This window comes from Alnus glutinosa, chromosome 11 (assembly GCF_958979055.1).
Source record: "Alnus glutinosa chromosome 11, dhAlnGlut1.1, whole genome shotgun sequence".
NCBI lineage: Eukaryota > Viridiplantae > Streptophyta > Magnoliopsida > Fagales > Betulaceae > Alnus > Alnus glutinosa.
The window spans coordinates 18391291-18462849 of NC_084896.1; the positions used below are offsets into that span (position 1 = coordinate 18391291).

Consider the following 71559-nt stretch of genomic DNA (forward strand, 5'->3'; position numbering starts at 1 on the left):
ACGAGTCTGACTAACGAGATAGGCAAGCGATCCAGTCGAATTTTAAACGACCTAAGCTCGTGAGTCCCTATCATGTTTTGTCGAGCGAGTCGGATGTGTATCACTTATTAATCGAGCGGATTTCTACATTAACAAAACAAGCGAGTTTCTACAGTATCGAGTTCGAATTCGAATGAATCAAACTAAACCGAATGGATATCGAGTGAATTGTCGAACGGACCGATTTATTTACCCCCTAATCCCATTTATACGTAGAAAAGATCAAATTTTGGGTTCATGTATCGGATCTTGAACGTTGCATCTTTGTCAAACGCGGAAACAGTTGAAGCCATGAAGTCAATTAGGATTTTCAAAAAAAAGAAAAGACGTTGGGATTCTTTATCCCGAAATATAAGAAAGAAAAAAATTAACTGAAAAAAAAAAAAGAAGGAAAAAAAAAAAAAAAAAAAACTTAATTTACCATTGAAGTGTCAAATGTTTTATGATCGTAACATTTATTTATTTTTAACCAAAAAAAAAAAAATTGTAATATCGATATCCTATGTCAAAATACCCCAATTTTATTTTATTTTTCTAAAAAAAAAACTAAAAAAATTTCCCGATTGACACACAGCAGGCCAGGACTAACACATGGCTAGCCGTGGCTCAGGTACATGTACAGTTATTTTATTTTAATTTTTAATTTTTAAAATTAACATAATGTATTTTTACAAATTTTACAGTAGAATAAAGCACATTTTTTAACATGTTTACCGTGTAATTTAATCTTAACAATAAGAGTAAAATTTATAAAAAAAAAAAAAAAAAAAAAAAAAAAAAAAAAAAGAAGAAGAAGAAGAAGACTAAAACATGCCAACATTAAGTTATAAAATTTGATAATTCAAAGTTACATTACAAAATCTATAATATTTTAAGACGGTAAAAAAAAAAAAAAAAAAAAAAAAACTATTTTGTAAAACTTAATCTCCATTGTCTACCCGGATTGAGAGGAATGGAATAGGGAAAACATTAGTTGTCAGGTTGCTTTAGTTTTCTTTTCCTTTATGATTTTCCAAAGGAAGAAAACCTTGCTTTGTACGGTCCATGTGCCCTGATATTTGAAAGATATGTAAAGACAGAGAGGATGCATGCTTTATGACTTTAGCAGTCAGTGGAACCTTTTTTTTTTTTTTTTTTTTTTTTTACTCATCTAATAATATATATGTCGGCTCTCCACAAAAAGTTAGGCACTTCATCAATCTAAACTAAAATTAAGGCAATTAATTATAATTCATCTTTACTAGTAGGGAAAAATGTCAAGAAAATAGATGTGTTACGATCCTCTTTTGATTTGAGAAAATAAATATTTGTTAAGAGTAGTAATTACTATTTTATTTTCTTTTCTATATAAGCGTTAGTTATTTTTATTTATTTTTATTTCTTTGTTAGTTGTTGTTTCCACGTTAAGTAGTATAAGTCAATTCTAGTCATATTAGGTACGTAATATATTATGTATGTATTTCTATAAGAGTATTTTCATAAGAGTCGCTTGATTAATGACTCAGCCCTAATTTTTCTTAGAGACGTTGTAGTAGTTTATCTATTAAAAGGTTGATATGTTATGAATAAAGGAAGAGAATAATTAATCAAAATCAGTGCGCGCTTACTTGTGAAGTCTAAGTTCCCTCTAGAAACCTAAATTATCCCGTTATGAACTTAAGTTTGTAACAAGATGGGTGGTTGAAACTTATATGTGTAGTCTCAGACTCTCAAGCTCATTCAAAAGGCATCTATAATCTTTATTTGGACAATTTTTTTTTTTAAAATTCAACCATCCTACATAATCATGAATCAAGAACTACTTCGATTAAACAGTGTCAAAGATATAAAAAAATACATACAACAGGAGGGAATGCCCAACATTCCTTTTGATTAAATTATGTTGTTCCTTTTGATTTCTTTTAGCCAAATTTTACTTCTCTCATTTAGCACATATTCAAACTATAGCAGCCACCGAATTAACTGTTTATCATTGAAGGCATCAAGCTATTCCACAATCTAATTTTACAAATTTTGTAAATCCGTACTACATTAATTGCTGTTAAGATTTTATCATTTGAGCTAATTCAACAAATTAACTTGAATCTTAAATAATCCAATCTCGAGTTTAAATGTATGTTTTATTGTAATGTATATAAATTCAATATGCATACACACAAGCACACATAGATCTATATCTAGGTTCATAATAACAATAGTTCAAGCTATATCTATTATATTAAGAAGATAATTCCTTTTTACTTCAGATTTTCTAATTGCGAACTTAAAATAATAAAAATGAAGTTATATGAGTTTATACGATTACTGTTCGTTCAATAATCGAACCTAATTTTGTGTTCAAGATTGACTTATTTATAAACAAACCAAATTTTAGTTGAGTTCATACAAGCAAAGTATCGAGCATGTTGTCGAACAGACTTGTTAATTTCCATCCATAAGTGTTTGATATTTTTCTTTAAAATTGCATCATTAGAAAAGGGCCTTTATCTATAAATTCCTCTGCAAAACATGGCCCATGAGCACCAGTGAAGGCTGACTTCCAGGGTTGGTGAGAATGGGTAGCTCATAAAACCGAGTCAAGACTCGTCGCCCACTCGCTGAGATTATTTTCTTGTTGACGAACCCAATGGGTAATATGGGCCTAATGTTTTGGACCTACTAATAAGAGGGCTAGACATTCACAAGTACTTGCAAGTTGCAACTAAATCCTCACCTTTTAAAAAACGAGTTACAATTTTAAAATCTGTAAATAATTTATCGGATTTAAATTCTTTATTCTTGCACGCACGTCTGTGGGAATCTGTCACCGCCAGGCATTGAAATTTGTTGGTAGCCTGAATTTACTGTTAGGTCTTCGAATTTTGGGTATCTGATTGCTGGTATTCGACGGCACTGATTAGATTCCAACGATAGTTGCCAGAATTTAGCCATTACGGCCGAGCTCCAACTGTACTGTGCACGATTCCGGCCAGTTTGGTGGGAATCTAACCATTTGTGCTGAATTCCAGCCATCTTCACCGGAATCCGGTTAACCTAAATTTCAGTGAAACTGGCCGGAATCTGGCTAATACGGTCGGAATCAGGCCGCTTTCTCCAGATTCTGGCCTCCATCGCCGAAATTCGACAACAGTAGCCGAAATCCTGTCAGCTAGTGACAAAATCTCGTCACTAGAAGCTTTTCGCCATTGGTGATTTTTTTCATACGAGCTTAACGCCAGAAAATATTTTCAAGAGATCATTTTTTTTTTTTTCTGAAATATAATGTCGTTGAAAATATTTTACCATAAAAAAACATTTTATATCGAAACAAACATAGCATTAAAATTTCTTAATTACTCTTATGTGATTGGAGTTCTTGCCAAAGAAAAACGAATGATTTTTCTGTTTTCTTACTTGTTTTTCCTTTTTCTAGTGTTTTCTTGCCAAGAAAAATGAAAGAAGAGAAACGAAAAGAATCAAGAAAAGAAATAAAGAGAAAGAAAAGTTTTCTTCAGGTGGCCGGTCACTTTATGAAAGCTAGATTTTTACCGACATTTTTGTTTCTCCTTCTCCAATTATCCATTGAAGGACACGGATCCTCTCCCGTTCAAATGCAAAATAGACAAATTTACCCCTCAAAATGCATTAATCGGATCCCCTTCCGTTCATTTGAAGCGAAGCGGATCCAAATGCCCATTAAAGTGGGGTTCAGTAAGCTTCTTTTAGTGAATGACTGCAATATGAAGAATTTTATAATGAAATAGAAAATTAAATAAAAAATAGAAGAATAAAGAGAGAAAATAAGACAATTTTGTTTTTTTTTTTTTTTTAGGCAATTCAGTGTTACGCACCTACGTCAATCACTAAAAATGGACAATGATCCTCTCCAGTTTAAATGAACTAGAGAGGAGCCAGTTAATATAATATTAAAAGAAAAAGAAAAAGAAAATAATAATATTGTCCTTTCATTTTTTTAGACAATTTTGCCCTTCCACTTAAACTAACCGGCCCCAGGATTCAAATGCACTGAAAATTGTCTCTTTTTTTTTTTTTTGACAAGTCTACACAAGAGGGGGAGGGAGGATTCGAACTAGTGACCTCCGCTTCATGAAGCGTAGTCCATAACCGATTGAGTTACCTCTTAAAGACTACATTAAACTCTTATTTCTTGATATATTTGCATTACAAATAATTTCTATTGAACTCTTATTTCTTGATATATTTGCATTACAAATAATTTCTATTTATAGGAAAATATTTAGAATAGGTGAAGACAAATACAAGTAAAATAATCAAATCCTATTGCTTTCATTACTTTGCTTCAGATTGTTTTGCTTTGCAATCTGAACAATTATGGGTTCAACCAGGGCGTCAAGGTCTTCCTTCAATGCATCCACCTATGTTGATCAAATAAAAATCAGTCAATATCTCTACATTTATTGAACTTAAGATGTATTACTTGCTTAATAATGCAGCATTTAATCACATTTTTCTTTTGGAAAAGATAAAAATAAACATTTTTTTTTCTTCCTTTGATGCATCAGTTGAATCAAACAAACTGTTTTGTTTGAGAACAATGATTAGTTAAGATACTAAAAAATAAGGTTGCAATTTGTGTTTGCGTATCGGGTTCGGCTCATGTCGAGGCATGGATATAAGACTACATTGGTTAACCATAACCTGACCCATTTAATTAAACGGGTTAAACCCCTTAACTCTAACTATCTAATTTTGTATTGGGTTCGTGTCGAATTCGCGGGTCATATAAAAAATTGTCAGTCATTATATCGCGTGTCGGGTTCAGATTATGTCGAAGCATGGGTATAAGACGATATATGTCAATCATAACCCGACCTATTTAAGCGGGTCAAACTTCTCAATTCTAACACTTTAATTTTGTATTGTATTTGTATCAAATTCACGAATCTTGTCAAAAATTAACGACCTTACTAAAAAGTGTACTTATAATTGAATACCTTGTGAATGAAATCTTCTGTTAATTGAGCATCACGGACAGCCTCTTCTGAAACATGTTCAACAAACAAAGCTGCTTCCTTCAGTTTGCTTTTTGCAGGAAGCTTATCTGCCACCTCTGCTGATATTTTCTCTGCCACAGAGGCTACCTTTTCAACGACCTCTACAACGGTTTCCACCTCTTCAACCACCATTTCGGCCTCTCCTAAAACATCATATTTCCATTAAAAAAAAAATAAATCAGTGACATTACCGGTAAACGACACAGATTTTTTAATATTATTTTATTGATAGATCTCGGAGTAATTTTACTTTTTTTTTTTTTTTTTAAAAAAAAAAAAACAAAAAACAAAACAAAAAGCTTTACTTACCCCCCAAGTATGATTTTTTTTTTTTTTTTTTAAATTATAATCTTGAATCATTAATTTTTCTAATGTCGGTATTCCAAGCTTTAACCCTTTCTAATTTCACCTTTACAGTTTGGGTGCAAGGTTAAATCAAACGGTAAAGATGGGAAATATATCTTATTCTTCTATAAAATTTATAAAAACACAAATTTACACTTAATTATTTTTTTTTTAAAAAAAAAAACTAAAATACATAAACCAAAAAAGGAATATTTTTTTTTTCAAATGTGACCCACAGCGTGGCAATGGGTCATCAGACATCAGTGAATCCTAAGTGTTGTTGTTGTTTTTTTTTTTTTTTTTTTTTTTTTTTTTTTTAATTTTTTTTATTGAGGGTATTTTAGACATTTTAGCATGCTCAATTAAGATTGAATAGAAAATTCTAATGAAGATGTAAAACTAAAAAGGATTAAAACTTGGTACATTGACATTTCAAAAAGTGATAATTCAAGGATATAATTACAAAACTGATGATACGTTTTCATGCAAAATATCCCGAATAAGTTTTGAAGACGGTTACATGCCTTGATTTGAGGATCCTTTTGTATGTCTGATTTATTCTCTTAATATAAATAAACAGTTACAAGTTTTTTTTTTTTTTTTTTTATTTTTTAATTTGTAAAGTTTTCCCTTGAGAAATTTTCCCCCCGGCCGGTTGAGGGAAAACTTCAATCCGATTTAAGCAACTAAAGAACATACAAAAAATAATCTTATTACAAAAAATAAAGTTAAGTAAATTGCACAGAAAAAAATAAGAGAAGCAGATAAAATGAAAGATTTACGTTAAATCATATATATATTAATGAAATAATAGCATATATACCTTCTATCCTTCGTAGTTTTCCCCAATCCTGCTTCCACATCAACGGCAGCGAGAAAGTTAATATAGAGCCCCAAACCCATTTTGCCCTGTATAACGTATAATTAATTAATTAGCTAAGATAGGCCGGTTAAGATTTTTACGTTATTTGTGACAATTTTTATTATTATCAGCAACGCTACTGAAATCGTCGCTCATGACCTTTTTTGATGGAGCATCAACGACCATAATTAATCATTAATAATTCTTATGTTTCCCATTGTTATGCTATGACTTTTATTAGATTTTTAGGAGAATCTTTACTTACCATATAATGTTTTGGCACTTTTCAATCATACTTTTAAAGTTTAAAGAAGTTGCAATGTTGGGTTCTTGTTTTAAAAGTTTACAATATTACTCGTACCATTAAAATTTAGGGTCAAATTAAACGATTAATAAGTTAAATGTCTTTTATAATCCTGTAAAACTTATAAAAATACAAAACTACCTTTTAAAAAAAAATTGGAATAGCTTGACCCATGGCCAAGCCATGGTCAACCTTGGAGTGCTTTTTTTTTTTTTTAGTTAAAAAAAAAGAAAAAAGAGAGAATATTTTGGGTATTTGAGGGTTATTCGTTAGAATTTAACAGAAAATTCTAATAGATAAATAATTAATTTTTTTTTTTAAAAAAGGGAATAGCTTGACCCATGACCAAGTCATATATGGTCAACCGTGGAGAGCATTTTTTTTTTTTTAAAAAAAAAGAAAGGAATACTTTGGGTATTTTGGGGTCATTCGTTAGGATTTAATAGAACAATTTTAATAGGTCCTCAAGGGGTAGCTCAATCGGTTAGGGACTATGCCTCATGCAGCGGAAGTCATTTGTTCGAATTTCTCTTCCTCCTTCTTATGTAGACATGTAAAAAAAATAAAAATAAAAATAAAAAATAAAAAATAAAAATATATATATATATATATATATATAACAGAAAATTCTAATAGATAAATAATTAATTATTATTATTATTATTATTTTTTTAAAAAAAAGGGAATAACTTGACCCATGACCAAGCCATATATGGTCAACCGTGGAGAGCTTTTCTTTTTTTTTCTTCTATTTTTTTTTCTTTTTAATTTTTTTTTTAAAAAAAAAATTAAAAAGAAAAAAAAATAGAAGAAAAAAAAAGAAAAGAAAGGAATATTTTGGGTATTTTGGGGTCATTTGTTAGGATTTAATAGAACAATCTTAATAGGTCCTCAATAGGTAGCTCAATCAGTTAGGGATTATGCCTCATGAAGCAGAAGTCACTAGTTTGAATCCCTCTTTCTCCTTCTTGTGTATAATTGTCAAAAAAAAAAAAAAAAAAATTCTAATAAATGGGTGACATTGCAAAATTTTTAAATATAGTAACATTGCAACTTTTTAAAATCAAACGATATGATTACAAAAGTTTTGAAACATTGGGGGTATGTAAAAAAAGTTTCCCCGTATACATTTTTTATATATGGGCTACACAATTTATGAATTAACGAATAGAAAGCAGAATTACTAAATCAATATGTGCTTCAAAGTCCTCACATTTTTCGTTTTCTTGAAAAATTAATGCTCCATTTGGGTATAAAATATTTTCTGAAAAATATTTTCTGCATTTTTTTGTATTTTAATGATGGTCAAAATCATTTTTCGTTTCCTTAAAAAATTAAATCGTAAAGGGTATACATACATACCACCAAGGGAAGAAGAGCTTTGGAGTGGCAGGGGCTGGCGATTGAAACTTTCCCTTGTCACGATTGACCCTAGAATATTGATAATTACCAGAATCGAGTTTTGTCTGCGTTTTGCTGTTGGTGCTGAACAGCTGAATTGTCTCTTTGTTCATCCGATAACCATTTCCAAGCTTATCTGAAGCGAAACCGGCGCCGTGTCCCGGAGATATATCGCCGGAGCAAGACCTCTGACGGAGAAGTAGTTGAAGAATAGTTCGAAACTTGAAGGAAACCCAGAAACCTGTTCTAGACATATTGAACGTACGGTTTTCTTTGTTATCGACGACAATGACTACCAAGGAGATACATATATGTATATATAATCAGAGATTGAAGCTTGAAGAAAGTCTCAATGAGGTGGAGGATGAAGTTTTAATCTTCTTTTCCAATGGTGGTTACGTGTGGGAGTGTTTGCAAAGACTAAAAAGACTTCTCACGTTCCTTGCAAGTTAAAACTTCAGACTCTTTCAAGGCTTCAAAGCCCCTTTGTCTATACTTGAACATGTTGCTTGTTTGACAGTTTGAGTATGAGAGAGAGAGAGAGAGAGAGGCAGTTAGGCTTGGGGTAAGCCCAATGTTGGGTCACTAACTTTTCTCGTGGATCAATTATTCAGGTTCGGGTTTAGCCCGTTTATTTCGGTGTAAAATATCTTTTTATACGTACTTTTTTTTTTTTTTTTTTTCGGTGATTAACAATTGACTAAAGAAAATAACTTTTATTAGGCATAAAATAGTTTATGCTTCTCATATACATAAATCATTTTTAATTGCTCTCCCACACTCCTGAGTAGCCAATTGTGAGCCTTATGACGCCTACCTGCCCGAATAATTGCAAAGGCAAGTAGACCCCATAAGCGTCCTCTCACAATTACTCGCATAAATTGTAAGCAATTGCACTGGATCTCAATCTCAACCTTCGAAGGCTTTCTATTTTCACACTCTCTTTCTCCACACTTCTCTTCGTCGTCTCTCTCTTTCTCCCAACTCATCAGATCATATGGAAATATAAAAAATATGTGACAATTTTTCATACGAGTCAAATTTCGTAAAAAAAAAATTCAAACCATTTTCAGGGTCGCAAACAAACAAAGAAAAATAACTACTTTTTTTTTTTTAAAAAAAAAAAAACACTATTTTCAGTTGAAAAACATTTTTTCTAAAAAGAATATTTTAAGTCAAAACAAACAAAGTCTTCAAAAATTAGTTTGAAATTTTTCCGTTTTTATAAAATAATTTTATCCCTTATTTTTAAGGAACCGGTTATTTTTCATTTTATTTGAAACGGAAAGATTCTTCTCCCAACAAACATTGGGTTCAGTTTAAAGCCTAAAAAGAAAGAGAGAGACATTATGGGCCGAGCGGCCCGAGCCTAAATTTAGTTCACTATCTTTGGTCTTGAATGAAGCCTTGGGGTTTGGGTGGAAGCGTCAAATTAGTTCATTATCTGTTGTTGTGGTTCAGTAGAACAAATTGAGGGGAGAAGTGGAGAACAAGGAAGCTTTGCTTAAAAGGAAATTGTAGTTGCGAAATTGTCTTTAGAGTAATGTGAAGGGTAAAATTGTCTTTTTGACATTTCTGTGGACAATTTGCCCTTTACATTATATCAACAAGTACTCTTCCGTTCATTTGAACCAGAGAAAATTCTTGTCTACTTAAGGTATGTCTTGCACGATTTTCAAAAAAAGGAAGTGGGTAGCCATTCAAAAACCTTGAGGGAGAATTCTCCTTAGTAACTTTCACGAACAATAGTTTTAAGTTCCAGCGAGCGAGTTCTTCGTGGAAAAAATTCTGTAGAATAAGATTAGAGTTCTGGAGCCATTACCGTTGGAGGGAACGTGCCATTTGCTGGGTGGTAAGCCTGTGTCTAGATCACAAAGGTTTTGTAAGTATAGACCGGTTGAAACAATCATTCTTTTATATACAGTGGAATTCCTATGGGGTTGGTTTGCCCCGAGAATGGTTTTTCTTATGTAGCGTTTTTTAAAAGTTTTTACTTCATCACCAAAATTTGTATTATTTGTGATGTATAGTCTTTCGTAGTATCTAAATTTTGGTGACGTTGTGTTTAGTGTTTGAATTGAAAACTGATCAAATTGATCACCTTAACTTTATGTTAAATTGACACTCACTAATTTCTTAAAGTTTGGGGTCAATTGTGAATTTTCATTACATAAGAAATTTTATATTGAATCTCGCTTAATTAGCCTAGCGATAGTCTTATTATATAGCCCATAAGGCAAATATATTTCAAATGGACCCAAGAAAAAAAATAAATAAATAAAAATAGTGGTCCAATTATAAGAATCCAAAACATGCAACTCTCCCCTAACTACCTAAAGAGCAACTAACCACGAAGAAGCTGACGTGGAAGTTTGAGTACTTGGCATAATTTACCCTTAAAAAAAAAGAGTAATGATTGAATACCACCCAAAGATACGATTTTTTACCACCTTGCCACATTGGCAAGGTGGTCCCCTACCTTAATTTATTTTTAAAAAATAAAAAAATTCAAAAAGTAGTGGGGGACCACCTTGCCACATAGGCAAGGTGGTGAAAAGTTGTATCTTTAGGTGGTATTCAATCATTACTCTAAAAAAAATAGGAAAAAGTACACATATCATTCTCAAACTACCACTCAATTGTCAATGTATCCTCCAAATTACCAATTGTGTCAATGTTTCCCCTCAAATTACCAAAAAAAGTTAATGTTCCCCCTAATACCAACAAAAAGACAAAAATGACCCTAAATTTTTTTGAATAAGGCAAAAATGTCCTTATATATTCAAAAAAAAAATAATAAAAACTAAAACTAAAAAATTTAAAATTTAAAAGAACTAAAAAAAGAAATTTTTTTTTTAAAAAAATAAAAATAAAAAACGAAAAAGAACGAATTTTTTTTTTTTTTAAAAAAAAATGAAAATGAAAAAATAACTGAAAATTATTAAAAAAAAAAAAACAAACGAAAAAGAAAAAGAAAAACCAGCTTTTTATTAAATTAAAAAAACGAAAAAGAACAAATTTTTTTTTTTAAAAGAAAATTATTATTATTATTTTTTTTTTAAAAAAAAACGAACAAAAAGAAAGAAAGAAAAAACAGTTTTTAATTTTGTTATTATTTTTTTGGAATAAATTTTTGTTATTTTATATTTTTTTAATAATTTTTTTAGTTTTTATTTTATTTTAATAACTTTATGAAGGGTATTTTTGTCATTAGTGGGACATTGACATTTTTTGGTAGTTTAGGGGGGGGGACATTGACACAATTGGTAGTTTGGGGGATACATTGACAATTAGGTAGTAGTTTGAGGGGGTTATGTGTACTTTTCCCAAAAAAATAATGCAAAATTAGTCTCAATGGATATAGTGAGTTTGACATTGCGATTTCGTAGACAAAATGTGTGAGTTTAAACCAAATTACAGAAATGTGTGATTTTAAAAATTGTGATTTGAAAACGTAAAAAATTTGCTTTTTCAAATTATAGAAAATGATGTGATTTTTTTGAAAATGCACAATTTTAAATACTAAGAATGATATTTTAAAGGTCAAACTATGATTTTGTCAAATGCTTAACTATGTTCTTAAAAATCACGTTTTCAAATCGCACATTTTAAATTACGAACCCAAACAGGCCCTTACACTAATTTGCAATAAGCTCTTTGTAGTATAAAAATGTTCTAAGAATTCCTCTAGTATACAAAAATAACAAATAAGTCTCAACTAATTTAATATTTTCTTAGTAATGCCAATTTTTTTTTTTTTTTTTTTTTTTATTTCATAACTATTGGATCGAGCCTTTGATCATCTCATATGGAAGTTAATTGATATTTTGCGAAGAAAGGTAAAAATTTTTATGATATTCTATAACTTGTAGCTAAGGCAAAGATTATAGCTTGTAGCTTAGGAATTATTAGACTTATAGCTTAATTTTATATCATAGCTTGTAGCCTGCATGGCCTGTGTACTTGGTAGTATGATTAGGCTTGTAGCTAGCCTTGTACAGTGCTTTATGGACCATGTGTTTAAAGATGGTGATGTTGAAGATGAAGCTAGGTCCATGTAAAAGCTAGACAATTTTAAAAGCTCTATTAGCTAATCTCAACTCTCTTTTATGTTTTAGATTGGTTTCTTGAATTGTTCTTGGCATATTTATGGTACATTTGGATGTTGAATTTTTAAAATCAGAATTGAATTTTTATTGTCTTTGCGAATTTTGAGGTAAGAAAATGTGTTTGGGTGATAAATATAATTTTTTTTTTTTTTTGAAATTGTGTTTGAGTTTTGGATTTTTGAGATTAAAAAGTAGTATTTTTTAATAGTAGAAAATGATTAGAAATGATTGGAGGGATGAAAAGTTGTGTATAATGGTTGGTGTTATAAAAAGTAGTGTGTAATAATAATTATTTATTATAAAAAATATTATTTAATTTAAATAATTATTATTTGGGTGGGACCCAAGCGTTTTTTTGTTCTTTTGAAAACCGGCTTTATACGTGGAGTGAGACCCACGCGTAAAGCCGTTTTTCTCTTGAATTCTGCTTGAATTCGGGTATTTTTTCAGGTTGAAAGCGAGTTGAGCCTGGGTGGCCGAGTTTTAAAAAAAAACCTAGAAAGAATCTCGGTTCCCATTCAGATCATAAAGATCTTTGGCTTCCTGTTACGAAAATTGGTAAATCATAAATTTTCCAAAGGTATGTTATTGAAATTTTATTTTAATTATAAGAAATATATAATTGTAATTATTTGAGATTATGAAGAATAATGACTCTATTGAGTCCTAATCAAATTATAAGCGACCTCAAGCCAAATTATATTTAGCCCATCTATTAGTAGGTCACTGCTTAAAAAAAAAAAAAGAAACTTTCTAATTACCATCCTAATGACAGAGATCGAGTTTGAAGACCATAACTACGAAAATGACTTTATCAACCATTTAATCATAATTTTTTTTAAAGACAATTTGGAATAATATTGCACATTTTGTTAAATTGTTTATTTATTTAGTTAATTATATTCCTCTTTTTTTTTTTTTAATCAATTTTTGCTCAACCTTATCTTTTAATCTTGTCACATGTGAATCAAAATTCTGAATCCACTCCTGTTGTTGCCACATTTTTTCCGTGATGAATTAACTTCGAGTGCTTTGGAGTTTGAACAAATGTAACAAACATTAAAGAGGAGGTTTTTGTTTTTGTCTTTTTTTTATTATTATTTTTTTTAAAAAAATTTTTTATACATAAATAATTAAGAGAAAATCTATCATAAATTCTTGAGTAAAAGAGCAATTTGAAATCACTCCCCCACTTTTTAAAATTCTATTTTTGCTATTTAAGTTTTTCACAAATTTGAAATCAATCATTCTGCAATTTTTTCATCTATTTTCGCAACTTCCATTAGTTCCATGTCAACCTTTTCACCACATTAACTTAAAATATTATTTTTTATTATATTATTAAAAAAATTAAATTTTTATTTTTATTTTTTTAAAAAAAATAAAAATAAAAACGAGGGTGGCTGCCAAACCAAAAGATTGAAAATTCTGACAGAAATCATATTGCGCAAATTAATACAGGAAAAAAATTTATTAGTAGGCCACAAAATTTAAAAATAATACTAAACAAAAGATTTTTTTTTTTTTTTTTTTGACATCTAAACAAAAGATTTGAAAGCTTCATTATTTATGATTTTTGGGTCGTTATCAAGCTTTATAAACATTTGGTGTCATTTAAAGCATGAAACAAAGAAATTAATAAGAGTAGACTAAGCAGCATACATGATCAGTTAGCCCAATTGATCAAAGTCTCTTCTCTTTTCTTTTTTTATTATTTTTTTATTTTTTATTATTATTATTATTATTATTATTTTTAACTACGCTGAATCTCACTTAAATTAGTCTGACAATAAGACTAACAAAAGAGAGAATAATAAATTAATCTATCGAGTAATGTTATACATCACTCATTATCTCATTTTCATCTTTTAAAATTTATGTGACGTGGTCTCCCATACCATTTGATCTTTTAGGAAATGAGATAATGCGAGTGATATATGGCATTATTATTTCGTGCATGGAGATAATAAAGTGATGTATAGCATTACTTTAATCCATCATATAGCAAGAAATAAAAAATGAAATACATCACCCGTTATCCCCAAAACTTATTGGTGATGGGTTTTTAGGTGGGGAAACGAGTAATACTATACATCACATCCCATCACCCCCATCCCTCAAAGTCCAGGTGACCTGGATCCCATTTTGTGTATATAGATTAGTTTCTTGGTTAGGGACCATGCCATATAGGCTTTAGGGAATAGGGTGTGTTAGAATATTGGTTGAAAATGATTAAATTTACCTATTTCTTAAGGTAATTAACTCTAATAGTGTTATATATAGCATTACTCATCATATAACTTACAAGTCTAATAAATTTTCAAAGGACCAAGAAATTAAAAAAAAAAAGAAAAAAGAAAAGTGGTTCAATTAACCACAATGAAGCTGACGTGGTAGCATGAGTACATGACATAACTTACCCCTAAAAATATTTAATAGAACCTGTATAAAGGAAAAATAATACTACTTTTCACATTTATTTTATTTTTATTGACGTGCCGATTTTGATTTTTTCTTTTTAAAAAAAGTAGTTGATATTAAAAGTCACTTAAAATATGTTCAATATAAAATAGATGCAACAAATAAATATGAAGAATAATATTACTATCAAAACCTCAATAATCTGTAGAATAAATTTTTATATCACAAGATGTGATTTGAAAAAAGTCGAAATCACAGAAACTGATGCTCTATTTGTTTGGGCGTAAAATATTTTATGTATTTTTTAGTGTTTGGTGCAACCGAAAATAATAGTCAACAAACATTAGGTTCAGTTTAAAGCCTAAAAAGAAAGAGAGAGACATTATGGGCCGAGCGGCCCGAGCCTAAATTTAGTTCACTATCTTTGGTCTTGAATGAAGCCTTGGGGTTTGGGTGGAAGCGTCAAATTAGTTCATTATCTGTTGTTGTGGCTCAGTAGAACAAATTGAGGGGAGAAGTGGAGAACAAGGAAGCTTTGCTTAAAAGGAAATTGTAGTTGCGAAATTGTCTTTAGAGTAATGTGAAGGGTAAAATTGTCTTTTTGACATTTCTGTGGACAATTTGCCCTTTACATTATATCAACAAGTACTCTTCCGTTCATTTGAACCAGAGAAAATTCTTGTCTAATTAAGGTATGTCTTGCACGATTTTCAAAAAAAGGAAGTGGGTAGCCATTCAAAAACCTTGAGGGAGAATTCTCCTTAGTAACTTTCACGAACAATAGTTTTAAGTTCCAGCGAGCGAGTTCTTCATGGAAAAGATTCTGTAGAATAAGATTAGAGTTCTGGAGCCATTACCGTTGGAGGGAACGTGCCATTTGCTGGGTGGTAAGCCTGTGTCTAGATCACAAAGGTTTTGTAAGTATAGACCGGTTGAAACAATCATTCTTTTATATACAGTGGAATTCCTATGGGGTTGGTTTGCCCCGAGAATGGTTTTTCTTATGTAGCGTTTTTTAAAAGTTTTTACTTCATCACCAAAATTTGTATTATTTGTGATGTATAGTCTTTCATAGTATCTAAATTTTGGTGACGTTGTGTTTAGTGTTTGAATTGAAAACTGATCAAATTGATCACCTTAACTTTGTTTTAAATTGAGACTTTCACTAATTTCTTAAAGATTGGGGTCAATTGTGAATTTTCATTACATAAGAAATTTTATATTGAATCTCGCTTAATTAGCCTAGCGATAGTCTTATTATATAGCCCATAAGGCAAATATATTTCAAATGGACCCATGAAAAAAAAAATAAAAAAAAAATAGTGGTCCAATTATAAGAATCCAAAACATGCAACTCTCCCCTAACTACCTAAAGAGCAACTAACCACGAAGAAGCTGACGTGGAAGTTTGAGTACTTGGCATAATTTACCCTTAAAAAAAAAGAGTAATGATTGAATACCACCCAAAGATACGATTTTTTACCACCTTGCCACATTGGCAAGGTGGTCCCCTACCTTAATTTATTTTTAAAAAATAAAAAAATTCAAAAAGTAGTGGGGGACCACCTTGCCACATAGGCAAGGTGGTGAAAAGTTGTATCTTTAGGTGGTATTCAATCATTACTCTAAAAAAAATAGGAAAAAGTACACATATCATTCTCAAACTACCACTCAATTGTCAATGTATCCTCCAAATTACCAATTGTGTCAATGTTTCCCCTCAAATTACCAAAAAAAGTTAATGTTCCCCCTAATACCAACAAAAAGACAAAAATGACCCTAAATTTTTTTGAATAAGGCAAAAATGTCCTTATATATTCAAAAAAAAAATAATAAAAACTAAAACTAAAAAATTTAAAATTTAAAAGAACTAAAAAAAGAAATTTTTTTTTTAAAAAAATAAAAATAAAAAACGAAAAAGAACGAATTTTTTTTTTTTTTAAAAAAAAATGAAAATGAAAAAATAACTGAAAATTATTAAAAAAAAAAAAACAAACGAAAAAGAAAAAGAAAAACCAGCTTTTTATTAAATTAAAAAAACGAAAAAGAACAAATTTTTTTTTTTAAAAGAAAATTATTATTATTATTTTTTTTTTAAAAAAAAACGAACAAAAAGAAAGAAAGAAAAAACAGTTTTTAATTTTGTTATTATTTTTTTGGAATAAATTTTTGTTATTTTATATTTTTTTAATAATTTTTTTAGTTTTTATTTTATTTTAATAACTTTATGAAGGGTATTTTTGTCATTAGTGGGACATTGACATTTTTTGGTAGTTTAGGGGGGGGGACATTGACACAATTGGTAGTTTGGGGGATACATTGACAATTAGGTAGTAGTTTGAGGGGGTTATGTGTACTTTTCCCAAAAAAATAATGCAAAATTAGTCTCAATGGATATAGTGAGTTTGACATTGCGATTTCGTAGACAAAATGTGTGAGTTTAAACCAAATTACAGAAATGTGTGATTTTAAAAATTGTGATTTGAAAACGTAAAAAATTTGCTTTTTCAAATTATAGAAAATGATGTGATTTTTTTGAAAATGCACAATTTTAAATACTAAGAATGATATTTTAAAGGTCAAACTATGATTTTGTCAAATGCTTAACTATGTTCTTAAAAATCACGTTTTCAAATCGCACATTTTAAATTACGAACCCAAACAGGCCCTTACACTAATTTGCAATAAGCTCTTTGTAGTATAAAAATGTTCTAAGAATTCCTCTAGTATACAAAAATAACAAATAAGTCTCAACTAATTTAATATTTTCTTAGTAATGCCAATTTTTTTTTTTTTTTTTTTTTTTATTTCATAACTATTGGATCGAGCCTTTGATCATCTCATATGGAAGTTAATTGATATTTTGCGAAGAAAGGTAAAAATTTTTATGATATTCTATAACTTGTAGCTAAGGCAAAGATTATAGCTTGTAGCTTAGGAATTATTAGACTTATAGCTTAATTTTATATCATAGCTTGTAGCCTGCATGGCCTGTGTACTTGGTAGTATGATTAGGCTTGTAGCTAGCCTTGTACAGTGCTTTATGGACCATGTGTTTAAAGATGGTGATGTTGAAGATGAAGCTAGGTCCATGTAAAAGCTAGACAATTTTAAAAGCTCTATTAGCTAATCTCAACTCTCTTTTATGTTTTAGATTGGTTTCTTGAATTGTTCTTGGCATATTTATGGTACATTTGGATGTTGAATTTTTAAAATCAGAATTGAATTTTTATTGTCTTTGCGAATTTTGAGGTAAGAAAATGTGTTTGGGTGATAAATATAATTTTTTTTTTTTTTTGAAATTGTGTTTGAGTTTTGGATTTTTGAGATTAAAAAGTAGTATTTTTTAATAGTAGAAAATGATTAGAAATGATTGGAGGGATGAAAAGTTGTGTATAATGGTTGGTGTTATAAAAAGTAGTGTGTAATAATAATTATTTATTATAAAAAATATTATTTAATTTAAATAATTATTATTTGGGTGGGACCCAAGCGTTTTTTTGTTCTTTTGAAAACCGGCTTTATACGTGGAGTGAGACCCACGCGTAAAGCCGTTTTTCTCTTGAATTCTGCTTGAATTCGGGTATTTTTTCAGGTTGAAAGCGAGTTGAGCCTGGGTGGCCGAGTTTTAAAAAAAAACCTAGAAAGAATCTCGGTTCCCATTCAGATCATAAAGATCTTTGGCTTCCTGTTACGAAAATTGGTAAATCATAAATTTTCCAAAGGTATGTTATTGAAATTTTATTTTAATTATAAGAAATATATAATTGTAATTATTTGAGATTATGAAGAATAATGACTCTATTGAGTCCTAATCAAATTATAAGCGACCTCAAGCCAAATTATATTTAGCCCATCTATTAGTAGGTCACTGCTTAAAAAAAAAAAAGAAACTTTCTAATTACCATCCTAATGACAGAGATCGAGTTTGAAGACCATAACTACGAAAATGACTTTATCAACCATTTAATCATAATTTTTTTTAAAGACAATTTGGAATAATATTGCACATTTTGTTAAATTGTTTATTTATTTAGTTAATTATATTCCTCTTTTTTTTTTTAATCAATTTTTGCTCAACCTTATCTTTTAATCTTGTCACATGTGAATCAAAATTCTGAATCCACTCCTGTTGTTGCCACATTTTTTCCGTGATGAATTAACTTCGAGTGCTTTGGAGTTTGAACAAATGTAACAAACATTAAAGAGGAGGTTTTTGTTTTTGTCTTTTTTTTTTTTTTTTTAAAAAAAAAAAAATTTTTTATACATAAATAATTAAGAGAAAATCTATCATAAATTCTTGAGTAAAAGAGCAATTTGAAATCACTCCCCTACTTTTTAAAATTCTATTTTTGCTATTTAAGTTTTTCACAAATTTGAAATCAATCATTCCGCAATTTTTTCATCTATTTTCGCAACTTTCATTAGTTCCATGTCAACCTTTTCACCACATTAACTTAAAATATTATTTTTTATTATATTATTAAAAAACTTAAATTTTTATTTTTATTTTTTTTAAAAAAAATAAAAATAAAAATGAGGGTGGCTGCCAAACCAAAAGATTGAAAATTCTGACAGAAATCATATTGCGCAAATTAATACAGGAAAAAATTTTATTAGTAGGCCACAAAATTTAAAAATAATACTAAACAAAAGTTTTTTTTTTTTTTTGACATCTAAATAAAAGATTTGAAAGCTTCATTATTTATGATTTTTGGGTCGTTATCATGCTTTATAAACATTTGGTGTCATTTAAAGCATGAAACAAAGAAATTAATAAGAGTAGACTAAGCAGCATACATGATCAGTTAGCCCAATTGATCAAAGTCTCTTCTCTTTTCTTTTTTATTTATTATTATTTTTAACTACGCTGAATCTCACTTAAATTAGTCTAACAATAAGACTAACAAAAGAGAGAATAATAAATTAATCTATCGAGTAATGTTATACATCACCCATTATCTCATTTTCATCTTTTAAAATTTATGTGACGTGGTCTCCCATACCATTTGATCTTTCAGGAAATGAGAGATAATGCGAGTGATATATGGCATTACTATTTCATGCATGGAGATAATAAAGTGATGTATAGCATTACTCTAATCCATCATATAGCAAGAAATAAAAAATGTTATACATCACCCCGTTGTCCCCAAAACTTATTGGTGATGGGTTTTTAGGTGGGGGAACGAGGAATACTATACATCACATCCCATCACCCCCATCCCTCAAAGTCCAGGTGACCTGGATCCCATTTTGTGTATGTAGATTAGTTTCTTGGTTAGGGACCATGCCATATAGGCTTTAGGGGATAGAGTGTGTTAGAATATTAGTTAAAAATAATTACATTTACCTATTTCTATAAGCTAATTAACTTTAATAGTGTTATGTATAGCATTACTCATCATATAACTCACAAATCTAATAAATTTTCAATGGACCAAAAAAAAATGAAAAGAAAAGTGGTTCAATTAACCACAATGAAGCTGACGTGGTAGCATGAGTACATGACATAACTTACCCCTAAAAATATTTAATAGAACCTACTACTTTTCACATTTATTTTATTTTGATTGATGTGCCGATTTTGTTTGTTTTTGTTTTTCTTTTAAAAGTAACTAATATTAAAAGTTCTTGAAATATGTTCAATATAAAATAGATGCAATAAATAAATATAAAGAATAACATTACTATCAAAACCTCAAGAATCTCTAGAATAAATTTTTATATCACAAGATGTGATTTGAAAAAAGTCGAAATCACAGAAACTGATGCTCCGTTTGTTTGGGCGTAAAATATTGTATGTATTTTTCGGTGTTTGGTGCAACCGAAAATGATAGTCAACGGAAATCATTTTTAGTTTGACCGTAAAAGCCTATTTAATTTTTAGAAAACAATTTACGATTTGAAAAACTGTAAATCATTTTCTAGATGTAAACTCTTCATTTTTGCACATACATTTATGGGAATCCGTCACCATCGAGCATTGGAGTTTGTAGGTAGTCAGAATCTATAGTCAAAGGTCCCCGAATTTTTGTATTTGATTGCTGAAATCTGGCGGCATTTGCTAGATTCGGGTAACCATTGCCAGAATCCGACAACTTAGATTTTGATAAAACAGGCCAAAATTTGTCCGGTGTCAGAATCTGGTAATTTGCGTCAAAATTCGACGACGTCCGGCCATCGCCGACAAATTTCAGCAGACATGATTCTGCCTAAATTGGCTGGAATTTAGCTATTTGTACTAAATTTCAGCCACCCTCAACGGAATCCGATTAATCCAAATTTTGGCAAAACTAGTTAGAATCTTATCGGCTAATGACAAACTTTTGTCATCGGTGAAAAATTTTATATTGAAACAAAGGGAGAATGACATGGTACTTATTCCCCTAATCCCCTTGATGATGACAGTCTCATCACATCCCGTATCAACCATAACAAGAAGCTCAACGTTGGCCGTATCTGAAGACACGATTTTGGAGCTAGTCAGAAGTCGCAAATCACTGAATGTCTGAATCAGAGATACCACTCTGGACTCGCGTGAAAATTTTAATATTTTTATTTTTTTAAGTTTTATTAATTTTAAATTTTAAATTAATTTTTAACCCTTTTTTATTTTTTATTTTTTATATTGTACCACTTGTCAACCCTCTATCCATGAGAATTGACACGTAACAGTCTGTTAAAATTTGGGCTGAAAAATAGACAGAAATACCAAGTCAATATTATTTCAAAATCCAAGTATCATCTGTGAAGCGAAATGAAATTGAAGTATAAAAAAATAAAGTTTTTAAACTATAGGTACCGAATTCGTCTTTAACTTTTTTTTTTTTTTTTTTTTTTATCTGAAGTTTTATTTTGAACCGTAAATGATACTTCACTTATGATTAAAAGCGGATATGATACTTCTATTTAAAGTTGATGGAAGCCCACGTTAAAACCTTTAAAGAAATGACATGTGTTCTATGCGTAAACGATATACCATTTGCAATACAAAATGAAATATAAGTAAAAAAAAAATAATAAAGTTGTTAGATCACGCCATGTAAAAAGTATTTAACCTTTTTCTTGCGGATAGGATACTTCCATTTAAAAATTAATGAAAGCTAATGTCAAGACCTTTAAAGAAATGACATGTGTTTTATGTGTAAGCAATATATCATTTACGATACAAAATGAAACATAAGTAAGAAAAAAAATAAAATTGTTAAATCATGTCGGGTAAAAAAAAATTAACCTTTATTTTTATTATTATTATTTAAAATAAATAAATAGTGAATGTTTGGTGCTTTATGGTTTATTGGTTTTCTTCTTTTGCAGCAAACGAATTTTTGGCTCCTTTTTTCTATTTTCTTCTTTCGAGGGTTCAGGCTGTCATTGACTCTTTTTCTGAGTTATCTTTAATTTCTCTTTCTCTTTTTCTTTTGGGAGCGATTCATGCATTTTTAGTGCATAACAATGACACTATCTCAAGACACATTGGGGTATGACTCATACATTGAGTTCCACCCTAATATATCATAAGGTAGTGCACTTATTATGCATTAGAAGTATTTTGATCATTTTCCTTTTTTTTCTTTTCTCATTGTTTGTTGAATACAAGTTGTGGAGTTAGGATCTTGCATTTCATTTGTCTTTGTAATTAATCTAGCTACTAAATATTAATACTTTACTCAATTTATTAAACTATTGAAACGTTGTAATTTTCTTTTTTACATTCATAATACGCTTCTAAGGATTTTATTATTATTATTATTATATATATATTTGTGTAATTATCAATCTGCAAACCAAATTGATACATCATATTGATTGACCATTGTTTGTTTGCTTTCATGTCACATACCTTTTTTTTTTTTTTTTTTTTTTTTTTTTTTTTTTTTTGGTAAAAAAAATTTTCATGTTAATTTTTTAAGCTCAATTTCTTATCTAAGCATTCTTGTAATTTAGAGATTATAGTTATTACTTGATTTTTGGAATCTAAAAGAGAACGAAATGTTCCATTTTTGCTAACATTAAATTAATACTTGTTTTGTTGTTATATAGCAATTTAATCTTCAATCTTCAATCTTAATATATTTTATTATTCATGTTTTTGTCTTTCTATTATAAAATTTGTCTTGAGGGGTTCCTCGTTATTATATATATGTTTTGGCTCTTACTAATAAGACTTTCTCGCTCCTTCCTTAAGAACATTGTTAATTAGATAGTAGTTTGAGAGAGTATGTGAACTTTTCCCATAAATTTTAAATGAAGTGATACTATATAAATCTTTACTTAAGGAAAAATGTAAAATTAGTCCTTTTGGGAATAAGCTTAATGTAGTATGCACAAATAGCAAATAGGTCCATGCATCTAACTTTCATCTAATTTTTTTTACAAAAAACGTCAAGTGTTACATTAGCACCTATCATATCACAAGACGTGTGTTATTTGATTGTTTCTAAAAAAAAAAAAAAAAAAGGAAAATGTACGCGTACTTTCTTCAAATTCAAACTACCACTCTATTGTCAATGTGCCTCTTAAACTACTAATTATGTCAATGTCCGCTCTTAAACTACCAAAAAATATCAATATCCCCCCCTTAAAGCCAACCAAAAAACAAAAATAACCTTAAAAAAGTTTCAATAAGACATATATATCCTTATAAATTAGAAAAAAAAAAAAAAAAAACAATTTTTTTTGAAAGATTGATTTTTTTTTTTTAAAAAATAAAATAATAAAAACAAGAAAAATGAAAATTCAAGGGGTGACACAAACTGAAATTATATAAAACAAAAGCTAAAAAATAATTTTTCGTTTTATTTTTTAAAAAAATTATTTAATTTTTTTGGTTTTGTTCTTAAGAATTTTTATAATTTTATGAAGGGTATTTTTGTTATTGTGGGACACATTGACATTGTTTGATAGTTTAGAGATATATTGACACAATTGGTAATTTGGAGAGCACATTATTTAAGAAAATATGTGTACCTTTCTTAAAAAAAAAAAAAAAATTATACGAAAGTTAGGTGGAAATACTTATTTATTATTTTTTGCATATCACCAAAAAAAGGAAAAAAAGAACTTTCGGCATTTTTTTATACCATATATGTAGCATAGTACATATCTGCGTAACCACTTGGATTAATTTTATATTTTATAGATAATAATCTAAGATTTTGTTCGATCGATTTTGGACCGTGGAATTAAATATATCCAGGTTTAGCTGGGCAGGTATGGAAAGCCACAAAAGTCCAAGGTTGCCGCCATCAGCCGCCATCAAATACATCATAGTCAAACAATAAAGCTGAAATGATCAAAACAATGGCTAAATTAATCTCCATTATCCTCAAAATTCAATGTTCACCCACTGACAAAAGAAGTGGTCTTCCATCAGCCTCTTCCCCCAACAACCTACCTTTCTTGTCTCTCTGTTCATCCTTCCTCTCTCTCTCTCTCTCTGATGGTTTGGCTTTGATGCTTTCTCTGTTTGAACAATCAAATCGCTTTGTACGATATGGGTTTGCTTCATAGAAAGCTGATAGTAGATGGATTCAATTTAAACGTCTCACAGACACAGTTCTGTCGATCAACATGTGCTTCCCTCGTTTGTCCAGAACCAGAACTCTGTTTTAGTTTCTGCCCTGAAATCTGCAATTCTTCTCCACCAAGTATTCCCTCCACGTTGGATGAACGGTCAGAGAAACACCACAAGATCTCGCCCTTCTTGATCGCCACACTTGCAGTCGTCGCGGCCGGTTTTCTGGTTGTTTGCTGCTACGCCATCTACACAAGGTACTATTTACGCAGGCGGAACTCAAGCCGGAGGCCGCCACAGCGACAAACAGAGGCGTCCCAGGAAGAGTTCTCTGATGAAGATGATGGACCTGTGGTGGACCACCCGATCTGGTACATCCGCACCGTCGGTCTTCAACCGTCGGTTATCAGTTCCATCACGGTGTACAAGTACAAAAGAGGTGAAGGTATTGTTGATGGAGCAGAGTGCTCTGTTTGCTTGAGCGAGTTTCAGGAAGATGAGACGCTTAGACTTTTGCCCAAGTGTAGCCACGCTTTTCATGTTCCCTGTATTGATATGTGGCTTAGATCACATACCAACTGCCCCATGTGCCGTGCGCCGATCGTTAAAAGCACAGTCAAGTCGCCGGAGCCGGAGCCTAATATCGATAATTCCGGTCAAGGCGAAGAAGCCCAGGAGGTTGGAAATTCAGAGAGTAGTGGCGGATCCGGTAGAGAAACAGTTGAAGAAGTTCGTGAGTTAAGGATTGGGATAGAGGAGGAAGGCGAATCATCCGTAAAGAATTCAAATGAACAAGAAACCGACATACAGCCGATGAGAAGATCAGTTTCGATGGATTCCTTGTCAGCTTCAAAGATCAGCCGTGCTGTTGCAAATATTCTTCCTGTGAAGTCCGACGGGAATTATTCAGATGCCCAATTGGTAAAAGTGATCGAATACAATACGAGAATCGGTCCAAAGCAGAGAGTCGAAGGGAATCAGAACTCGACGAGATCATCGGGTAGTTCTTCGAAAGGGAGATCCCTGCCAAATGGGCCTCTCCCTCTTTCCATGAAGAGATCGTTTTCCGGGAGCTGTGGCACGGTTTTCCGAAGCTTTTGAAAATTTTCATGGTGTCAGGTGAGTGAGTCGCCTGAAAAACTGTTTGTCTCAAAAACCTCTCAACAAGCTGAGGGTTTTTACAGAATTTTACTTTCATACATCAATAATGTAACAAAGTTTATATAATCATAATGTGTAAATTGAGATTGATCCAAAATGGGATCCCTTTTTATATAATCATTATGTATTGTAACAGTTCATATATATATATGAAACTGCTTCAATCTGTGGTGGAAGAAGAAGACCTGCAATTACTGCTAATGCACAGTAATTGATTCCAATTAAAGAACAGAAAGGCTTGAATCCCTATCACTTTTTTTTTTTTTTAATGAGATTGTGACACATTTTTCAAAATAATAGATCTAATGAGATTGTGATACATCAGGTTGGAACCAAATTCTAAAAAAAAGTGTTTGGATGGCTAGCATTCCTCAATAAGAAAAAGCTTAAGGCACAATGAGAACCGAAACTGTAGCGACTCAGGAAAACGCTAGTTATATTTCTGTCATTTCAAAAAGATTAGCGAATTTGCAATTTTTTTAAAACTACTTAAAAAGTTTGGTCTCAACGAGTAAATGAATTAATGTAAGACTTCACACACGTTAGTGTTTTTATAAACCGTGCATTCTATATGAGCTACTCATCTTTTTAATATAGAATTATGGTGTCACAATCTCGCCTTAGATCCCTGACATCCATATCAAAGCTACATCATTCAGTGCTTTAGTACCAAATGGCATTACGAAATTTTGCTGATACTATTTGTAATGACTCGAAAACAATGCTTGCCCAGTCTCTGTTATAACTCTAAAAGAATATGTGGACGTGACAGCAACACCTAGAGATCTAACAATCAGGACAATGGTAAAGAAAAAACAAAGTGCAATAAGAGGAAAGAGCCAAAAAAAGTCACCATCCTGTTGAATATCACATGCTATCTCCCAATTGCCCAATATGTATTGAAACCAAGGACAAAGATGGGAACATGCAAGTAGACTGCAAGCTCTGAGATAACATCAACATAGATATATCCTCGCCTGCAATACCCCAATTCAATTTAGTAGCCTCACCCAACCACTTCCATTAGGTAGGATTTTGCAGAAGGCATACAACTTTTAAACCTTTGCTGATACTCCTCCAATATAATTATTATAACTTATAATTCCTTATTTTGACAAATTTTGTGCGGAAGGAGAGATCATAATTACGGTAAAAAAGATAAGCTAATTACACATAAATAACACTAAGATTTAAGTAATTCTCTTAATATGAGGTACGTCTACTAGCGGCGGCGATCACGAAGAAATTCACTATCAAAGATGAAGTAAAAGATTGTAGACAGATAATCACTCAGAACTCAAAGTCCAAAATACCCAAATCTCACCCTCACACAATTCTCTAATCATAACACGTAAACGAAAACATGATAACAGAAAAGAGATTGCAACTCACACCAACAAATTTTACGTGTGCAGTTCAAAGTCTAAGTCTCCGTATGATAACAAGCTCCCCCGCTTGCCTTCGTGTTAGCCAATCTTCTTCGAGTGCCTTTCTTTACCGCCCTACCAATAGGCTTCTTTTGTAGTTGAAGGGGTATGATGTGGTTTGAACAAAACAAAATCAAAACATCAAGAAAAGGAAAGCTGAAACTTTGTACAAATCCTATTATATAATCAAAGTAAAATCTAAGCAAGCTACCTCTATAATCTCCTTGCTCTTACAAAATGAGAATGAAAAACTATTTATGTGAGGTCGAAGAAAACACACAAAAACATCTTCAGATTTGTGCAAATTGCGACAGCACGTCAAGATGGGAGAATTGGCATCAAGACGCCGGCTAAGGTTTCATCCCTAACTGTCTGACATTTGACAACTTTTGGCAGGTGACATCAAGACGGCCTTCTAATGAGCTTCTGATGTGGCAAGGTAGAAACTCTTTGTGGCTTCCTAACGTAGCGAGAAGCGATAAACATTAAAGAAAAATTGTGTTCGGTTTTTGTCATTTCAAAAAGACGGCCTTCTAATGATATTTTTGTCATTTTAAAAAGACTAGTTAATTTGTTGTTTTCGTAGAATTACTTATAAAGTCCGGTCTCAACGAGTAAATAAAACAATGTAAGACTTAACACAAATTAGCGTTTTTATAAACCGCGCATTTTATTCGAGCTACTTATCTTCTTAATAAAGAATTAGGGTGTTACAATCTCGCCCTTAGTTCCTTGACATCCATATCAGAGCTACATCATTCAGTGTTCCAATACCGCATGGTATGATTTGGTTTGAACAAAACAAAATCAAAACATCAAGAGAAGGAAAGCCGAAATTTTGTACAAATCCTATTGTAGAATCAAAGTAAAATTGAAGCACTGGCTGTGGAATTAATATTTTTTTTTTATTATGTTTTATTATATTTAAAATTACAAATAATTAATTTTTTTAAATTTTTTTTTATTTAGATGGTTTAAAAAATTTAAAATAAAATTAAATAAAATTTAAATTTAAAAAAATTATCCAAATATAATAAAAATAAAATGCAATCCAAACATACGCTTAAGCAAATGATTGATGTTATATCCCATTATCCCTCTCACTCTCCTTCACCTGTGGCTTCAACAACTCCGCTTGTTAGTCAAACCGATCGAAGATGATAAGCATCAAAGCACTGGCTGAATCGCCTGGTCTCACCTCCATCCCTCCGGCGTACGCCTTCACCCACAACCCCAACGATCAACCAGTTTCAGACGACCCAGAAGACTCAATCCCCATTGTTGACTTCTCTCTCCTCACCTCCGGCACTCCCGATCAACGATCCAGAACTATCCATCACCTTGGCAAAGCATGCCAGGACTGGGGCTTTTTCATGGTAATTAAACGCGCGCATGCATATATTATTCATCGCATATTAATATATAGTACTGTTTAATTACATAGCACATCGATCATGCATGTGTATTAATAAGGCTGATAAGTATATATATATATATATATATATATATATATATATATATATATATATATATATATATATATATATATATATATATATATATATATATATATGAGATTGATCAGGTGATAAATCACGGGGTGCCGGAGAGCCTGACGAAGGCGATGACTGAAGCGTGTGGAGAGTTTTTCAATCTGACGGAGGAGGAGAAGCGGGAGTTTGGAGGGAAGCACGTGTTGGACTCAATCAGGTGTGGCACCAGCTTCAATGCTTCCGTTGATGAGGTGTTGTTTTGGAGGGATTTTCTCAAGGTTTTTGTACATCCCCAATTTCATTCACCCACCAAACCTGCTGCCTTCAGGTATATACTGCTTCTTTTCTCCTACAGTTAATTTCAGGAATATTTTAGAACCTTCAAGAATCTTTGGGTAGTTTGTTAGTTAATAAATAAAAATTAATTTATCTAATTCACTTAAAATCTTAACAATAATCAAGGGATAATTACTATAGATTTATGAAATAGGAGAAGAAGATAAATAATTATAATATTTATTTTTTTTATAAGAAATAAATAAATTAATTGAGTTGCTTGTGAAAAGTTTGAATTTCTTTAAAAAAATAAATGAATCGAGTTTGAACATATTACTTAGCTTGACTCGTGATATTCAACTCGAGTATAATCTTATTTGTTACATGCATGTACTATAGAGATGTGTATCGGAGGTGGTGGATTCCAACCTTTGCTAAGGTCGGAAGAGTCGAAAAACCACCTATTCTTCGGACGGAGTCAATGGAGTTGGGCAAAAGCATCTAATCATGATGAGCCCTATATATATTGATGGAGAATATTGTCTTCATCTCAATTCTCAACGTAATTAGCATTGTAATCTAATTATAAATGTCATTAATTTGGTAAAATTTGAATAATTAAACCAATTCTAGCTTTTGTTCTTGAATATATTGGTTACAACAGAGAGATTTCGTTGGAGTACAGCAAAAGAACGAGAGAATTGGCGAGGGAGTTGCTGAAAGGAATATCAACGAGCTTGGGATTGGGAGAGTGCTACATAGAAAAGGCATTGAATCTGGAATCGGGTTTGCAAATCGTGGCTGCAAACTTGTATCCGCCTTGTCCGGAGCCGGAGCTAGCAATGGGCATGCCTCCGCATTCCGATCACGGCCTGCTGACCCTCCTCGTACAAAATGGGATCTCCGGCCTTCAGGTGCAGCATCAAAGCAAGTGGGTCAATGTCAATTCCATTCCCAACGCATTCGTCGTTAACGTTGGCGATCACATGGAGGTACGTGCATCCCAAATTTTTTATTTCCTCATAAAAAAAAAAAAAAAAATCATTTTTTCTATTCCATTTCTTTTTTCTTTTGTTGCAATTGTTTTCAACCCCCACCCCACACCCCACCTTTTTTTTTTTTTTTTTTTTTTTTTTTTTTTTTTTTTTTTTACATTTATTTATTTTATAGGCAAGTTACGAGTATTCATTATTTTTTATCGGTTTAAACTTTTAAAATTAATACTAACATATTTGTTTTTTTTTTAAAAAAAAAAAAAATTATTATGACAATCAAATAAGTTCGTATTTTTTTTTTTTTTTTTTAGTGTGTTTTGGAGGTTTTTTTTTTTTTTTTTTTTTTTTAAAAAATTTAAAAATGTGGTTTGATGTGACATAAAAATAAAAACTGTTTAATTTGTTTTTAAAAGTGTTTTGTATTTGGATTGTTTTTTAATATATATATAAACAAAATTTTAACAAACAACGCCTATATTATTTTACTAGTTCGACATCCCAAGAGAAAAATTATGGCTCTTCCATTAGTGGTAATTTAACACAATATTAAAGTAATGGTTCTATGTATGAATGTGACTTTGTTATTTATTTATTTTTATTATTTTAATAAATATTCTACATATTGAATTTTACTTGTTTTAAAAAAAAATTAGATATGAATTAAATAATTAAATTTATCATTTTATATCAACCTAATTATGAGATATATAGTAATTTTTCAGTAAACAAATTTCGAGGCCAAACCTTGTTCGAGTTCAAACTCAAAAGTGAAAAAAAAAATAAAAAAAATTGACCATACTTGTTATAGATCAGTACCTACATATATCCTTTTATAATACAAGTTTGTTTGTTTGGTTTTATTTTTATTTTTTTTTCAAAATAATGTATTTGTGAAAAACAACTTGTATGAATTTCAAGGATAGAGATTTCAGTAATTTTGCTAACGAAATTGTTAATAATTCGAACGTCAAATGTAAATAAGTTTTTAAAGGGCTTATCTGTCCGAGCAGGTTTCGTGCAGTCTACTCACTAGCTGAGACATGTGAGTCTTATAGGAATCTCTCACATTTGTTATCTGAATTACTAACAATTCGAACAAAAAATTGTTGGGAATCCCAAATCCGTATTTCTAATATTTAAACAAGAAATTTCTTGTTTGGAATTTTCTAATCCAACATTATTTGATGCAAGATTATGAGTAACGGGAAATACAGGAGTGTTGTACATCGTGCATTTGTGAATGAAAAGGCTACAAGAATATCAATAGCCACAGTTTATGGGCCATCGTTAGACACGGTTGTCGGGCCAGCACCGGAGTTGGTTCACCGGGAAACCAATCCGCCTGCATACACCGAAATGAAGTATAAGGAATACCTGCAACTGCAGCAAAGCAACCAGCTTGATGGCAAATCCTGCTTGGATCATGTTCGAATCTCGCCTGCCTAAACTAGTTGCCTCTTCCTTATCTATGTAACCAAACATTCTTTTCTTTTCCTTCTTTAAGGAAGTATGATTTTTATTTGGGGTAATTATCTTTTCCCCATTAACTACCGGCCTGTGTCATTTTGTCCCTACGAACTACCACTTCGACCAAAAGAGAGCATTAAACTACCATTTTTACACACTTTGCCCCCTTCCGTCAGTCTAATTCATGCAAAGACTTAAATGCCCTAACTCAATTTCAAAAATGACCTAAATACCCTCATCTTAAAAAAAAAAAATGAAGAAAAATGGGGTGGCTGAGGTGGCCGGGTGGCCTGTGAGCCACCCCGGCCTCCCCAGAACCTGGGGTGGCCGCGCGGCCACCCTAGGTCTTTTGAGGCCATGGGTGGCCCACGAGCCACCCCTAAAGGTGGCTCCAACCACCTCTGGCTCTGGGGTGGCTCGCGGCCACCCCTTAAGCCGGGGTGGGCCGTGAGCCACCTCTGGGGGTGGCTCGCAGGCCACCCGACCACCTCAGGGGTGGCTGCCGCCACCCCTTTTCCTTCAGGTTGGTTTTTTTGTTTTTTTGTTTTTTTTTTTTTTTTTTTAATTTTAATATTTTTTATTAATTACTGTAAAGGACATTTTGGTCTTTAAATCAAAATTAACGGAAAAAAATGGCATATTCCATCCAAGTAAACGGGATTCCTGACAGAAGGGGGCAAAGTGTGTAAAAATGGTAGTTTGATGCTCTCTTTTGGTCGAAGTGGTAGTTCGTGGGGGCAAAATGACACAGGGCGGTAGTTCATGGAGGGAAAAGATAATTACCCATTTTTATTTTTATTTTTAAAGATATTTTATAATGTATATTTCTTAAAATCTCAATCATCTCAATGTTAAATTAAGAAGGTGTTAAGAGTATTACAATTTTTACTTTAAAATTATTTATAAACTCATATAATTAGTTAATTAATCAAGTGAAAAAAATATGATTTATCAATTTCTTTTAATTATTTGATCAATTATGACTTATCACATTAATTTATAAATAACTTAGTAAAAGTTGTTATATCTAAGTTATTTTCCTTAAATTAAAGAAATTTATAAATGCCCAATCCCAATCCCAGATGGAGCAATAAAAATTCATTTTGTTGTCTCCCATGTACAACAAAAATTAAAAGAATAATTTTACTCTTCATATACATTTATCACTTTTATTTTATACATGTTGACTTTACTTATTTTAAGTAGCTTATTATTATTATTATTTTTAAGTTGTTGAATATGTGAAGCTATTTAAAATAAAAATAAAATTAATATGATAAATAAATGTAAAAGTTATCATAACTCAAATTGAAAACATCTTTAGAGATGCTAAACAAACGCAAGTGCCGCATTTATTTATTTTTTTCTTTGTAACTTCCATTCGCATTGAATAATAATAATAATAATAATAATAATAATAATAATAATAATAATAATAATAATAATAATAATAATAAGGAAAATTTTAACTAATAATTCTTGAACTTTCATTATTTTTGAAAAAAATGTATTCAAATTTTAAAAAGTGTTAATTTATAGTATTTATCTTTCAATTGTTTTCAATTTCAACCATCTGTTAGATATTTTCGTTAAATTCTATAAAAAATTTCAAACTACCCTTGTGTTAATTTTGTTAAAAAAATTTATAAATTTTTTCAAAGATTCAGGCATTGATATGCAAATTTCTTTAAATTCTAACCAATACCTAAATCCTATTATTTTTTTTTCCTAATAAAAAATGGTATTTTGAGAGTTTTGACAGGATTTAACGGAAATTTATAATGGAGAATTAAAATTAAAAAAAAAAAATTAAAAGATGAATACTCTAAATTAACACTTTTTAAAATGTGTGTTTTTTTTTTTTATCAGGGTTATAAGTAAAATTCTCTCGTACTTATAATAATAATAATTAAAAAAAGAAAGCTTTGATAAAAAAAGACATTTTCTTTACGGCCTTTTATATAAGAGCCCAAAGAAAGAGAAACGGGGTGTAACCAAACAGCGTGGCAATGGCCTCTCGCTTACTATTCCTCACTCTCATAAGGTAAGCTCACCGGGATTCATCATTCTACATTTCTACTTCCCATTCCTCCGTTTGGTTCTCGAGAAAATGTAAAGGAAATTGTGAACTTTTTATGATTCAGTTACTATTTCAATTAACTAAAAAGAAGAAGAAGAAGAAAAAAAAAAAGTAGGGGAAATCTTTCATTTTCTTGCGTTTTCTCCGCAACCAAACGGGTTTGATTTTTCTTAGTGGCCCAGTAAACTAACCTCTGTCTGCAAACCCTAGAAATGGCAGAAATGGCGGTGGCTTCATTAACGGCAATTCTCAGTCACTCTCACTCTTCAATAGGACCAGCTTTCTTTGTAGATTTCTCTCTTCCGAAACTCAGACAAGGGAGTTTCTCGAAGAGTCTTTGAATTCTCAGGAAAACGACGACCTCAGGAGCAGAATCTTCAGGCTCAGACTCCCCAAGCGGAGCGCCACCAATATTCTTCACAGATGGGTCGGCGAAGGCAATCAGATTACGGTCTCCGAGCTCCGTCAAATCTCGAAGGAGCTCAGGAAGTCCCAGCGTTACAAGCACGCTCTCGAGGTTCGGTTCTCTCTCCCTTAGATAATTTTCTATGAGGTGTTTGCTTGCTGAGAAAATGGTGAAAATTTTATTGAATTTGAAGGATTTTTTCTCTTCTTAGCCGACTCTCCAAAGGAGCTTCAGAACGTTGAAAGAAGGCAGTTAAATGTATTTAGCTATAGAAGTACTGCTGAGTTACTAGTATGATTTTCGTGCAATTCTGGTGATTTTAGCAACGCATTGTACTTCAATAAATTAGTCTATAGATGGATTCTTTAAGGTGAAAATCAAGGACTGCTTAGCTTACAATTAATAAGAATTGGTATTATATTGAGATTTCTTTGATGGGTGCTTGTTTAAGGGCACATTTGTTAGGATTTGGCTATTGCTCTTTACACTCTAGCTTCAAGATATGTACAGTTCAGCCGGATATGTTTAGATCAAAATCTTAATTTAGCTTCTAGATATATATATGTGCGTGCGTGCACGCGCGTCACCAAACAATTGGTACGGCCCAGAAGTAATATTACCTATAAGCTTGATGAGTATAATTTGATTTGAATAGTTATTGTTAGAGAGCAGTGTGTGAGTAATTGAATTTTCAGAACTAGCAGCATCTTAAATATATCTTATTGGAATTGTTGTTCCTTCCATATATGCGTATGCAAATGAAGATGAGTTATATATGAATAAATATGTGCTTATGAAATTTAATCACGATTAAGCAAAGCATGCTTTAAAGAAGGAATATTCTTATCTTTTTCAGACACAAAAAGGAAATCATTTAGAAAGCAAAGCCCTAGGTTATGAAAAATGAACAAAGAGATTACCTCTGTTTATTGAAAAAGATTAAGAAAAGATACAATTAGCTAATGGCAAAACATGAGTTCCTGAAGTGGTTTAAATACAATGAATTGTTGCTAAAGAAAAAGGAAAAAGTTCTTGGCTGAACGAGTCACAATTCGAGCTGCATGGTCAGTGGTGGAGGCAGGGGGCTGGGGCTATGCCCCCTCTCCCCCCTCCCTCCAAAAAAGAAAATTTTGGCCCCCCTGCCCTAACCCCTTAAAAAAATTTACATGGGACTTTTGAAGCTCAAACTCAAGCTGGCCCTCCCAAAAGCTTCAAAAAAGATTCTACATGGTGGTCCGACCCCCCAAAAAAGTTATATAGAAAAGGGCCTCTCTCAAAATAATTCGTAAAATAAAAGTTTGTGGACTTTTTAAGCTCAAACCCGAAAGCACCTCAGCTAGCCACCAAAAATTCCAAAAGAAAATTCATATGATGATTCGGTCCTTGGAATAAAAGAAAAAAAATTATATAGAATGACCTCTCAAAATATGACACGTTTTCACAATTTTTTCAGCTACCCATTACTGGTTTCCAAAGCTTCTTTCCTTCTTTGGCCATTCGGCTCTTTCGTTTCTCGTGCCCCCATTTCTTCCCTTTCTTTCTCTCTTCTTTGCAAGCAGAGAATGCCAAAGCCCAAGAAATTTAGATTAACGAGGACTAAAGCTTCGAGGAAACTTGGTATTCGGTAAATCTTTTTCCTCTTTTAGTTCTAATATTCTACTTCTTCTTCTTAATCTCATTGTGTTATGTTATTTTGGCCGGGCCGGGTTATAGATAAAGTTAACTACTTTAGTTGTTAGGCGCCACGCAGGCCACACCCACAATGACTGACACAGCAAAATTTGCTAAATTGCTAGGCTGCGTAGGTGCTTTATTGTTTGGGTGGAGGCAGGTGATTAGGTGAAAGCAAATGTGAAGTCTTGTTTATGATGTTGGTTTTTTTATTTTTAATTTTTTTTAATTTTTATAAGTACATTATGTTTATTGTTGATGCAATGGTTTTGTTGTTTTTACTTTTCTTTTTCCAGTTATTTATTCAGTTATTTATGAAGAAAAATTCTGACATCTAAGTAAGTTAGTATTTTTTAGCTACATTTTAGAACAGACTTTTGTCAACTTATAGGAAAGAATAGGTTAGATCAGTTGCATGAGGTAAAACAATTTATTGATAAAAACAATATTATTTTATTAGTGCAGCCCCATTCCCCAAGAGAAAAATGCTGGCTTCGCCATTGTGCATAGTAGTATAGAAGCTCGTCTATTATTTGAAAGGTGGAGGTTTTACAAAAGTTCCTCTTTATATATTTATTTTGCTTTGGGTTCCTTCTCTCACTTTCTTGTTTAACAAATGAAGAAGTCTTTGTTCTCACTCCAAACCTCATCCACCATTTGCAGTTGAAAAGATTGACAACACGTTTATGGCCTGCTATAAGTGTTTTTCTTTTGACAGTGAAGATCTGGATAGTTGGTGGCATGAGCTAGGCCAACCATCTAATTTATTGTATTATGGGATCTCTTAGGGCACATTAAAGAGGATATGTTTGTTAATTTCTGTCTTGACCTTAAGAATTGCTGTCTTTTGCCTTTTCCCTTTTCTATATTTTTAAAAAATCATGAGTCAAATTATCTTGATCACTTGATCACCCAGATGTCTACGCTAGATTTATATGATTGGTTGGAGGTGAACGTTTGCTCTCTCTCTCTCTCTCTCTCTCTCTCTCACACACACACACACACACACACACACACACACAAACACACACACATGCTTGGTTTGGTTGCTAAGACTATATCTTAATCCTGTAACAGGTTGGTGATGGAGCATCTGTTTAATTTATTTATTTATTTTTCAATAAGTATTTGTTACATGATTAGTGGACAATCAAAGGATAGAATTAGCTGGGAAAGAATTCCAGAACATCTGTTATGAAAGTTTTAAGCCTTTCTATCATGTCCCTGCTTTAATACATAATTGTTGACATAATTTTAAATCCTGTTGTATAATTGATGCAAGTTTGCAGATAACAGAATGGATGGTTACCCATGAAGAATATGAATTATCAGACTCTGACTATGCCGTCCGCATTGACTTGATGACAAAAGTTTTCGGCATTGATGCTGCAGAACGCTACTTTGAAGGCCTACCTCTGTCTGCAAAAACAAGTGAAACATGCACTGCTCTCCTCCACTCTTATGCTGGGGCAAAATTGATTGAAAAGGCCGAGAAACTTTATGAGGGGATGAAGGACTCAAACCTGCCCTTAAATGCCCTTACATATAATGAGATGATGACTTTATACATGTCACTTGGGCATGTTGAGAAGGTCCCATTAGTTGTCGAAGAACTTAAACGACAGAAGGTTGCACCCGATATCTTCACTTATAATCTATGGATAAGTTCATGTGCTGCAACATTAGACATCGATGAAGTTAGAAGGATTCTAGAGGAAATGAGCAATGATTCAGTTTCTAATGAAGATTGGGCGAGATACATTAACCTCACCAATATATATGTTACCGCAGGTCATCTTGTAAATGCAGACTCTAACTCTCTAGTTGAAGCTGAGAAAGTTATCACACAAAGAGAATCGATAACGTACGACTTACTTATTATTCTGTATGCTGGTTTAGGAAACAAAGACAGAATTGATCAGATATGGAAATGCTTGAGAATGGCTAAACAAAAAATGTCAAGCAGAAACTATATTTGCATTCTTTCTTCATATCTGATGCTTGGGCATTTGAAAGAAGTAGAAGAAGTTATTGATCAGTGGAAGCAATCAACGACAACAGATTTTGATGTTTCTGCTTGTAGTAGGCTTTTAGCTGCTTTTGCGGATGTTGGGTTGACTGAGAAGGTCCAAAATTTTCACATGCTGCTGATTCAGAAGAACTGCGACCCTGCAAGTCTATCGAAATAGTAGCTAGAGTTTGGTCTTATCTGCATACAATATTTGAGGGATCGGTGTTTGGACTTCTTGGAGAGGAAAGGAAATAAGTACACTTTGCGATTCTTTGAGGCTTGCTGCATCACTGAATTGTCTCATCCAAGTTTCAACATTCTGGTATTGCTGCTGTTTCACTTTTTGTGTCCATACTCTGGAAATGTAAAATTCAGGGTTTCTTGAATATCAGACTTATATTTATTTCCTTCCCAATGTCTTTGATCTAAGATACTTTCCCAGCTGCTGATTTAATCATCACTGCTAGTGTCAAAAATGGGCGCAAAACTTGTGGTTTTGCAATTTCGAGCCAGGTTCAACCCAAGGAAAGGGGGCGGGATTTCTTCAATGAAGACGTTGATCGACTAAATGTAGAATGGTTATTTTTTGACAGTTGAAACAAGGTTTTAATACACTTGTTATGCATTACTTTATTATATTATTGTCCAGAAATATTCACAATAAATATGGAACCATTTTTTAGGTTATTGTCTTGTATTTCAGCCCTGTAAGAGAAGGCTTCATACATCATTTCCATTCTAATATCTACGTGTATTATGTACTTTTATAAGGTCAATTAGCCAAATTCAAATTATGCTCTGGTTTAGCTGGTGTCAAGTTTAGGAAAAATGATATATGAGACAGCCGAAGTGGCTGCATTGACTTTGATTCATGCTAAAATGCATTCGCAGGCGCATTTCTTGTTTTTCCTTGAGAAATTGGGTGTTTCCTCAATTGATGGTTAAAATTAAGACCAACTAGGAGGTTCTGTTTTTATGTGAAGTAGTGTAAGATGGTTTGCTTTTAACCTATTTTTATCTAGGCTGATCAAGCTGCCAAAGGAACCAGCTGAGCTGTCGCAGCATCTCACCAATTCACATCGGTCGGTTTTCGACACGGTGAAATTGGCGTTTTTGGATCTGGTGTTGTTTTTGGAGGTCGGAGGTCATCTTTTACGGACAAAAACGCTCTCAAATTATTTATTCGAATTTAAAAGAATTCAGGCACAGACCACTTATAAGGCCCACATGACCACCGGATAAGTAGTTTGGCGTTGGTCAGATGAATCTCATAAATAGATTATAACAACCACCTGTCTGAATTCTTTCAAATTCAAACAAATAAAAGAATGATATAAATTTCCTACAAGCCGGTTTGTAAGAAATTTCTTCATACAACTTACATATAAGATTGACAAGCGTTCCTTGGCATGTGAGAAACACATGTTATTTTAATAGCATGTGCTTCTCACATGTTTTTTTAATAGTATTAATAAAAAAATATGTACTTCTTACATGTTTAAATGACACATGTCACTCTAATATGTGAGTTGTATGAAATTTCTTACAAATCGTTTTGTAGGAAATTTTTGTCCGAGAAGAAAAACTCAAATTTGATCTCTCTCTCTTACTTTTATTAAAAAATATAAGATGCCATGTCAATGTAAAAAAACCCTAAAAACACACTAAAATGAGCTCCATTATTCCTTCACAAATAATTTGAGCATTCCTTTTATGAGACGGAAGGTTGGTTCCTTGGTAGTTAAGTAGTAAAGACCAGCAGTCTCGCAGGTCATGCACTATACTGTGTTTGGACCCACGTGGTAGTTAATGGCGACGCGCGAGATCAACAGCGTCATTTATACCGACGGTTGTCCTTTTCACGTGAAACTTTCCTCTCTCTCCCTCTCTCTCTCTCTCACGCACACACACGCGCAAATTTGCAGCTTTCTCTTTCCATCAGAACCCTCCTTTTTAGCACAAGAGCTAGCCTCCAATCACCGCCTCATCTAATTTTGCTGTCTGTTTCTTCTTCATGAAGGTAAACGAACGCACCGATGTTTGTATTTGTTTCGTTTTCAGGGTTTCCTGGGACCTTGCTTTAATGTATCCCAATTTGTTTGTGGTCTTTCTGTTGCTTGAGATCACTCCCTGTTTGCTTGCTGAGAAAACGATGGAAAAATAAGAGAAAAGAGAAGAGCATTCATTTGGGATTCTTTTTTTTTTTTTTTTTTTTGGTTTTTAAGTTGATAAATTTACCTGAAGTACGCCATTCACAATTTACCTGACACTTGGTTAGTTTTGTATATCCTTTTCTTTCTCTCAAAAAAAGAAAAAGAAAGAAGAAGCTCTGTTTGGATCCCTAGAAAATAGCGGAAATTTTATGTTATTAGTTGGTGTTGGTGGAGACTTTAGTTTTTGTCAGGGGTCTCAAATTAATGAAAGATTAGTACTTTAAAAGTATGGTTTTCATTTTCTTTTTCTCTAAACTTATAGTAGCAAATGGGGCAATGGTGCATTTTTTTAAAATGTTGTGGTACTTTAACGGGTTTTATCTTCTCATACTGCCTTTATCAATCTCTGCAGATCGATGTCCGCAACATGGGAATCATCTTTCCAGATGGGGCTGAAGAAAAAGAACAAGCGGCTCCTGATGTTCAAAGGTCTAAACTTCGCTCTTGTTTGTGTTTGCGTACCATTATTATCATTTCAATTTCGGATTATTTGATTGGTGTTAATTATTTTTTTACTGATACCCAGTTCCTGGAATTGCAGAACTCAATACGAAAGCAGTCTATTGACATGGTTGTTTCTCCCTTAGTTTTAGTCAATTGTTAACTGATTATCCTTTGTATTCAAGGATGGCGAGGGAGATTTTGGTAGTTATGCGGTAAATGAATTTTTTTTTTCCCAGTTGCTCATGGAATTTACAATATTGTACTATTTTCTACCTTGATTTGTATCATGGAGGCACTTGGAAAGAAAAGGAAGGGATTGGAAATCTTACGGTTAAGTCATAACTCTCCAAAACCATTAACAACCATTTGGTCCCACCGGTCATTGGAAAATAACTCAAGGCACAAAAAGAAGTGTAAGGAAGGTGAACTTAGAGAAGTTCGTTCCAGTAAGAGTGTTTTTAAAGGAATTGTTACTGCCCCACCATGTGGGAGCATCTGTCCGAACCCACCGGGGAAGGGTCTTAAGAGAAAAATTGGGTGTATTGATGCCGCAACTCAAATGGGTAGGAAGAAGAAGATCGAACAGGATTATGATTTGGGTGTGATAATTGGGCAAGGGAAGTTTGGGTCAGTGAGGTTGTGCCGAAGTAAAGTGAGTGGAGAAGAGTTTGCGTGCAAGACATTGCGCAAGGTGGGGGAGCTTGCATATCAAGAGGTGGAGATAATGCAGCATCTTTCCGGTTATCCTGGTGTTGTAACACTGAAGGCGGTGTATGAAGATACAGAATCCTTTTATCTTGTGATGGAGTTCTGTGCTGGGGGACGGCTGCTTGACCAGATGGCTAGGGAAGGGCAGCTTTCAGAGTATCGAGCTGCTAACATACTCAAGCAACTGGTTTTGGTTATCAAGTATTGCCATGATATGGGTGTTGTTCACCGTGACATAAAGCCTGAGAACATTCTTCTTACAAATTCAGGACAGATGAAGCTTGCAGACTTTGGCTTAGCTGTGAGGGTGTCTAATGGTAATGATTATTCTATCAATGATGCTGATTTTCTATGCAATTTGGCACCATTTATATGCAATCTTCACTTGGTGGATAAAGTTGGGTTAGACACAATGAAATGAATGAAATAGTTAAGTTAAAAACAAGAATCAAATTACCATGATAAACAATGGTTTGAAACTTGTTGTAAGTTTACTCATTGAGGTTTTCCTTTTGATCAATATCTTAGCAGTTTAAGCTGGGATTACCAGCCTTTGCAGTCAGGTGCCATCTCTCCCGCTTTAGAAAGTTGAAATCTGGTGTTCAACCCTTTGTGACGAGTCGATATTTTAGGTTTGGGGAGAGCAATCTTGCATCCAATGTTTCCATTTGACAACACCACTAGGTTTTTAACCAACCTAACGAAGGGGCTCGGTTTCTATGTTGGTGGTTCAGCAGGCCAGTTTGGACTGGTTTTAAGCGCTAGTTTGCAGCTGAACTGGTATCTAAATCGTTGTGGTATAACTGAATTCATCTAGAGAGTCGATGCTATGGACTGCAGAACAGAATTAGTACACAGAAAGGCACTTGGAAATATAATATGGTTGGGTAGGCTATTATAGCTCAAATGAATTGCTTAACTCAGATAGAATTTGATTAATTCTAATATTAAACCAGATTCCTTGGTACTCGGTATATGATCACCGTAAAATTTTTCTTAAAATGTGAATGTTCTTCTAGAAGCATGTTTAATATGATTAAAAATGTTAGGCCTTAACTGCAAAATTTTATACCCTTTTAGGTTTCTATTCATTAACGTAATTTGCAGGTTCGGAGCCAGCCCCCCTAAGTTGGGGGGGCCAAATTGAAAAAAAAAGTTTTGGGGGGGCCAAAATTAGAAAAAATAATAAAATTTGGAGCAAAATTTTAATTTTTTTAAATTTTTTTAAATTTTTTTTTTTTTGGGAGAACCTTGGGGCTTGGGGGGGCCTATTGACACTCGAGGATGAGGTTTAATAAGAACTAACAATTTAAGATTAGAAAACTTTTGTGGGTCTGAATTGAAAGGGCACATAGGTTGTTTGATCTGCTAGTCTGCCAGTATATTTTAGTTATGCATAGGGTAAATGGTTGACTTTTTAATGTTGAAACATGGTAATGATTTTCATCTGTTAGTTATGTTTTACTGTTATTTCCTTTTTCTTTGCTCTGGAAAGAATTGTCTCCAACAATTGGATGAGTGTGTGTTTGTCGCATGTATTTGTATGTATGCTTTGCAACTAGTTTCCTTTTTCTTTCAAAATTATTTCCTGTTTGTATCTAAGCCTAGGCGCTATTGTCAACATTATGGTCTTCTCTATGATCCTCTTATCCTTTCTACCATCTAGTTCCTTGAACTCTAAATATACTTGTTATGGTTTGGCCTTTCGATTCCCATCATCTAGTCTTCTTGTAGCTCGCGTTCAATTCATGCTAGATTTGCATAAAATGAAACTATGACTTGCTAGATTTGCATAAAATGAACCTGTGGTATATCTTCTGCAGGTCAGAGCCTGGTAGGTGTTGTTGGAAGTCCTGCTTATGTTGCCCCAGAAGTCTTGGTTGGTGATTATTCAGAGAAGGTTGATATCTGGAGTGCTGGTGTCCTCCTTCACGCTCTTTTGCTTGGTGTGCTTCCATTTTCGGGTGATTCCGTAGAGGCAATATTTGAGTCTATTAAGAAGGTGAACCTTGACTTTGAGAGTGGAGTATGGGAATCAGTCTCTCCACCTGCCCGGAATCTGATTGCCCATATGCTGACTAGGGATGTGTCATCAAGGCTAACTGCTGACGAAGTACTAAGTAAGCTTCAAATGTTCTCTGTTTTTTCCTCTAAAGTAAATTAGGATATGCTTATAGGGGTCTCACTGACATTTTGAAGTATTAAGTTGTACCCAACAAAAGTGCATTTTTCAATCATCCAATCACAAAGTTAAAATTTTTACTTGCTTACTGTGGGCAAGAAGTCTCTGCTATCCTTCGTATTGGGCATTCCTGTAATCTTATGCAAGTATCTATTAATGTTTTAGTTCCATAAAATTTTATTAACCTTGAAAGAAAGTATGTTGTCTTTTGGGCTTTGGTTTAAAGTGATAAAAAGGCCGCATGTGGTTAGGTTAGGTCTTTAGGTTTAAATCTTGCCATTCGAAGAAGGAAGGAGGCGATGTTGGTTCACCGAGAGGGCAACCGAAGTCGAGTACTAAAGCGTCGATAGTTTTCATCAACATGACCAAGTGAGCAATCCAGGGTCACTGAGTTTTGCTTTATAACAAGACAGGGTTCTGCTTGGGGGGCCTGGTCCTATTATGAAAGTCTGGGAGAAGCCAAATGGAGCCTGATTTTATAGTATGGTATATTTACAGCTTTTCAATTATTTGATATTCCGGCTGTAACAACCTGTTTGAGATCACTTTGACTGCTCCAATTCCTGTCTCACAACATATAATGCAATCAGTGAGAAATTTAGAATCATTACCTTAAAACTATATGAGCAAAGTCCTAGAAGCAGTATTTGTTTTATGTATTGCCACATGCAATGGCTAATGGAGTAATTATTCCTAATATTTTGTACAATATATATTTATATCGCATATATTTCTTGCCATTTATGTGTTTTTGATCAAAATTTTGTAATTTTCCAGGACATCCATGGCTCTTGTTCTATACAGAACAAACATTGGAGAGACTAACATTCAAGCCAAAAACGAGAAACCGTGTTGGACTGACTTCTCACCAACTGACTGATATACATGATGTGGAGTCAGAGAGAAACAAGATAATTGGCAGCAACTTTCTCAGTGATGACTCTAGCCTAAGTTCATCATCTGATAGTTTGAGTAGGAGGTCAGAAGAGCAGGAGTGTGGATTGGTTGATGCTCTTGGAGTGGCAATTTCACGCGTTAGGATATCTGAACCAAAAAGAAGTAGGCTTTGCAGCCCCAGCAGCCCAATAAGACAAGAGTGTTCCTCTGAAATGAAGGTTAATAACCTCTGTACAGCGTTTTGAGTTGGGTGAATAGCCTGCCGATACAGCCACTGCTGGTGGATAAGGATCCACACCAATTGATTGCCTAAATTGCTAGCAATTTGGACAAGTAATTGTTGTGTATCACAATCCGCTGCCAGTACCGACAGTGGGGTTAACTTAAAATAACTAGAGCTTGACAAGGCAGAAAGAAGTCTAATAACCAGCAATCTTTGTCATTTGCTGTAGAAAGTATGGGTAACTACTGTATTTGCTAGTACTTTGTGGTTTCCATGTGTAATCTTACTTAGTTTAACCTGACAAAACAGATATGTGAATGTCTGCTTTGTAGATCTCTTATGTAAATAGAGCTCGTGTGTTATGGTGCTTTCCCTTAGCCATAGCCATGAATCAGGGGTTTGATGCATTTTAGTTGAATAACCCTAGTCAATCTGTAAGTCTTGCAGCTGTAGAATCTTTTTTTTTTTTTAAAATGATTTTTTAAATTTTTTTAATTTTCTTAGTAATTTTTGCCACTATTTGATGTACTGGGCAGCAAGTATAATTGGTTGGCTTAATTTTTATTTTGGGTTAAATATCTTTTTGCCTCGTGGGTTTTAATAACTTTATTTTTTCCTATCTCAGTTTCACTTTCGATCATAGGTGATACTTCACTTATGGGCCTATACCCAAATAGTACCTTCTTCTATCTGTTGTCAAGAAAACTATCAGAATTTTATGTCAAACCAATTAAAACTTGACACGTGTTATATATCTCATTAAAAAATGTAAATTTCAAAAATCAAGAAAAAAAATAATAATTAAAAAAACTTAATAAACAAAAAAGGGTGGCTCGAGCCACCATTGGGCCGGTCTAGGGGTGGCTTCAGCCACCCCCTACGGTTGGTCTGGTGGGCCGAAGCATTCCCAAAAGGCTAAAAAAGAAAAAAGACCAAAAGACCAAAAGAACCAAAAAAGGAGTTTAGCTCCTTTCGAGTGGCCAACCAGCCGTAGGTGATGCCCAAAACCACTCTCATGACTAATGGGGGTGGTTCATCAATGACAAAAAGGCAAAAAAAAAAAAAAAAAAAAAAAACACAAACTATCAAACAAACAAACAAAAAAAACAAAAACACAAAAACATAAAAACATAAAAAATGTAGGGGTTTGATCATTTGGGGGTGGCCGAGCCACTCACATGGGCCATAGGGGTGGTTTCGGCCACCCTCATTGGCCCAAAGGGGTGGCTATATATGTTCTAATTTTTTTCTTTATTTTTAAACTTTTTTTTTTCTTTTTTTTCTTTTTTTTTTTAAATGTGGTATATGACACGTGTCAAGTTTTGATTGGTTTGAAGTGAAATTTTGTTAGTTTTCTTGATGGTAGATGAACATAGGTATTATTTGGGTATATACTCATAAGCGAGGTATCACCTGTGACCAAAAGTGAAATCGATGTGAAAAACAAATAAAGTTGTTAAAACCTAGGGGCAAAAAAGTAGTTAACCCTTTTATTTTTATAGTTAAATTACATTTTACCCCTATGAAGTATTTACCTATTTGCGTTTTGGCGTCCAATGTTTAAAAATCGACGATGGAACCCCCTATCTCAAGTTGGCAAACAAATACCATATGTCCATGTTGTCCGTCACTTTGGACAGAAATCAAGTCGCGTGCATGGCATGTGATTTTTTTTTTAATAAATTTTAAAAATTGATGTAAGTCCACATCACCAGCCTTAAAAAATCGATATGTGTCCCTTGCCTAATTAAAAATTAAAAAAAAATAAAAGTAAGAAAAACTTTAAAACATTAAAAAAAAAAAAAAAAAAATTGAAAATCAAAAAGTAAAAAGAGTGGCTCAACCCACCCCTTTGGGCAAATTGGAGATGGCCGGCCATCCTCATTTTGGCCAAGGAATGTCTGGGCGTGGTTCAGTCACCCCCGTTTTGGCCTGGGGTTCGGCCACCCCCACAAGGCCAAAAGAAAAAGAAAAAATCGTTTGGGGTTTGGCCCTTGAAAGTGGCCGAAGCCAACCCTAGAGCAAATGGAGGTGGCCGAGCTACCACCAGGGCCATAGGGGTGGTTCGGGCACCCCCATTTTGCCCAAAGGAGAGGCTCGAGCCTTTTTTTTTTTTACATAGACGGATGATATTTTTTGCCAATGTGAGATAGATTGGGAGGGCCTATGTTCGATTTTTGAATATTGGACACCAAAACAAAAATGAGTGGATGCTTCAGGGGGTAAAATGTAATTTCTCAATTTTTATAAGTACATTAGAAACGAACTATGGACAAAAAAAAAAAAAAAAAAAAAAACTAAATACAAGCAGATCAACAGAAAAAACCCAAAATAAATAGATTACTTCATCTCTTCCTTGTATGCAGGTAAATTCCGAAGATCCTGACACTAACCTTGTGATGCCACCTTCGCAGCATGCCATGCAGACTTGCTCCAAGGACAACATCTTCAAGCCCAAGTCCCTCCCCAATAGTCTCATCCGCTATCCTCTTCGTAAAGCACTCACTGCCACCACTGGCTCAGCAGATGTGAAACCAACCTCTTACTCTACAACTTCCAAGCACTCGACATTGCGTGATGCCATGAAACTTGAATTTGATGCCCTTCTTTGCAACGACACTTGGACTCTTATTCCTCCCAACTCTGACATGAACATTGTTGGTTGCAAGTAGGTATTCCGCCTCAAACGCAGAGCTGATGGCTCCATTGATCGACACAAAGCCCGTTTTGTAGCAAAAGGTTTCCACCAACAACCCGATGTCAACTTTGGTGAAACCTTCAGCCTAGTTGTCTAACCTACTACCATTCGCCTGGTTCTCTCACTTGCCATCTCTGCCGGCTGGCCCATCCACCAGATTGATGTCCAGAAAGCCTTCTTACATGGATGGCTCTTCGAAGATGTTTACATGATTCAGCCTCCCGACTTCATTCATCCCTAGTTTCCTAATCATATCTACAAGCTCCATAAAGTGCTCTATGGCTTAAAACAAGCCCCTCGTGCTTAGTTCTCTCATCTTAGTGATCGCCTCCTAGAACTTGGATTCGTCAACTCTCGTTCTGACCCCTCATTGTTTAATCGTTGCACACCTCAAGAGACTACTTTTGTCCTCATCTATGTTGATGACATCCTTATCACAAGTTCCCTTCCTCAAGGCACTACCACTCTGCTACATTCCCTCCACGCTGAAGCAATCAAGGACTTAGGCCCCCTTCACTACTTCCTTGGTATGGAAGGCACCACCACTCCATATGGACTTTTTCTATCATAACAACACTACATTCTTGATCTTTTTCAAAACAGCAACATGTCCGAAGCCAAACCAGTCAAGATTCCTATGTCTACAACACATGCTCTCTCACTACTCTTTGACGACCCTCTCATAGATCCCTTCCCTACCACAACCTTATTGGCGCCCTGCAATATTTGTCACTCACCCATCCTGATATCTCACCCGCTATCAACAAAGTCTCTCGATTCATGCATCAACCCACTTCCTTACACATGCAAGAAGTCAAACGTATCCTATGATACCTTAAAGCCACTATCTCTTATGGCCTACTCCTTCGTCGGTCCTCATCCCACACCCTCGAAGCCTACTCAGATGCTTACTGAGTAGGCTGCCCCGATGATAGAAAATCTACTGGTGGCTTTTGTGTTTTTCTGGGCCCAAATATTATTTCTTGGTCCTCCCGCAAACAACGGACAGTTGCTCGCTCCAGCACTGAATCCGAATACCGCACCTTTGCTACCACTGCCGTTGAACTCGTTTGGCTCCAATCCATGCTGCGCGACCTTGGTTTTTACCTCTCCTCCCCACCTACCCTATGGTGTGACAACATTGGGGCAACCTACCTCTCTGCAAATTCCGTTTTCCATGCTCGTACCAAACATATCGAAATTGATTTTCACTTCGTTCATGACAAAGTCGCCTTTAAAACCTTGGCTGTCTGATCTTCAGCAAAGATAACCTAGGTCGACATTTTTACCAAACCCACTGCCTCACCATACTTTTTCCTCATGTGCACCAAGATCAACGTCGCATCCCCTATGTCTCGCTTGTGGGGGTGTAATGAATTATCTACGGAGACACACAACTCTACAAGGAAACATTCTATACAAGACACAATGGCTAGCACAAAATCAGCAAATCAATCAAACCAACGGCAAAATCATCTACACAAGGAAACCAACGGCTAGCACCACTAAATCTGAAATCACAATCAATTATGTATTTCTTTGTATTTTCTTCACTTTTGTAATATGTCAAATACTTGCATATATAAATTGAAACCATCGATGAATGAAAATTCAGGCAATCCAATTCAATCATATTCTCACCTTTCTATAAGCCAAAAATAATAACATAATAGCATCATGAACGTATAGCTAAGGGAATCATCAGTCAAGGTTACATATGATGTCGCATCATATTTCTTTGAAGCCTGAATGGATATGTATTAAAGTGCCCGTAATATATACTAGAGCTAACTAGAAAGGGGTAAGAATGAAGATTTTACTTTTCATCTTATGATTCAATTTAGGGTGAATGTTTTTAGCAGAATATATAAAAACTTTGACTACCTAAAAAAAAAAAAAGAAAGAAAGGAAAGAACAAAATTATCATGCAAACCATACTTGTTTTACTAATTATTGCCATAATGCCTCTTTTGGAGAACAAGGTGTGTTTTGAATAACTAAAGTTGTTATAGGTATTCATCTCAAAAGAATCTTAAAAAGATTTAAGAAAAAGTTTACATACTCCTCCTAAACTGAGTAATTTTAGGAATACATTAAGTGTCCATAAAAAAAATGAGATCGCTTTTAAAATCACCATTTGATCAAAATCATCATTTGATCAATCACACGTTCAATGGTGATTTTAAAAGCTACATAATTTTTTTATGGACACTTGATGAACACTTAATGTACTCCTAAAATTACTCTCATAAACTACTATTTAATTGACAATGTCTATCTTAAACTTTCAATTGGGACAATGTCCCCTTAAGCTACAAACAAATGTCACTATTTTCTCAATAACAAAAATACCCTTAAAAAATATAAGAATTCAAAAAAGAAAAAAAAAAAAAGAAAAAAAGAAAAAAAAAATGAGAACTTCGCTTATAATCCCTGATCTTTTATTACTTTCGAAAAAAGGTACACAAACTTTAAGAAGTGTCAATTTAGGGTATTTATTTTTTAATTTTTTTTTTTAAAAAAATTTAACCAGTCATTAGAATTTTTTGTTAAATTCTATCAAAATTTTCAAATTTCTTGCTAAATAAAAAAAAGAAAGTAAATTAAAGAATACAAGGATGTGAGAAAATTCTTCAATTAAAGCAAACACATGGCATTTCACAATCATGCACTAATCTAATCAATTTTTTTTTTTTTTTTAATAAAAAAAAGTTTTTCTCCTTTTTATTTTGTCCTCTTTCCTGAACTCCCAAAAGCAATTCCTTTTCTTCTTCGAGCAAATTACTTGCAATGGAAAACTTTTCAATCACGCAGTCCACAGTACTGCATGCATGGACTGATGGACGAGTATATGGACCATCTAACCGTCTAACACTTTACGCAGCAGCTTCGGCTTTCCCGCCGGAGGGGTGCTACACATGCACCCCTCACCCATCCTTCATCCTCCATTTACAATAAAAAAATTGATTTTAAGCAAAAAGGTATCATAGACATCAGAGACGCCTTTTGCTTAAAATCAATTTTTTTAAGCAAAAGAGGTGGACAAAGGAGGTATGAGGGGAGGATTTTTAGCATTCCCCTTCCCGCCGTAACATCTGAGGCCCTTGTATTTTAATTCTTTATTTAAAAAAAAAAACCCGGAGGTCCTTGAGGCAGAAATTAAATCACTGTATATTTATTCATCAAAATGGAATAGAATCCTCCTATTTTCAAGTGAAATAATGGAGAAGAATCATTAATTTTATTGTCCGAATAAACTTTAAAATTTTAAATGACGTGGATGATATCATGTACACCGTGATGCAACAAAAGAAAGTTTCACGGTAAAATAGTTTCTCTGATCAGGATTCGCGCAAAATAGGGTTTGGGTTATAATTTAAAATGGCACTTTATATTTTTGTTCGCTATGCATCCATCCATCTACCTTTGTGTTGTGTCGTTTATCGATTTCCTTTTTGACCACTGTTGCTATTTACTGATTGTGTTTTTACTTTGAATAAGAATTTTCTTGTCTTTAGATATATATGCTCCTATAGGCGATTTATGAGATGAAGGTTAATCAAGTATGATGGGTTATCTCTTACGGCCGGTTTAAATAATTTTTTTTAGGATATTTGACTACTCTTGTCTTAGATTTAGTCTGCTTATAACAAATCTGCTCTTTTAATTATTTTTTGTACATAGGTTAGCGGAAGATGAAAGTCATAGATAGAACTTTATTGTAAGAATTTTGTTTGTATCTATGACTATGTAAACTCATAGTATGTGATTATGATTTTGTAAAGCTTTATGCTTTGTGATGTAAGAGTTTTATGCTCGTAATCTTTGATCAATGAAATACTCTAATCTTTTGTTAAAAAAAAATAAAAAAATTGGCACCTTATATGGAGGCTTTCAAGGTGCATGGAACATTATGCACACTATTTCAAGTGAAATAGAGAAAGGAGTTATTTAATAGTTAATATTCTATTTTATTATATTTAATTGTGTAAATAATGCAATATGGTGAGACTTAAATCTAAGGAATGAAGTATTTTATTTGGCAATATTATGTCAGTATTAAACCTTGAAATGTTTAATGGACTCATTTAATCAACTTCTTATTCTTTATATTTTCTCCATTGTTTACTACTTCCATTTTCTCGTACTATTTTTCATTCTTCTGTCCATCTCCCGACCAACTCTATCTTCTTCATTTTTTCTTCTTTTTTATTTATTTATTTATTTATTTATTTATTTTTATAATTTTTTTTTAAAAAGTTTACCATTAAATCTGTCTTACCAATCTAATGATAAATTTAAAAAAGAGTTGATCAAAAGATAGACAAAATTTAAAAAAATAGCACGAAGGTCTCTTTTCTTAAACACCCATGCACCTCACTCCTCGGGAGAAAGGGAAAGGAAAAAAATATTTTCTTTAAAAAAATCTCATTTATGTTCTCATCAAACTAAGTTATAACCACATGCAAGGCAACAACACAAAGGCAAGTCAGATACTCCACAGGCACGGGATATTAAATTACTGCATGTCGCAAAAGTTTAAGGAGAATTTAATTATTTATGTTTCGTTTGATTTGGCATAAAATATTTTTTGTATTTTTTGGTGTTTGACGCGATCTAAAATAATACTTAAACCGAAAATATTTTCAGTTTGACCAAAAAAACGTTTTTAATTTCAAAAAATGATTTACATTTTTAAATTTTGTAAACCATTTTCCGAGTTAAGTTTCTTATTCTCAAACCGCTGGACCATCGTTGGACCTCCACCAAGACAAACCCGAGTCACCACCAAACCACCTCTGATCATCATCAAGCCACCCCCGAGCTATCGCTGGATTATCGCCAAACCATCACCGAGCCACGCCTGGACAACTACTAAGCCACCCTGGACCATTATCGAGCCACCCCTAAACCACCTCCAAACTACCACCAAGACACTCTTAGACCACTACTGAGCCACTCCAAACAATTGCCGAACCACCACCAAGTCAACCCCGGACCATCACTGAGCCACCACCGGATCACTACTGAGCCACCCTGGACCATCATCGAGACACCCCCGGATCATCGCCGAGCCACCCCTAGACCACAACCGAACCACCCTAGACCATCACCGAGGCACCCCCAGACTACTGTCAAGCCACCCTCAGACCATCTTTGTGCCCCTCTAGACCACTGCTGAGCCCTCGGATCAGCACCGAGCTACCCCCAAACTACCATCAAACCACCTCTGGACCACCATCAAGCAATTAGTTGATATTAATATTTTTAATTTGTGAATAAAAATTGATTTTTATAGGTTAATATGATTAAATGAAAATATAAAAATATATGTGATTTTCCGTACATGCCAAACACCGAAAATGTTATATGTGGAAAACACTTTCCTGAAAAATGATTTTCCTGAAAATATTTTACGACTGAAAACATTTTACTTCGAAACAAACAAATCATTAATTTAGAGTAATGTAATTTACTAAATTAGTAAACAACTATTATACAATTTGATGACGTAGCAGTGAAAATTAGTCATTGGATCAGTAAGTGTAAAGAAAAAAAAAATGGTTGATTTTTACTGCCACATCATCCAAGTTGTACATGGGTCTACTACATAGCATTAATCTTTAATTTATATTTTAACACTTCTCCTCACATATGGGCTCAAACTTTAACTTAATAAGTGAAGCCCAACACGTACGTGAAATATTTAATTGATATGGAAGGTGAATGATGGAGATAAGGTTTGAACAAACGAATCAAAATTGCCTACAATTATTTGCCCGAATTTGAGAGAATTCGAACGGACGATTGGGAGAGACCAATACTTATGGGACCCACCTAACAAGATAAGTTGTTGGGTATCCCAATTTTTATTGAGAAATGCTAGACCTCTTTCTATTGTCCTTTTGGAGTTTTTCTATGTTGACATGACACCATTTTTTTTTTTTTTTAATAAAAACAGGGGAGATAAATCAAGCTGTAGTTTTTTATTATTATTATTATTTATTAAAAACAGGATGCCATGTCAGCATAGAAGGACTCCAGAAAGACACTAGAAGGAGTTCTAGTATTTCTCATTTTTATTTGGTCAGATGGGTTCTATCAGTGGTCTCTTACAATTATTTATCAAAATTCTTTCAGATTCGAACAAATAATTGTAGATGATTTTAATTTTAAATGTAGAACCTTGGTTTTAAATATTTTTATATCATATTAAATTATTACTAATTTCAAAAGCTTAAATTAATATAAACGGTAAATTTAATCATTTAATTTAGGCCGTTAATCCTAAATATATCGACTCTCTCTCCCTCTCTCTCCCTCTATATATATATATATATATATAAGAGAGAGAGAGAGATTCAATCAAAGCCATTAAGCCAACGAGCCCACCTTCACGTACGTGAATCAACACCATTCATTTTCCCATTCTTACAGCCATGACCAAAGCGCCTCCTGTAGTAGACAGAACCAGCAGCCCCATCTCCGACAAAGCTCACCGTCTGAAACACCACCACCAACGCACCCTCTCACCATTTTCTTTCTACTTCCCGAAACTATCCATCTACATCCTATCCACCTCTGTCATTCTCTTCATTCTCTTCCATATCCAATACTCCCTCCAAATCCCACCCTCTTCCCCTTCTCCCTCATGGTCTCTCATGCACCAATGGCAGAGAGTCATCAACACCACCGCCGACTGCAACAACTACAACAACGACCTCATGAAATCCATGGCAGACCAGCTCCGCCACTCGGTAACGTTTCTCCCACTCAAAGATTTACGTTACACACAAACTGCTCTTCAGGGCCACACGTGGTTCATGAGCTCCATGTATGATTCCCACGAAGAAGGTGAGGTGCAATACCAGCAATTCCCTTCGGAATCCTCACAGGGAAGGCTTCTCTGCATCAAAGGGCGTGACAAGCACGACGGGTCCCGGAACTCGTACGCGCTGGCGTGGCCGGAAACTTTACCGTTCAACGCCACCTTTATGAAGGGCCTAACCTTTGTGTCCTACAACCACTACAATTATGATAACATATGGCATGGTTTGTCCGCTATGGTACGTACGTTATATCGTTACTTATTTTAAAAAGCTTAAAATTTATAAAAAAAATAGTTTATCTAATTATTTAATTTATATTTTATAATGCTCTCTTTTATATATAGGCTCAAATAAGGTACAATACTATTTGAACGAGTAACGTTAAATATCACCTTATGTTTTCATTGTATGATTTTAAAATGAATGTAACTTTTAAAATTACTATTTAATCAAAATTGTTTAATTCAGTTGCCCTTCGTGGCCTGGCACAAGAAGAACGGGTGTCCGATGCCAGCAAGGTGGGTTTTGTACCACTGGGGTGAGCTCAGGCTGAAGATGGGGGTGTGGCTGACGACTTTAATGGAGGCCACGTTTGAAGGCCGGCCGCCGTACGTTGAAGGATTTGAAGGGGTTGTCGATGACGATCAGCCAGTTTGCTTTGAGAAGTCTGTGGTGATGAGACACAATGAGGGAGGGATGTCAAGGGAGAGGAGGATGGAGGCATACGATTTCATGAGGTGCAAGGCTAGGGTATATTGTAACGTGAGCTTGGAAGGTAGGGTTGCTGACGTCAATGGCCGGGGAGTTCCGGTGATCGGGATGACCATGTTTATGCGGACGGGGCCGAGATCGTTCAGGAATGAGACGGCAGTAATTGGGATCTTTGAGAGGGAGTGTGCTAAGGTTGACGGTTGCCGGTTGATGGTGGCTTACTCCAATAATCTCAGCTTCTGTGAGCAGGTTAGTGTATTCCTTTTTTTCCTTTTCTTATCATTCTGTTATTAATTAATTCCTTTGGAGTTTTTTGGTTGTTATATATACATATATTTAAGAACTTAATTCCTTTTGTTTTAACGAGCATAAAGATAAAGATATATATATATATCTTAATACATTTAAAATAGATAAGTGGAATCAGTGTCACTGCTACAGCACATAGAATCCCACTAAAAAGAGTGACACCTCAAAAGAAAAAGAAAAAGAAAAGAGGCTCTATACACATGCAGAGCAATCAGTAGTATCTAATCTGAAGATCTTTGCATGTGAAAGAATAATGGCTATGAGTGGTTTAATAGAAGTAATTATTCTTGAAATCTTGAATTGGTAATTTCCAGGATGGCCAAGGAGCTAGTCATGGAAAGTTTGGTGAGGGTACGTAGGAGTCCAGTCATCCCTTTTTACACAATCACATTAGTCTTTTTTAGCATCCTAATTAATGCCAAAACAAACGATTATATACAAAAGATTAGTAGAACTCTTTATAATCATTTTACACTTATTGCTGTGATATATTTTAAGTGATTGAATTGTTAATTTAAAATGTGTGTGAAGAGTAATATTACTCAATACAAAATTCTACAGTAGGCTAGATAGATAAATAGGTATAGATTTGATGTGAGTGTTAAATATGTATAAATAGGCTAGGGTGTTAAATCATCATTTATCTCAAAAGTCGAAACTAATGGAAGTGATGGATTTAATCAGTTAATTTATATTTTATTAATATTGGATTAGGATCATCTACAATTTTAAAGAAATTTTAGATTCTCAAATTACGTGAATTCGGTCATTTTTTACATCGAACAACATGAAAAATGCTACATATTAAAGATATGACATGTTATCGAGGCTAAAAAAAAAAAAAAAAAATTCCGAAAGGCTTTTTCTTCACTTTTGAATAGACGTTTTTTTTCACTAAACCAAAAGATAATTTTCTGCTCAAAGCTTTTATACGACATAAAGTGAAAGAAACTTATAAAAATATATTCAATTCTCATTATTAACATCTAACATTTTTAATATGTATCATTTTGCATGCCGTTCGATGCAAGAAACAACTTAAATTCACATAATTTGAGAATTTACAATTTTAAAGAAATTCTAGGGGATCCGGATCAATTAATACTCCACCTTAATAGGTGAGGTCCAACACGTAAGATATTTAATTGAAGTTGTAATTATGATGTAAATTGATGAAGATAAAGTTTGAACTCAATACCTCCACTTCAATACCATATTAGATCACCACTTATTCCAAAACTTAAGCGAGTAGGAATGAATGAATTTAATTTATATTCTAACATTCCACCTCATCTGTGGGCTGAAACTCCTATTTGATAAGGAATGCCCAACACGTAGAATAATATTGAATTGAAATTGGTGTGAATGACGGACATAAGATTTGAACTCATCATGACCTCTGTTTCTAATACCATGTTAAATCACCACTTATATATCCAAAAAAGCTTAAGCTAATAAAAAAAATTAATTTAATTATTTAGTTTATATTCTAACAAAGAAAACTTTAATTGTGATTAGTATTTTTTAAGTACAGTATAAATGTGACTAGCTAGCAAGGATGTTTCTTACTCCTAACAATCTTCTTTTTTGGTTTTTTTGTAATTTGCTTCGTTGTCAATTAGTGGATATCTGGTTGTATATATATGTATATATTCTTGTGATATCATCATTAATTAATCTAATTGTGTTTTATATATATATATATATATATATATATATATATATATATATATATATATATATATATATATATATATATATATATATATGTCTCACTCAATCCAATGTACTTCGATATCATATCAATATTTTTCCTCGATATTATGTAAGCTAATCTACACTGGCTCAATTGTGTTGCAATCCATTTATATATATTTTATTCAGGTGAAGGTGATGAGCTCGACAGATATTCTCGTATCCCCACACGGTGCCCAATTGACCAACATGTTCTTAATGGACAGAAACAGCAGTGTAATGGAGTTCTTCCCCAAAGGCTGGCTAAAGCTTGCCGGTGTCGGCCAGTATGTCTATCACTGGATAGCTAGCTGGTCGGGGATGAGGCATCAAGGAGCATGGCGAGATCCCAACGGGGATCATTGCTCGCACCCAGACGATGATCGTCGCTGCATGTCTGTTTTCAAGAGCGGCAAAATTGGGTACAACGAGACCTACTTTGGTGAGTGGGCTAGAAATGTTTTGAATGAGGTCAAGGCTAGAAAAGTGGACGAAACCTCAGAGAAGAACAATATTGCTAGTACTTCCATTTCTAGTAGGTGCACTTGTAGCTGAATTAATTGCATCTTAGCCTCGAGCACATATTTAATTCATTTTGTATACTTTTCTAATAATTTAAAGACTAAATTTCTCTAGATTAATTGTTTTACTTGAAGTCAGTTTCTTTAGCTTCTTTGTGTACAAGTAAACCATATACCAAGATAACCCTTTTTTAAAAAAATTAAAAAATAGTTCGCTTAATATCATGAACTTTCATCATTTTTGTAATTTCTTCCTTGAAGTTTAAAACTTTCAATTTAATGTATCAAATTTTTAAAAAATTTCAATTTTACCATTCCGTTAGAATTTTCTGTTAAATCGTAATGGAGGGGCCGGGTGAAAATTTTCCAAAATACCCTTAATTTATTTCTTTTTTAAAAAATAATAATTGTAATTTAAGGGTGTAATTTTGTAGATTTATAAAGTTTACAGGAGTATATAAGAGTCATTTTATCCTTTGATCCTTTGATTTACCTCAACCCTAACGGGAGAGGTGAGACTACAAAAAATTGAAAGTTTTTGAAATTGGGAGGGGAAGATTGCAAAAACGATAGAATTTCAAGGATAGAATTTCAAGGGGTTTAAGTGAAGTTTTCCCTAAAAAAAGATATATTCTTTAACAATTGTTTTTGGAAAAAGTTCTGTGTACTTTGCATTATCAAAGACATAATTGGTTTCTGTCAAACATAGAAAATGATATACAAGCATTTTCTTGCATCATACTCTCATTTGTGTGCACGTCATCCATACATACACATATATGTAAATATATCATGCCGTTGTGTGTGTATCTATGTATTTGTGTGTACATATATACTCTGCATTCGGTTTATGATACGATTAAATAGAGATGAACATACCATTGTAGTATGAAGCACTATATATTATAGGGAGATCATAGTAATTAAGGTTCCTTTATTTTTTGTTCTTCTGCACCAAAAAAAAAAAAAATCAAAATCGTAAAACAGCTCAACTTTAGCAAACCCAAAAACAACTCTATATACTACCACCACATGCTTCTTTCCATGCATTGTTCTTTTATTTTCATTTCTTCCTCAACCCCCCCCCCCCCCCCCCCCCCCCCCCCCCAAAAAAAAAAAAAAAAAAATTCTGGATCTAAGATCTAAACTTTCATTTTATAAAAATTAATATTTACCTATTATCTACAAAATAGAAGAGAAGAAAAGAGAGCAGTTTGAAAATAACCGAAAACTCTTACCTCATATTTAACACAACTGTAAAACAACAGTCTGAAATTTTCCTCATTAAATGAAGTCTTCAAATATGCAGGGACTTCATAACGGCACATGGTCCCCACAGATGTTGCTTCGCTCTACAATGAATACAACATTTTTGCTCTTCAGAAACTCGACTCCTCCTTTTAGGTTTCCCTGCTATCTGAAGTTCAAGTGGGAGAGAAAGTCGACTCCTTGTTAAAGGAGTCGACTTCTTTGTGTTTCCTTTTTCCTTTTTGCTTTTTTTTTTTTTCAAAATCGTTCACCAACCGGGGTTGAGGGTAAAAGCAGGAGAAAAAAGGGTTAGACAGCACATGATGTGCACGTGACCCATTGACCGTCCGAGTTAACGAGTCTAACTGACAGAAGGGGAAAAATGAGGAAAAATGATAGTTGAATGCTCTCTCATTGTTAACATGTAACATTTTTCATGCCGTTCGATGCATGAAACAACTTAAATTCACATAATTTGAAAATCTACAATTTTAAAGAAATTCTCGGGGATCCTGATCAATTAATACTCCACCTTAATAGGTGAGGTCCAACATGTGAGATATTTAATTGAAGTTGTCATAGGATGTAAATTGATGAAGATAAAGTTTGAACTCAAGACCTCTACTCTGATACTATGCTAGATCACCACTTATTTCGAAACTTAAGCGGGTAAGAATTGATGAACTTAATTTTTATTTAATTTATATTCTAACATTCCACCTCATCTGTGGGCTGAAACTCTTACTTAATAAGGGATACCCAACACGTGGAATAATATTGATTTGAAATTGGTGTGCATGACGGACACAAGGTTTGAACTTATCATGACCACATATGAACTTAATAAGTGGTGCTAGATCACCACTTATTTCGAAACTTAAGCGGGTAAGAATCGATGAACTTAATTTTTATTTAATTTATATTCTAACATTCCACCTCATCTGTGGGCTGAAACTCTTACTTAATAAGGGATACCCAACACGTGGAATAATATTGATTTGAAATTGGTGTGCATGACGGACACAAGGTTTGAACTTATCATGACCACAGATGAACTTAATAAGTGGTGCTAGATCACCACTTATTTCGAAACTTAAGCGGGTAAGAATCGATGAACTTAATTTTTATTTAATTTATATTCTAACATTCCACCTCATCTGTGGGCTGAAACTCTTACTTAATAAGGGATACCCAACACGTGGAATAATATTGATTTGAAATTGGTGTGCATGACGGACACAAGGTTTGAACTTATCATGACCTCTGTCTCTATTACCATATCAAATCACAATTTATATATCCGAAAAAATTTAAGCTAATAGAAAAAATATATTTAATTATTTAGTTTATATTATAACAAAGAAAACTTTAATTATGATTAGTATTTTTTAAGTATAGCATAAATGTGACCAGCTAGCTAGCATGTTTCTTACTCTAACAATCTTCTTTCTTGGTTTTTTTGTTATTTGTTTTGTTGTCAATTAGTGGATATCTGGTTGTATATATATGTATATATTATTGTGATATCATCATTAATTAATCTAATTGTGTTTTATATATATCTGTGTCTCACTCAATCCAATGTACTGCGATATCATATCAATATTTTTCCTCGATATTATGTAAGCTAATCTACACCGGCTCAATTGTGTTGCAATCCATTTATATATATTTTATTCAGGTGAAGGTGATGAGCTCGACAGATATTCTCGTATCTCCACACGGTGCCCAGTTAACCAACATGTTCTTAATGGACAGAAACAGCAGTGTCATGGAGTTCTTCCCCAAAGGCTGGCTAAAGCTTGCCGGTGTCGGCCAGTATGTCTATCACTGGATAGCTAGTTGGTCGGGGATGAGGCATCAAGGAGCATGGCGAGATCCCAACGGGGATCATTGCCCGCACCCAGACGATGTTCGTCGCTGCATGTCTGTTTTCAAGAGCGGCAAAATTGGATACAACGAGACCTACTTTAGTGAGTGGGCTAGAAATGTTTTGAATGAGGTGAAGGCTAGAAAAGTGGACGAAACCTCAGAGAAGAACAATATTACTAGTACTTCCATTTCTAGTAGGTGCACTTGTAGCTGAATTAATTGCATCTTAGCCTCGAGCACATATTTAATTCATTTTGTATACTTTTCTAATAATTTTAAAACTAAATTTCTCTAGATTAATTGTCTTACTTCAAGTCAGTTTCTTTAGCTTCTTCGTGTACAAGTACCTCTATGGCTCTATACCAAGGTAACCCTTTTTTTAAAAAAATAAAAAAATAAATAATAGTTCACTTAATCTCATGAACTTTCATCACTTTTGTAATCTCCTTCTTAAGTTTAAAACTTTCAATTTAGTGTATCAAATTTTTAAAAAATTTCAATTTCACTACTCCATTAGAATTTTCTGTTAAATCGTAATGGAGGGGCTGAGTGAAAATTTTCAATTATACCACTACAAAAATTGCAGCAAATAGCCACGTGCAGTTTGACACGTGTACAGTGTCGTACACGTGTCAAACATTTAGACATGTGCAGTTTGACACGCGTATTACGCGTGTCAAATGTGCATGTTACAAACTGCACAATTTGACACGTGTATTGGAATACACGTGTCAAACACAATTTGACACGCGTATTGGAATACACGTGTCAAATTTGACACGTGTATTTCAATACACGTGTCAAACTTTTTTTTAATAAAAAAAAAAAATCCGAATTCAGTTTTTTATTTAAATCAAATTTAAATTTAATTATTTAATTGTATTTTTAATTTAATTAAAAATACAATTAAAAAATTAAATAAAAATTTTAATTAAATAAAAAACTGAATTTGGATTTTTTTTTTTTAAAATACTTTTTTTATTGTTTTTTAAAATTTATTTGGGTTAATTAAATTTTTTTTTGAATTTTTCAAGTTTTGTAATTTTCGACCACAAATAACGCAACATTTATTTTACCCAAAACCAACACGAAATCATACTACACAAACAAATAATTAATAACATATTCGTTAACAAGCAAATATTTACGAACAAAAAATAATTACACACAATATCTACAAATCTGAAGGGCGTCTCTGCGAATCACGAGGTACCGTCCCAGGCGTGTTCTCGCCCACCGGCGATTGCTGCGCAATGAATGGTGTAGCGGGCGAAGGTGTAGCGACAGTGGAGTGCTGGCTCAGCTGTCGTCCAACAGGCGACAACGTACCAACCGTTGTCGAATTACCTGCAAATAATATAGACAATTAAAGTATATAATATTACTTGCAAAATTAAAGGGGTAATGAAAACAAATTGAAATTAATTTTGTCCTATACACAATATAAATCATACCTGCAGATGCACTACCAACGGACGACGTACTACCTACGTGTGCAGGAGAAGACTGATTACCAACACATGGTGCTGGTACTCCCATGGAGGACATGAAGACCTCCATCTGTCGCAAGCGCTGCTCTATGCCGTCGAACTGTTGCACGCGCTGCTCCAACCGGTCATTCCTCGCTCGCTCAGCATGTAGCTCCGCTTGCATCTCTTCCATCTTCCGAGACTGTTCGGCCCAATCCCGAGACGTCCCCTGAGATGGTCCCCCCTGTGACCGAGGCCTATATGAGAAACATGTCCCTCGAACAGGTGTGACGTTCGGCCCAACCTGCCGAACCCTCCCTGCATACTCAGGCCTCCTAATCGCCTGTTCGTAAGCGTCGTTCGGTGCCCAACGCACCGTGTCTGCGGAGACGCTTTGCGTGGCGGCTGGATCACTGGCTAAACTCTGCGTCATCCTCTCCTGTACGTCGTCAACATGAAAAAGTCATATATTGAATAATGACATATCACACATAATTTAAAAATATTAGTAAACTAAATCAGTAGCATACGCATAAGACCCGTGTACGGTCGTTCACGAAAGTGCCGTCCTTCCTTTTGTGGGTCTTCACGAACGACGCGGCGCGAGTGGGGGGCGTGCCAGATGTACATGTCTGTCGTCATACAGTTGACATATATAACAAATAGATAGCGATAAAAATAGTTTAAAGAAAAAGAAAAAGAAAAACAATTACCAACAAATATTAAAAACATAAACATATATATTTAATTACCGCGTGATTAAATCTGGCATAACTTTTAGATCCCGCACAATGGGGTAGGTCATTCCGCTCCCGCAACCTCTTCATCCGTTCAGAGGTTGCCTACGCATTGAACATGAAAATAAACATGTAACAATTGACACACTTAAATTAAAACTAAAATTAAATGAACTGTTATTAAAAAATAGTTGACAATTTTTTGGCCTACATACGATTTTATGCTCTCTGCACCAATCTCTCAGCAGGAATTCTACATCTTCTGCATCATACTCCTCAAAAAAATTTTCCGGCATTCTCGCACGGATACTCTCGGGCGTGTCACCGTCTCCAATTCGTAGTTGGGTTTTGAACCTCGACTTCCACGAGCGGTGCTTACGTCCAATATCATTCCACGCCTCCTGTTGTGCCCTGCACATGTCTACTGATACAGGTAGATAGAACTCCTCCTGCACATTTCAATCAAAGCATTATAGGTTTAAAAACTTCAACAAAAACATTAAGCTCAACTTTAATTCAAATAAATAATTAAATTATATTCATAAACATACCATCAGCGCGTTCCACATTGCCTGCTTAATCTGCCTATTTACCCTCGCCCATTCGTCCCGCATGTGTATGTAGGACCCACTCCTGATCATCTTGCCCTCTGCCCGCCGAAACCGATTGCAGGCTCGTCCTACAGGTTGTATAGCAGCATTGTACTGCAATACAACCTTCTTCCCCTCGGGAGCACCCAGTTTCTCGCTGGGTCGTCAATCACCTCATAATAAATAGTCCCGTCTGGGTTGTACCCTAATGAAAAATATATTCAACATTAATTTAATTGGTTAACACTAAATAACACACACACACATATATAAACAAAATGTAATCAAATAGTTATTTTTTTCCAAACCAAAAAAAATATTTTGGTAACATAATATGAGTTTTAAGGATGTCTACATATGTACTTACCCATCAACCGAATCTGCCCAGTCCCTATGTGCTGCGTCGCTGGGTCGCCTGCAACCTCCTCGCCAACCTCTCCGGCTGGTGGAGGATGCTGATCATCATCTGAATCCATACCCTGGGGGCTACCGGGGGCCAACTGATCGGTACCCAACATCGCAACGTCCTCCTCATGGGTAGTCTGGCTCCCCCCCACATCTGGCATCTAACTCTCACCGAAAAGCGGCATCTGACTCTCACCGGAAAGCGGCATCTGGCTCTCACCAGGTAACGGCATCTGGCTCTCTACATGCCCCGGGCCCTGACTCGGCCCCGATGCTGGCATCTGTCTCAGCCCCAAAATCTGGCCCTGCATCGCCGCTTGTGCCGATATCTGTCCCAACCCCACAGCCGGCATCTGCATCTCCCCGGTCTGTGACAGTGGAAATCTACCATCCTGCGTCTCACTATCAGGGTTACACGTCATAGGTCCACTATACGTATACGGAAAGTACGGCGCATAACCCTGTGACCCCATCCCCTCTTGCACCCACCATCGATAGGCGTTACCCGGTTGGGTGAACCCTATCTGAGATAATGTCGGCAGCTCCGACAATGGAGAGCTGCAAGGTCCAGCTGTGCTGGTCTGCCCGTGATCTGACGTGGGCACGGCCACCATACCCGGCAACAATGGTCTATAAGCCTCGTCTGGGTGGTGTGGCCACGCTGCAGTATATACTGGCGTCGAATTAGTGGGCGTGGTCATGGGGGGCACGGGTGGGCGAGGTGCCCGATATGCATAAGGATGGCGTCCCTGGTCCATCAATACCTGCGAACAAATGTAGACAAATTAATTAGAATATTTTTTGTAATATATTTTTAATGAATATGCAAATTATACAACGAAATTTATGCAAATAATAAAAATTCGTATTCAGTTCAAGCGAATTGTACAAACAATATATATATCAGTCTAGTGTGTTGAGTTCAAGCTAATTATACTCACAAGAAATACATCAATCATTGTATCACGGGAGCTTCAATCGGATCAATGTCGGGCCTGTCGTACTCGAATTCATCATTCGTATCGGGTAGGTCATCAGTGGCTAGTACGAGCGGTACGCACTCATGGTAGGTTGTACCATCCTCATTACTCCCATCCCCCTGGCCAACGTCGTACACGTTGCGCGGTTTGGTCCTAACCGCATAAACCCAATTTGGGTTCCTTCCATCTTCGACGTAGAATACTTGATCCACCTGAGATGTAAGTACGTACGGCTCGTCCTGAATCAGTTCTCCCCTGTGGACGAGGTGATTGAAGTTGACAAACACTAGGCCATACTCGTCTATTGTGAATCCTCTTTCCATCGTGGGGTCTGCCCAATTGCACTTAAATAGGACGTACGTAGTCCTGTCATAGTACTCGACCTCAACTATATCGGTTAACTGCCCGTAGTACGTTTCGCCTTCAACGGTAGGAACACATACGCCGCTGTTCTGAGTCCTCCTTCCCACATCATGGGCAAGCGTGCGAAACAATTTTCCATTTACCACGTACCTGTTGTACTTGACCGCTGTCTCCTTCAGCCCTCTAGAACGCATAACCAAGTTGTGGCCCAATTCCTCCCTACGTTGATCGTCAAGGCCATCGACCTATGTTATAATTACAAATATTAAACACGTGTATTGGGTAATTATATTGAACCCGCATAAATTTATCCAATTTAAAAATTACAACTATTTCCTTACATATGCACGGTACCATTCGCAGAACTGCTCATGATGTTGTGCTTCAATAAGAGCCTCCGTAATGCGACCCCTAGTGCATGATCGCCTAAGCGCGTCTTTGTGCATCCTACATTCAGCGTATACAATTATGTAATAATTGTTATTAATACTTTTATTCGAATTCTGCTAAATATAAGGTTAGGACTACTTACGTCCGCAAATTGTGAAACTCTTCAGAGTTGAACACAATATAACGATGAATCTGGTGCATTATCAACCGGTTCATGGTAACACGCGTGCTCGCTCCCTTGGATCCATCAGGATTCCTCTGAGGTCTGTTGTGGAATGTTGGTGCGTTATTCAGATACCTTGAACAGAACGTTACCAGCTCGGTCGCTATGTACTCCTTCGCAATGCACCCCTCAGGAGCTGCTTTATTGCGCACATTATTTTTGAAATTCTCCAGACTCCTGGTTTAAACACATACACGACAATTTAATTGTCGTCAATTAGGATTACAATTAAATAAAAATATTTATTTACATATTACGCCGAATTTTACCTCTCTGCCGGGAACATCCATCTATACTGCACGGGTCCGCCCAGTCTACACTCGCGCACAAGATGCACGACCAAGTGGACCATGCTGGTAAAAAACCCTGGAGGGAATATCTGTTCTAGCTTGCACAAAGTGATACAGACGTCACCCTGCAGTCGGTCCATATCTTCTTGTGATAGCTTCGTTGAGCATATGCCTCTAAAAAATGCAGAAATCTCCACAAGAGGTCTAACCACTTTATCAGGCAATGACTTACGCAGTGCAATTGGGAGAAGCTGTTGCATCAGTATGTGGCTATCATGGCTCTTCAAGCCGGAAATTGTATGGTCCTTGAGCCGAACACATCGTGAAATGTTCGAAGCGTATCCGTCCGGGACCCTAACATTTCGAAGAACCTTAAGAAAATTTTCTTTGTCCTCTCTAGACATTGTGTGACAGGCAGCGGGAATATACGTTTTACCGTTGGCGGCCGTGAACGGATGCAACTTAGGTCTCAACCCCATTTCCTGCAAGTCCAGCCGAGCTGCCAAGTTGTCCTTCGTTTTCCCTTTTATATCCAAAATAGTGCCAAGTATATTGTCCATGACATTTTTCTCTATGTGCAAAACATCAAGATTGTGCCGAAGCAAATTGTCTTTCCAATACGGCAATCTGAAAAATATACTTTTCTTCTTCCATATAACATCGGAACTCCCTGCACCCTTCTTCCGCTTCTTCCGTTTCTTCTTCTTACCCGCGGTCTCATCCCCAAACGCAACTCCGTCCAACTGTTGGAGAACCTCGTATCCGCATGGCACAATCGGTGCACTGTCAAATTCTTCAGTACCGTCAAATGTCCTCCTGTTAAGCCGCCACAGATGTTCAGGCGGCAGGTATCTCCTGTGCCCCATATAGCAAAATTTGCATCCGTTCTTTAAGCGTATAGAACGCGTCGATTGCATACAGCAAGGACATGCCTTCGCACCCCTGTTAGGCCAACCAGATAAATCTGCATACGCTGGCAAGTCGTTTATCGTCCACATCAACTGAGATCGCATAATAAAATTTTCCTTCTTTGAAGCATCGAATGTTCGTACCCCTACATTCCACAGTTCCAGCAACTCATCAATCAATGGCTGAAGGTAAACATCAATATCCATACCTGGTGAGCTCGGTCTAGGGATAACCAAGGAAAGGATGAAGGACGACTGTTTCATGCACATCCAAGGTGGCAAATTGTACGGCACAAGCATTACGGGCCATGTGCTGTGGGATGTGCTCATGTTCCCAAATGGATTAAATCCATCTGCTGTCAAACCAAGCCGGACGTTTCTACTCTCTGCCATAAAATCTGGATGTAAAATGTCGAATGATCTCCATGCCTCACCGTCGGCCGGGTGCCTCAATACGCCATCCCTAGTGCGGCCTTCTGCATGCCATCTCATATGGAGCGCAGTATGCTCAGACATGAATAACCTCTGCAACCGTGGGATGAGTGGAAACCACCTCAAGATCTTCACCGGGCGTTTTTTTCTCGCTGATATGATCTCACCATCATCATCTACATGTGTATCAGCCCTCCACTTAGACTCTCCACATACGGTACATGAATCTAATTCTTTATTGTCTTTCCAGAATAACATACAGTCATTACGGCACGCCGGAATCTTCTCATACCCCAGACCCATGCCACTTAAAAACTTTTTCGCCTCATACGTGTTATCTGGCAATGCCTCATCGCAAGGAGGCAACAACTGATTGATAAATTCGAGAATGTCTGAAAAAATCTTGTTACTAATACCTCCAACGCACTTCAAATTGTACATGTGTACAGTAGCACTCAATTTACTATGCTTTGTACTAGGGTGAAGGGGCTTCTCGGCGGTCTTTAACAGCTCTTGGTACTTCAATGCGTCCCCGCAAGAGGTATCATCTTGTTCTTGTTACGGAAGAGTACTGACGGCTTCAGGAACATCGTGCACGCCGAAGGCGTCACGCAACATGGCGTGCATGTTATCATCCTGTTCCACGGCGACACCCTCCTGTTCTGTGACTTCACCATGTTCAGTGCTACAGGCAGCAGTATCTGTGCCACTGTGATAACTCGAACACTGACCAGGAATAGCGGACCCAGTCGTAGTCTCGCCGTGCATATACCACAAATTGTAGCCCGGATTCATCCCCCTACCTCCAGTCAGGTGAGCAAGAACGTAATCTGGAGGGTGACGCTGGTTATTTCGACAATACTTGCATGGGCAGTAAATTTTTCCATCGACGACCGTACAGTTACTAACGGCAAATGCCACAAACGCCCTACACCCGTCGTTATACCGTGTCGTACCCCTAGGTGCTGACATCCAAGACTTGTCCATATTCCTCTGTATAGGGTTAAGAGGACAAGACAAATCATACGTCAAACAAATAAACGTGTAAAAAAGTTGAGCATGTCACGCAACATGGGGTGTACGAATTTATTTCCCTTTTAAAGGGTTTATGGTTAGAGTTTAGGGTTTTAGTTTTTTTTTAGAAAGTGTAAGAATTAGTTTTATTTTTTTATAAAAAGGGTTTATAGTTAGGGTTTGTGAGGGTTTAGGGTTTAGGGTTTATGGTTAGGGTTTGTGAGGGTTTAGGGTTAGGGTTTGTTAGAGTTTAGGGTTTAGGGTTTAGGGTTAGGGTTTGTTAGAGTTTAGGGTTTAGGGTTTAGGGTTTAGGGTTTATTAGGGTTCAGGGTTAGGGTTTTTTTTTTTTTTAAAAAAAAGTGTAGGGTTTTGTTTTTTTTCCTTTTCTTAAGGGTTTAGGGTTAGGGTTTGTAAGGGTTTAGGGTTTAGGGTTAGGGTTTGTAAGGGTTTAGGGTTTAGGGTTAGGGTTTGTTAGGGTTTATGGTTAGGGTTTGTTATAGTTTAGGGTTTAGGGTTTAGGGTTTATTAGGGTTTAGGGTTAGGGTTTTTTTTTTTTTAAAAAAAAAAGTGTAGGGTTTTGTTTTTTTCCTTTTCTTAAGGGTTTAGGGTTAGGGTTTGTAAGGGTTTAGGGTTTAGGGTTAGGGTTTGTAAGGGTTTAGGGTTTAGGGTTAGGGTTTGTTAGGGTTTATGGTTAGGCTTTTTTTTAAAAAAAAAAAAAAAGTGTAGGATTTTGTTTTTTTTTTTTTTCTTTTCTTAAGGGTTTAGGGTTAGGGTTTGTAAGGGTTTAGGGTTTAGGGTTAGGGTTTGTTAGGGTTTAGGGTTTAGGGTTAAGGTTTTTTTTTTTTTTTTTTTTTTTTAGGGTTTAGGGTTTAGGGTTAGGGTTTGTTAGGGTTTAGGAGGGTTTAGGTTTTTTTTTTTTTTTTTTAGGGTTTAGGGTTTAGGGTTAGGGTTAGGGTATAAATTTAGAAAGTGTAGGATTTATTTTTTATTTTTAAAGGGTTTAGGGTTAGGGTTTGTTAGGGTTTAGGGTTAGGTGTTTTTTTTTTTAAAAAAAAAATGTATGATTTTGGTTTTTTTCTTTTTCTTAAGGGTTTAGGGTATAGGTTTATGGTTTTATTTTATTTTTTTTTTATACGGGTTTATGGTTTAGGGTTTAGGGTTTTAGTGTTAGGGTTTCTTTTTTTAGAAAGTGTAGGATATTTTTTTTTGTTAGGGTTTAGGATTTAGGGTTCGTTATGGTTTAAGGTTAAGGTTTGGTTATAGAAAATGTAGGAATTTTTTTTTTTTTTTTTTTTTTTAAGGATCTAGGATTAGGGTTTAGGGTTTAGGGTTTTAGTTTCTTAGGGTTTAGGGTTTAAGGTTAGGATTTTTGTTTTTAGTATTAGGGTTTCTTTTTTTAGAAAGTGTAGGATATTTTTTTTTTAGGGTTTAGGGTTTAGGGTTTAAGGATAGGACTTTTGTTTTTAGTGTTAGGGTTTCTTTTTTTAGAAAGTGTAGGATATTTTTTTTTAGGCTTTAGGGTTTAGGGTTTGTTAGGGTTTAGGGTTTAGGGTTTTTAGGGTTTGAAAGTGTAGGAATTTTTTTTTTAGGGTTTAGGATTTAGGGTTTGGGGTTTAGGGTAAGGGTTTTTTTTTAGAACGTGTAGGATTCAAAGTTTATTTAAGGGTTTATTATTGTGTTGGTTTTATGGTTATGATTTTAAGATATAAAGTTTAGGGTTGGAGTTTAAGTATTTCTTAAAAAGTAGACGGTCAATTTTAATTTTTTCCTTTTTTTATTCAAACCCATTTTATTTTTTGTTCCCATTTATTATTTTCAAAAGTGTCATCGTTGGTTTATAACGCTAAACTAATATCGGACATTGTTTGATTTTGTTTGGCTAACAAAAAAACATTGTAATTCATAATAACACATTCAAAAATATCTATATATATAACCTCTCAAATAAAAATTAGGACAGGAAAAATTAAAATCAATAAAAACACAACATGGCAAAAAAGATCATGGCTTCCAAAAAAATAAAAATACATATAACACTAAATGACACAAAAATACAAACGCCTACACAATTTCAAATTATCAAATGTGTACTAACACAAAAATACATGCAGCTTTGTTAAAAACAAAAACACAAACTATAGCAAAAATGAAATACCTAGTCCATGAAAACCCCCCCAAAAAAAAAAAAAACAAAAATATAAGCTTACAAATTACACTAATTCAGCAACATTGCAATAAAAAAATATAACACAGTCCAAAAATTATTACAATTATCAATCAAGAAAAAATAAAAATTATTACAAAATATATATAAAGTTAGTACAAATAGAAAATGTTGAACAAAAAATGAAATACAATTTTAAGGCTCAAAAAACTCACTGCCGGTTTGTGGATTTAGGGCTCCTTATATATATATATATATATATATATATATATATATATATATATATATATATATATATATATATATATATATATATATATATATATATACCTGCATATTTTATGGAGAAAGAAAAAACTAAGTTAGCAAATGTGTATATATATATATATATATATATATATATAGTTCAACCAGCCACTGAACAGAGAGAGAGAGAGATAAACACTGACCGGATCGCCATGCGAAGCTGCCGGAGGAAATGGTGCCGACGGCCTTGCGAAGCTGCCGGAGGGACGTCCAGTAGAGAGAGAAAGAGAGAGAGAGAGAGAGAGAGAGAGAGAGCCGGATGTGAGAGAGGGAGAGCGAGAGAGAGGGAGGGTCGGTGAGAGAGACAGTTGGTGAGAGAGAGACAGTCGGCAGAGAGAGAGACACGTCGGCCGGCTGAGCTCGCCGGAGAGAGAGAGAGAGAGAGAAGAAATGGGTAGCTTCCTCTGGAAGCTACCCATTTCTTATATATATAAATATATATATAATTTAAATAATATAATATATTTCAAATTTATTAAAATTTTGAAAATTATATAATATATATATACGTTATAACGTTTGGCCAGGTGGCGCGCGGGAGAACTCCCGCGCACCAGCTGGCCAAACAATTACGTACACGTGCCCAATTGGAGACGTGTATATAAATACACGTCTCCACAAACCGATTTATGCAAATATTATAATTATGTATAAAATATATTATATATATATTTAATATATTATATATATATATATATATATATATATATATATATATTATATAAACCCATGCAACCCTAAGTTTATGCACTGCATGTACTGCATGTACACATTGATAAACCCTAATCCCTAAAACTAAAACATAAACTCATGTTGCAAAATTTTTTAATTTTTTTTTTGGGTCTACATATATGCTTCACAAAGTTGGTTTAATTATGCATATAGTACAATATGTCAATTTAGGGTTAGGGCTTACGTATTTATGAGTATACCATATATATATATATAGAACTCATCATATAAACCCTAATCATAAGTGTATGTATTTTGTATAGCAAAAAACCATAACCCTAAGTGTATGTACTATATATAGCAAAAAACCCTAACCCTAAAATACACGTCCCCCATAGTAGAAATTGCATTTAATTTAAAAAATAATAATTATATATATATATATATATATATTAACAACGTAAAAAAAAAAAAAATACAAACCCATGCAGCCCTAAATGTATGTACCACTGTGATAACTAAACCCCTAAGCGCTAAAACTAAACCGTAAACTATAAATTAAACCTAAACCCTAACCCTAAAATTAAACTCTAATACTGACTATATATACTATATTAAACCATAAATAAAAACTATAGTTTACGGTTATATACTATATTAAACCATTAATGGCCCAAAAAATTAAACTCTAACCCTAAGTGTATATACTAAAACCTAATACCATAAAAAATAAAAACTAAAACCTAACCATAAACTTAAACTCTAACCCTAAGTGCTAGACTATATATAGCTATAACCTTAAGGGTACGTACTATATATAGTCATAAACCCTAACCCCTAACCCTAAAAGTATATACTACTTAGATATATATATATATATATATATATATATATATATATATAGGTATATAAGTATACACTATATATATATATATATATAAAAGTATATATGTATATACTATAGATTTATTTAAAAAAAAAAAAATTATATTATAATATTATATAAAATAATATATGAATAAA

At 34.2% G+C, this 71559-nt stretch overlaps 6 protein-coding genes across 8 annotated transcripts; 5 read left to right on the forward strand and 1 right to left on the reverse strand.

The window, feature by feature from the left end:
* Positions 1-4198: 4198 nt before the first annotated feature.
* Positions 4199-8364, reverse strand: LOC133882674 (uncharacterized). The gene is made up of 4 exons (XM_062321879.1): positions 7928-8364; positions 6223-6308; positions 4995-5197; positions 4199-4415 (listed from the first exon to the last, which is right to left on the reverse strand). Exons 1-4 carry the CDS (start codon positions 8218-8220, stop codon positions 4311-4313), a joined length of 687 nt encoding a protein of 228 aa, XP_062177863.1. The 5' UTR covers positions 8221-8364; the 3' UTR covers positions 4199-4310.
* Positions 8365-23813: 15449 nt separating this feature from the next.
* On the forward strand, positions 23814-25343 carry LOC133882473 (RING-H2 finger protein ATL52-like). Its single transcript, XM_062321660.1, has one exon. It carries the CDS (start codon positions 23996-23998, stop codon positions 25115-25117), a length of 1122 nt encoding a protein of 373 aa, XP_062177644.1. The 5' UTR covers positions 23814-23995; the 3' UTR covers positions 25118-25343.
* A 2328-nt stretch (positions 25344-27671) lies between these two features.
* Positions 27672-30918, forward strand: LOC133880918 (2-oxoglutarate-dependent dioxygenase 19-like). 2 transcript variants are annotated; one of them, XM_062319880.1, is made up of 4 exons: positions 27672-27980; positions 28190-28425; positions 29038-29365; positions 30560-30918. In XM_062319880.1, the coding sequence occupies exons 1-4, from the start codon at positions 27762-27764 to the stop codon at positions 30812-30814; spliced, it is 1038 nt and encodes a 345-aa protein (XP_062175864.1). In that variant the 5' UTR covers positions 27672-27761; the 3' UTR covers positions 30815-30918. The 2 variants fall into 2 exon arrangements, with proteins under 2 accessions (XP_062175864.1, XP_062175865.1); XM_062319881.1 differs by having other exon boundaries at positions 29059-29365.
* Positions 30919-32765: 1847 nt separating this feature from the next.
* LOC133882850 (pentatricopeptide repeat-containing protein At5g09450, mitochondrial) lies at positions 32766-37809 on the forward strand. The gene is made up of 3 exons (XM_062322069.1): positions 32766-32879; positions 33126-33432; positions 36282-37809. Exons 1-3 carry the CDS (start codon positions 32845-32847, stop codon positions 37179-37181), a joined length of 1242 nt encoding a protein of 413 aa, XP_062178053.1. The 5' UTR covers positions 32766-32844; the 3' UTR covers positions 37182-37809.
* A 981-nt stretch (positions 37810-38790) lies between these two features.
* Positions 38791-44108, forward strand: LOC133882308 (serine/threonine-protein kinase PEPKR2-like). Of its 2 annotated transcripts, none has more exons than XM_062321450.1 (5): positions 38791-39023; positions 39569-39645; positions 39743-40685; positions 42192-42488; positions 43328-44108. In XM_062321450.1, exons 3-5 carry the CDS (start codon positions 39947-39949, stop codon positions 43690-43692), a joined length of 1401 nt encoding a protein of 466 aa, XP_062177434.1. In that variant the 5' UTR covers positions 38791-39023; positions 39569-39645; positions 39743-39946; the 3' UTR covers positions 43693-44108. The 2 variants fall into 2 exon arrangements, with proteins under 2 accessions (XP_062177434.1, XP_062177433.1); XM_062321449.1 differs by having other exon boundaries at positions 39758-40685.
* Positions 44109-52720: 8612 nt separating this feature from the next.
* LOC133882633 (uncharacterized) lies at positions 52721-56587 on the forward strand. Its single transcript, XM_062321840.1, has 3 exons — positions 52721-53435; positions 53667-54158; positions 56103-56587. Exons 1-3 carry the CDS (start codon positions 52809-52811, stop codon positions 56505-56507), a joined length of 1524 nt encoding a protein of 507 aa, XP_062177824.1. The 5' UTR covers positions 52721-52808; the 3' UTR covers positions 56508-56587.
* Positions 56588-71559: the final 14972 nt, after the last annotated feature.

Bases quoted from the DNA above. Each gene is read 5' to 3' on its own strand.
- LOC133882850 (XM_062322069.1), top strand. From the start codon at position 32,845: ATGGCCTCTCGCTTACTATTCCTCACTCTCATAAG. The intron at 32,880-33,125 runs GTAAGCTCACCG...TGCAAACCCTAG, and splicing joins CTATTCCTCACTCTCATAAG to AAATGGCAGAAATGGCGGTG. The intron at 33,433-36,281 runs GTTCGGTTCTCT...GCAAGTTTGCAG, and splicing joins GTTACAAGCACGCTCTCGAG to ATAACAGAATGGATGGTTAC.
- LOC133882473 (XM_062321660.1), top strand. From the start codon at position 23,996: ATGGGTTTGCTTCATAGAAAGCTGATAGTAGATGGATTCAATTTAAAC.
- LOC133882674 (XM_062321879.1), bottom strand. From the start codon at position 8,220: ATGTCTAGAACAGGTTTCTGGGTTTCCTTCAAGTTTCGAACTATTCTT. The intron at 5,198-6,222 runs GTATATATGCTA...ATGATGTTTTAG, and splicing joins AAAACTACGAAGGATAGAAG to GAGAGGCCGAAATGGTGGTT. The intron at 4,416-4,994 runs GTATTCAATTAT...TGATCAACATAG, and splicing joins CAGAAGATTTCATTCACAAG to GTGGATGCATTGAAGGAAGA.
- LOC133880918 (XM_062319880.1), top strand. From the start codon at position 27,762: ATGATAAGCATCAAAGCACTGGCTGAATCGCCTGGTCTCACCTCCATC. The intron at 27,981-28,189 runs GTAATTAAACGC...GAGATTGATCAG, and splicing joins AGGACTGGGGCTTTTTCATG to GTGATAAATCACGGGGTGCC. The intron at 29,366-30,559 runs GTACGTGCATCC...ATTTGATGCAAG, and splicing joins ACGTTGGCGATCACATGGAG to ATTATGAGTAACGGGAAATA.
- LOC133882308 (XM_062321450.1), top strand. From the start codon at position 39,947: ATGGAGGCACTTGGAAAGAAAAGGAAGGGATTGGAAATCTTACGGTTA. The intron at 40,686-42,191 runs GTAATGATTATT...TATCTTCTGCAG, and splicing joins AGCTGTGAGGGTGTCTAATG to GTCAGAGCCTGGTAGGTGTT. The intron at 42,489-43,327 runs GTAAGCTTCAAA...GTAATTTTCCAG, and splicing joins AACTGCTGACGAAGTACTAA to GACATCCATGGCTCTTGTTC.
- LOC133882633 (XM_062321840.1), top strand. From the start codon at position 52,809: ATGACCAAAGCGCCTCCTGTAGTAGACAGAACCAGCAGCCCCATCTCC. The intron at 53,436-53,666 runs GTACGTACGTTA...TGTTTAATTCAG, and splicing joins GGCATGGTTTGTCCGCTATG to TTGCCCTTCGTGGCCTGGCA. The intron at 54,159-56,102 runs GTTAGTGTATTC...TATTTTATTCAG, and splicing joins ATCTCAGCTTCTGTGAGCAG to GTGAAGGTGATGAGCTCGAC.